This window comes from Sander lucioperca, chromosome 19 (genome assembly GCF_008315115.2).
Source record: "Sander lucioperca isolate FBNREF2018 chromosome 19, SLUC_FBN_1.2, whole genome shotgun sequence".
Taxonomy (NCBI): Eukaryota; Metazoa; Chordata; class Actinopteri; order Perciformes; family Percidae; genus Sander; species Sander lucioperca.
In genome coordinates this window covers 22,846,414-22,918,502 of record NC_050191.1, presented here as the reverse complement: position 1 = coordinate 22,918,502, position 72,089 = coordinate 22,846,414, and the positions used below count along the sequence as shown (strand labels likewise).

The window sequence follows — 72,089 nt, the reverse complement described above, 5'->3', positions numbered from 1 at the left end:
TAATGTGAAAATCTCTGTGGTTGAATTGAACTCACCGGTTTCTGCCAGAGTCTCTGAAGCCTTTGGCAAATGGGTTTCTGTCAATTTTCAGTCTTGTAATCTGAAAAGTAAAATAAGACACTAATTATTTCCCAAAAATGTGTTATTACAAAGTCCATGATAACATACTGTGTAATGGAAGATTATTTGCAGCCCAAATAATTGCCTTTGTGTGTAATCTTTTAATCAGATCTATAAATAAATACAATAATGTGCATAGTTTGCTGCCAACAGTGCTGTTTGTATGAGTTGAACATATGTGGGAATGTATGTATGTTTCCTTGCACATAGCTATATGTGAATGTGTGTGTGTGTGTGTGTGTGTGTGTGTGTGTGTGTGTGTGTGTGTGTGTGTGTGTGTGTGTGCGCGCGCATGTTAGTTAATGTCTGTGGAGCTGCCAGGCCAGGCTGTGGGTGGTGTTTAACGCCCAACTCTGTGACCCGCATCCAAAGGGACTTTTATAGGCATCGCCACCATGTTCTGACTTCAGCCATCATGCGCTGTGGGCCAGCTAACCCCAGCGAACATCCTACTTCAAAGCTCACATTGACTGGTCTAGTGCAAAAATCCAGAAAAAAAACTGCAGCTTTTACTTATTGAAGAAGTTGGCTTTGAAATTTGGGCAAAATTCAGAAAACATGAGACGCTCAAGCAATGTAGAAAAGTACTTCAAAAATCAACTTAAGTGAGTAGCACTGTCATGTTTTAAAAATCAGTCCAATAAGCGTTTCCTTGGTGGAATTGGTAAAACACTCCCAAGGAAAGCCGCAGGACCTTTGTCATTCTCTCTCTCTCTCTCTCTCTCTCTCTCTCTCTCTCTCTCTCTCTCTCTCTCTCTCTCTGTTTTGCAAAACACACACACACACACACACACACACACACACACACACACACACACACACACACACACGCACTCACGCACTCACGCTCGCAGAATAATCTGCCTTTAAAATGCAGACCAGACCCAGGTGCAAAACATGAAATTGTTAAGACACAGGAACTAAAATAGTTTATTTGACTTTTTTACTTCTTATAGTGTTGTTCTGTCTGATATCATTCTCTAGTGCAACCTGAAGAAGTTGGTTTCACTTGCTTATCAGTCATCGCTTGTTAGTAACTGTACAAAACTACAAAACAAACAATAATATCCATTGGCAACAGGGCAGTCAGTGTAGCACTTGCATGCTGGAAATGTGGGTTTCGTGGACAACGTTATCTTTTTCAGTGGGTTTGGTTTTAAGAGGACATGTGGTCATGTGGAGGTCAGCTGTGCTACCTGTTGATTCTGATACGCTGTGACGGTGGTGAACACCGTCTCAGGGAAGGCGAAGGTACGGGTGCCTTCCCCAGCAGGGATGGCTCTCACTGGGGATAACTCCTCTCCACACTCCTTACGGATCACATGGACCCGCGGCTGGTACTTGTGCATGGAGTGCAGAATGATCTGAACAGGCAGGGAAAAAAATATAACAGCAACTGCACGTTATTCACAACCATAAAACATAATAGTTGGATAATGAACATGAACACTTGGACACAGAGATGCATAGACACATGCACCTGCACACATAAACATCCACAATACGTCAAATCAGACACCCTCAACTTAAAGAGGGAATTATTGTTCTTGCAACAATGTCAGAAATGGGAATTTTTATTTCAATAAAATATTAGTCATAGGCCATATTTCTTATTATTACAAAATGAAGCAGAACAATTCAGTTGCAGATGAGTAGGCCTACTGGAATTATCACAACAACAAAAATATTAAATCAAAATATAAAATGATGCTTGTCCTATCATAACGGAGATTAAAAGAAAAATACAATTCAAGAGGCCACAGTGAAGTAGGTTACCCATATAATAGTATCATAGAAATATTTTACAGACAGTCTTCGTTGTGGCACTTACATGTCCCTGGTCGTCCAGTTCATTGTTGGTCAGTTTAAGTTTGTCGAAGCTGACCACCTGACGCATCCACGTCTCTCCTGAGGCCGGGGAGTCCGGGTGGATGTACACTCTGGGCGGCACAGGCGAGTCCGCATTCCCCGCTACCATCCACTTGGAGCTGTGGTACACGTACCTTCACAATTTACACACAACACACACACACACACACACACACACACACACACACACACACACGGGGAGGTAAATGAACACAATGTCCTGACTTTGCTTTTTTTTTTTTTTTTTTTAGTTCTTCCTCATACTGCTATTCACCCCATTTCACGAAAGAAAAACGCCAGAAAATAAGACCAACGACCACCAATAATCACAAGTGATATGGAGACCTTTTCAAAAGTCGAGAGAGAGGATTGAATCAGTCACGGGAACCTAACATAATGCCATCAAAGTTGTAATTATCAGTTGAATGATAATTACAACTTTGATGGCAGATCTCACATTTGAGCTTAGCTACTTATATCATTATTTAATTAAACAAACACATTTTTCTTTTGTGCTGCATTTTATATGAAGATGTTAAAAAAGCGCATGCCAAGACAAATGTCAACTTAGAGTTAAATCAGGCCTAAAACTACTTTGTACTATTTTCGGTATGCAATTAAATGCTTAAAACGATGTAGGCCTACACTAATCGCCTTCAGCTAGTAACCCAACTAATTAGTTCCTCGTCTGGTTGAAGGTGTGCTCATCACCTGCTGTTAGGCGTTTGGGTGGACTCAAAAGCTGCAGACTCTCGTTCCTCCACGGCGCGTTGTCGCCAGCACATCATTACTGTGCGTGCACGTGAGCACCACGTTTCCCTAATCCCCTGTACAATATGCCATATCTTGTCAGACTGGCCCAATAACATCCGTCCATTAGGATGTCACTCATCAGTCCACCACGCCGCTAAAAACGTGTTTACATTTAAACGGCTTTTGAAAGTTTGAAATGACAGACCTACAGGCCTACAGTGCCTAAGACTTGGCTGCATCGACGCCGTTGCAATAACACGCAGTTTTTTCTTCTGCATTATAACGACATGTGTTGGTTTGACCTTCTAGGGTGGAGAGGTTAGGCATCCAAAAGGCCCTTTTCCCAAAAGGGACGGCAAAACCGCCGTGACAACAGTCCGGTGCCAAGCGCCATTTGTGGAGCCAGAACGAGATTTGCACAATTGAAAAATCTTAGGTTGTCCCAGGAACAGTGTGTATGGAGTCTAAAATAAGACTACATATGCTAACGGGCATGCGTGTGGCCATTTCTGTAAGCCTATACTTCTATACATTTACAGTTTCTGTATCACATAAGAATCTTTATTTTAATGTGACTTTTGTAATTGTTTATAAAAGGATCACACGTTTTTTCATGAATTTTGGAGTGTGTGTGTGTGTGTGTGTGTGTGTGTGTGTGTGTGTGTGTGTGTGTGTGTGTGTGTGTGCGCGCGCGTGCTCTGTGCGTATTTTTTTTTTTTTTTTTACCTGTATCGTTTGTTGTCCACGGGGATTATATCCATGGCGATGTAATACTGCTGATGTGGGTCCAAGCCCGTAATCTTCACACGCATAGCGGGGAACATCCGCCTGACAGGAAAACCAAATAAATCATCTGCATTGGAGATTTCAGATCAGCTACAGGCTACATGGGTTTACAACACACAGTCGTTATTAATTTATAATAATAATAATAATAATAATAATAATAATAATATATTATAGCTTAATAAAAATAATAATAAAACAGACAAGGCTGTTTATGCCGTCGTCTTGTTATCTTTAAGAAATTAAGTCAGCTGATTACTTCTATAATTACCGGATTCAAAGCCTCTTTTTAATAGCAAATTTCCGATTATTATGACTCTTATCTTATTTAATCTTTTAGCCTAAATGATATAATAAATCATTTAGGCTAGAAATATGGTTTATTCAAGGTTGCCTAGATTGTATAATTCTTTGTTTGTTTGTTTGTTCATCCATCTCTGGGCGCTTCTTTTTGTTTCCATCCCGAACATTATAGGCTCTTACCGTCCAGCCTTGGTAATGATCATTTCCGTGCCAATCTCGTGGAACCGTTTCCACAGGTCTGATCCTTGCAGGTCCACGCGGGTCTCCTCTCCGCTCGCGGTTACCGGCGCCGTGCACGGAGCTGCAGGCTGCGGGCTCTCGAGCAGCGCGTCCTCGCTCTCTGCTGCACCGGAAAGAGGCGAGAAGATGAACACGTTTCAATAGTAACACACCCATCTAAGCCAAGCATTATTCTACTTCAAGGATATTTTGTCCTGTGACTCATAGAAAATTTATTTTAAAAGCACACAAACATGACAGCAAGACGAACTCTCGATTACTATAGGCTATGTAAATATAACCACCAAGACTATAACTGCACAAAGCATTTGTCCAAATATGACTTATTATTAGGTACATTGTTATATTAAATAGGCTATGCATCATTCAAATTGTCCCATTACAGAGACTGTAGCAATGATAAAAAAAAAAAAAAAAAAAACTTTCAGCAGCCCACGAAAAAGGTCAAAACTTTTACTACACACTACAAGTTATTTTTTAGCTATTGCAAGGAGATAAAAATGCTTTATAGTAGGCTTATGATTGCGTCTATTAAACTCCCTCTTGAATACTGGTACACTGACAGGAATTTAGAATATTGTAGTTTTATATGTGTCTTTACAGTTCATACACTACTGAACTCCAATTTAAGTCCCAGTAGGAACTGTGTAATGATTTTCATGATGTAGTACTTGAGTTTAATTCTGTTTTAATATTGGGGATATGTTTAGAGGACACCCTAACAGTAGTGTTTATGTGTCTCACCGCTGTTGTTATTTGCGCTATTCAACGCAGGCCTCGCCAGGTGGTGGAAATTTATGGACATTAGACATGGGCCTAACAAGCCAAACTAACACAAAGACAAATCCTCAGCCAAGTGCGTTTTAAACGTGCAGCAGATTGAAATCCTTATTTGTCAGGGCCAGCCTGTTTATGCTTTCTGCAGACCTCTTAGCATCCTTTCCGTGGCCGTTCCCCTGCCTTTATACGCTGCTAATTGGCGTGTTTATGATTGCAACACAACTCATAAAGCGTCTCACATTAGTCACACTCACACCACTCATATTTACTAGACCGGGGCCACGATATGATATCACACTTCCACTCTGAGGACCTGACCAAAGCCTATCATTGTTTTGCTTTATGATCTGGATCTTTTGCGTCTTACTAAATATTCCTCAGCAATAAGCAGAGCATACATGATCCTGATGGAGAAAAAAAATACAGGTTTTTATGTAAAAACACATCTCAGCGAGTAGCTAAAAGCAAGTTGAAGTAATAAAACCTTAAAAACAGTGATAGGGTATCAAATGCGCATGGCCTATTCAATAAACAGCTGTATAGCAGTATTAGCTTTGAAAACAATTACAGCCTATAATGATGAGCCTATGGTTTAATGCAACATTGACATTGTTTTACATTTACTTTATATTGGCTATGATATAGGCTACTTCTAATTTGGTAATGTTGCCATTCCAATGGCCCATTGTATGCAGTCATTGTAATGTATTATTAATTTAATGTAGTCGTTATTATTAGGCTTGTATTACTACCGGCTTTCTTTGTTGTTATTTACTTACGGGATCCGTCACTTGCACATTCTGCCTCGCTGCCCCGGTCGCTGGTGCACGCTCTGTCGGCTCGCGGCCCCGGGCTCCCGGTTAGATCAGAGACATCAGTCCCGTCCTCGTAGTCGGCGGACACAGCATCCTCCCCGGCCTTCCTGCGTCTCTTTTCGGCTCCGATCAGCGCCTCTACCGAGAATGCATGCGCCTTAACACTCAGCGCGCACGGGGACCGCCGCTTCTCTGCCATTTCTCTCGGTTTCCGAGCAGAGGTACGAGAGGAAAGAGACGGCGTCACGGGCTTGCGGGGAGCAAGAAAAGTTCAAAACACACTGAGTCGAAAAACAGGAAATCCAGGATGGCAAGCCAGTTCTTTCCGTGCGACGGGTTGTCCGTCCTGGAGCCGGACAGCAGAGGAAACAGAGGGAGCCGGGACGAGCTGTAGCCTAATAACGTCTCCGTTATCCGTGAGAGCCGTGCGGACTTTTGGAGAGTGTCAACAACCGGAGCTTAGTGGAGAGCCGGAGAATGGGACCTGTCAGTCACAACACAGAGCAACCAATCACGAGTAATCACAGCCCCCCGGAACTTTCCCCTGGTCCCGCCCGCTGTGGGGGCCGCTCGTGCCGCCTTATGTGGTAAAAGTAGAGCTGGTGAATGAATCATGTCTTCAGGCGAAGGAGCGCGAGGAGCGTCTCTCTGGGGCATTGCGCGCATTTTCACACAACGGCCCGAAATGCTTTGCATAGCTGGCCATTAGTACCTCGTGCACGGTGGACACTGGTGCTCCCTATCCTGGGAATAAGCATTTCTTACACCATGTAGGCCAACGTCTTTCACATATAATGTCATATAATGTGTTTGTGCATGTGATAGTCTCATCTGTACGCCCACTGTAAGCGGCCATAATAAATGTAGGCCTATACCTACTCACTGGCCCTTAATAGAAAGAAAATAGGCCTGTGTTCAGATTTGGTTTATTTCTTAATTTTTGTGCCCTTCAAAAGACATAGGCTATTAAAAAAAAAAAATCGCAATTCTGAACTGTCTATGAAATATGTGTGAGTCCTATCAGTTCTCAACAAACCCAAACAGCAGAAACAGTCCAACACAGCAAAAGCTCTGCTTCATGAAATTATTATAACAAGCTGTATTTAATAAACAAACAAAAAGATTATGCAGCTTGGTAGGGTAGTAACTTTTTGGTAACGGTATCTTTAACTTCAACGTGCAAACAAATTCCAGTCCATGTTTTAGTGCAACAACACAAATGTAAAAGTGAAAAAAAAAGATAAATCTCCCGAAAAGCTGTAGTGCACTAAAATCAAAGCTGTAGTCACAGCGTAGCAGTTGTTAATCACAATCATTTATAGGCAGTGTTTAAATAGCCTACTTAGCATAGACATAAGCTAAATAGAAGCATAAATATCTACATTAAAGACTTATCTTTAAGATGCCCATTTAATAATAATAATAGTTGAATTATTATCGGCTTACAGTGCTTGTTGTTTATTATTTTGGGTTGAAAATGTAGCCTAAGTAATAAAATATTCTTCTTTAGTCAGTAATTAAAGTAAATGGATTAGACCAGAGTTATGATTCGGATACAGGATCTTTGATTTCATAGCCTATACAAGCAGCTGAAGTGAGTTGAGAGATGTGTTGGATTCTCTTCATGCACGTTTAAATGATCTCCTACACTTTAGGGCCGCGCATATAGGCCTATGCGTGTTGCAGCGGGTGAGTGGCTTTAACATATGGAGGGGTAGAACATGGCTATAAATAAACAGGGGCAGTGAGGCCGTGCGTGTGTACGCGTGCGGGTTTTTAAACCTGATTCTTGATGGCTCTTGTTAAAAACCGACATACAGATTCCAATGAACACAAAACTGACGCAAACCCGTTTAATATAGGCTACATGTAGACTACAGCATGAATATGTTCAACATTTCGCATATTAGTGGACCAACCGATGCCTTAATTAGCCGGCTAATTTGTTACTTAGCAACGTCTTTTTGTGCTACTAATCAAGGTCTGACGAAATAATTGAATTTGATTACATGAAAAGCCATTAGTGGCATCAGGATTTTTTTAAAAACTTTAAAAAAAAATTTTAAGTTTCCTATTTGCTCCAGGGACGTTTCCTGCACTAAAATCACTCAAGGCCTCTCGTGGCTTGTTGGTTAAATAAACAGCATGTCACCATCGTTTATTGGCATAAATTCATGGTAAATGATTGGACGTCAAGGGGAAGGTCCGTGCCCATATCCGTGTGGGTTATCAGATCAAAAGCCTTGTGTTGCACTTCCCCCGGGCATTCAAGAATGTCCTATTTCTTCATGACTGTGAGAATGAAATAGGTTAGCTCTGTTTGCAATAGAGTTAAGTTTCGATTCGACACAAGCTTATAGCCCCATGACTTATCTTGGCATTGGCATAAATAGCCTCTAAAGTTTTAGAACTACAAATGCAGACAATCACAAACTTTTAGTAATACGACCTTAATTGGGCTATTTGTTTCCTCTTAATTAGGCTGCATTTAAGCGAAATCTGTTTTACAGTTAGCCTATGCATAAACCAAAAACGCAACATATTTTCATTAATATTTTAGCTAAAGAGCTTGAATTTTTTAACATTGAAATATGACATTTGAAGAGTAGGCCGAAGCTGTATTTTTTAACTGGCGTTACATTACATTTTAGAATTTAAAAACAGGACATTAATGCACTGACCATAGCTGGTGGAACTTTAAAAAAGAAAAAAAAAAGCCCCAAAAAGTCTTATCTTGGAAATTATAATAAAAATAAATATATAACAAGAATAATAAAAACAACAACCGCAATAATAATTATTATTTTAGGCTTTATTTCACAATGGCTATTTAATGAGATACTTAGGGTATATCATAATTCATAAACATGAAGCTCTCTTGGCATGTTTAATGTTTGGATAAATGGCTCGCTCAGCAGAATACCCTGCTCTCTGGGTCTCATTAGGCCGACCACTTTAATCGCATTCCTGTTATTAATTGTCGCAGTTTCATTATAATAATTCGTCTTTAATCAGACCAAGAAACACATTGCAGCTTTTATAGATATTCGGGTTTTTTTCGTAATAACATCACATAAGTTTTGTAACTAATTGTTGTTTTTAATTCTTTATTTCTTTCGTTAGCAGGTGCACCGGTATTTGCATATTAGACAGCACTATATGCCACCTGCCGTTGGTTAACGATTATTTACTAACTCGTTATATAAAAAGAAATTCATAGATTGATTGTAGAAGGATTATAAAGTAATACAGCACAACCGGTCAGAAATACCCACTGTGCAATATCTGTATACTGTGCAATATCATTACTCTCATTGTCCAATATCTATTACTCATTGAATATAATCACCGCTATTGGGCAATATTCAAATAACGTGCAATAACCCACACTGCATATCACACTGTATATAAAACCATATTAATTTTTTATATGTATATAGCGTCTCAGAACTGTGCACAACCCCCCCCCCCCCCCCCCCCACTACTTATTTATTTTCGTGTTGTTATATTTATTTTACGTAGCCTACATGTTGGCACTGGTAAAGGAGTTGCTTTTAATCTCATTGTACATATGTATAGTGACAATAAAAGGCATTCTATTCTATTCTATAATTAGCACTGCAAAATAAAGCGATAGCCTATATATACATATAGCCTAACCCGTCGACTTACTACAACTTGTAGCCTATTGTTTACCACAGGTATGACTTCACATAAAGCAGTTTATTTTACACTGCAGGATCTAACATCTAGAAACAAAGTAACTTCTGTAGGCCTATATCGCCAAGATATAGGCCTCGCGCTTTGAGGCAATGGGGTTGTGTGTACAGTATATAAACTCGTTTTCTTTCTCTGTGACCAGTCGTTGATTTGCAGTCTTCCTCTGTACTGGCTCTAAAACTAGCGGGAAGCCCTCTGTGGCCGAGCCTTCCTATTGTAGCCAGTCTGGCAGTACCTCCTATATGTGATGAATTAACTGGAACAAATCCTGGGTCTTGGATGTATTTTATTTTCAAAATGTGCTTGTGTAGGCCTACTTTTTTTCTTTTCAGCCTGTAGTTCTGCTGTGTCAATTCTGTTGACTGTCTAAATTTGTCAGCACCTGAACTTGATTGGATGCACTATTTGAAACACGTTGTAAGCTAAGCATTAGCCTGCAGTCTTTTATCCGTCTATATGGAACATTTGAAATAGGCTATTTTTTGTTAAATAAGTGTAAATCACAGGTTGCCCATGAAAGGGTTCCCTCCATCCAGGAAACTGAGCGCGTGCTGCTCCACCACTCTGTCGCGCGCTGTTGCTTTGATTTATTACAGCTTAGTCTTAAAACACCTTTTTGTTCGATATTGAACAATTAGGCCTATGGACGACTAAGGAATTGAATTTCATTAATTAATAACGAATTTACTTTGAACAGATAACATAGCAGGTACATAATAGTCCTGGTAATAGCCTATATATTGAGTCCAATCATCGGCCTAATACACTACAGTTTATAATAAGGCTATGTCAAGCAATAGGTTATATTAGCGATACCATTTTAAACATTGTTTGCGAATTAGCCTATTGACGTGCAGGTGCGGGTGTAAAGCCTACCTGGGTGGTTTTAACGGCTTTGGGCGTTATTCAGCCAATCACAGCCCGGCCCATTTATTCAAGTGTAGTTTAAAAAATAGGCTACATTTTGTCAGTGTGAAAGTAGGCGTAACCCACTGCGCACTAAATAGGCTGTCTATTAAAAACCTTTGACATAAATTACCTGTGAGCTTTAAAAGGACGCTGGGTAGGGTAGGAGTGCCGTAGCAGGGGAGTCTGGGTAATACAGTTATTTAGCGCGTGCTAATAGGCACGTGGATCACTGCCAGGTCTTAATGGTAGAAGTGGCATGAGCGAAGGTGTGTGGGTTTCTGTGTGTGAGTGTGAGAGCGAGACCTACAGTGGTAATATAGTGCTTTTTAAAGGTTTCAGAAGTGATACCTCTCCACACCTTTGTAATGGACAGGGTGGTTTAGTGCTTCAATTAATCTGGGGAGAGAGCATAGACAAACAGCAGACTGAGACAGTGATATATACAGATATATAGAGAGAAATTCAGCATCCAGCTTTAACCATCTGCCCCCCGCCCCACCCCCCACCCCCTGTCACCCTTTCTGCCCATCCTGGGGGGCCGAATCCCAGTCAAGAACTGCCGGATCCTCTGTATGGCTCCACTGGGAAAGTCATAACTTGAACTCCATGTCTATCTGCAGTTGTGCCAACACTGCAAAGCAAATGGCCTCGGCCCCTGTGAGCATATCCTGCTTATGCTGGCCCAGAGTCACTCGTCATCCAAGTGAAGTGACCCCTGTTCTCCTTCATAAAGTTAACCTTCCATTGAAAACGTGGTATTTACTGACGCGCTTGATAGGAATTGATGGATCTATGACATTTATTGAATTTTTTTTACGAGCCGGTTCTGGTCGAGACGCCGTTTATTCAGGCCTCTGTGCGCCTCGGATGTTATTCAAGTTGAACTCCTGCTCTGGCTGCAGATGCTTGTCTCATACACACACATGCACACACACACACACACACACACACACACACACACACACACACACACACACACACACACACACACACACACACACACACACACACAGACAGACAGACAGACAGACAGAGACACAGATGACTCAAGCTCTCTGCTCTGAGTTAGTGACTGAAGCTGCTGGACTGGCATTGGATGAATCCTATTATTCACAGATCTGAGCTAAGCCAGGTCTGTCACCACACAGCCATCACATCATTATTTTAACGACATCAAACTGAAATACATGTAGGACGGTTCTTTCACTGTCCATAAATATGTTTTATCAATGCCAAAAGTCAGGGTTTAACAAAAACTCAATGACTACAACTTGTAGGTAGGACAGCATAGTAAGTCAAAACTGGAACAATGCTGTTAAGTAAAGAAAAGGAGAATTTGTAAAAAAAATTGTAATTTGTCTGTATGCAGCATGTGTACATTTTTTTTTAATCCATCACATTTTAAGGTATTTACACAAAGATTTGCTGGATATTTACCATTTAAAAGCACACGTGTAATGTGATTTCGTTAGCAGCCACACTGTGGCACATCTGCAGAGACAAACTCAGGGTTTGAAAACATCCCAGTTATTTCAAAAGACAGTAAACAGGCATGTCTGTCCCACATTGGTATTGTATTATCATTTTAGGAGGAATATTTAAAGATAATTAAACATTACTGTTACTCTCACCAATTTAGAAAAAAATAATGATGGTATTTATTGTAACTTTAAACTGTCATGAATGCTGTTTTCTATTGGAGGAGGAGAGTTATGGGTTGAGGCTTATCATAAGATCCAACTGTTCATACATGCAGTTTGGTGCTGGTTTAAAGGTTCCACATTTGACATTTTCTGCTACACCAAAATACTGTACTGTGGAGACTGGTGACTATGGAAGCCCTTGAGAGGCTAGTGAGAAAATAAATTCTGGTGATCCATTTTCTAAGTCTGATCCAAACTGTTTTATCTCCTGTGTTTATGTCTCAAGTAAAGGGGAAAAAAGGTTTTGGCAGATGAGTTTCTAATACTCATTTTGGCCACAAGAGGCTGAAGTGCAACACCATCCCATGTTCTAGCGCTGATTAAAATAAATTTTTAGCCAAAGGGAAGACGTAACAGTAATGTTACATAACTTGCTAAACAACAATATGTACCTTGTGTTTAGAGTGCATGGAGTAATTAAAGGGGCGCTATGCAGTTTGGGCCATTTCTTTGCTGTTTCCTCGCAGGTTTCTCTATAGAGTTCCCCCTGCAGCTTCGGAATAGATATTTGGCAGCTCCTATATTTACTTGTGTCTGACTCCTCGCGCGGTCAGTCTGCCGTTTTCTCTTTCTCTGTTCCTCTGGCAATGCTTTCCTAGCTTTCTGCTTCTTTTTTGCCGGCTCAGCCATGACGATAGTGTGAAAAACTCCATTGCTACCTTGTTCGCTGGTTCCTGAATGGGCGTATGTGTGCAGTGCTGTAGCAATTCGTTACATCGCGAGAGCTGATATCACGCGATATTTCCTGACGCTGAGGCCGGCGGCAGGTGACATAAAAAGTAACCTAAAAAATGATCTTGGCAAAACTTTTTATCCCCCACCTGTTTCACAGATGCATTTTTTTAAGTAACTTACCTTGCACGGCAGCTGGATTCTCACAATATCACAAGATCACACACCACACAAAAATCCATCTTTTCAGGCTTCAAGTAATGTGTATGTGTCCGAACAGCAGCAGACTAAACCATTTTGGCGAGGTCTACTGGCAGCTACAGGCGTGATTTAGGTGTTTGTAGTCTCGCATTGCCAGACCTTCCTCCACAGCGTTGCGGAGGATGGTACCTCCGTACATATCACAATCGTCTTGGGCGGCGCTAAGCCCTGGACGGAGGTAAGGCTGCAAAATAGCCTCCGGAAGGAACTTCTTTTGGTGGAATGTAGGGAGGCGAGCTCTGGATTTAAAATGGCTGTCGAGTGTGTGATGACAATTTTACTCAAAAAAAAGAAGATAAATATAATTTGATTGTCAGTTCTCGGAACTATCTCAGATCAGTTTCCATTAGCCGTTTCTCTGTGTCAGGTTGTCAGGTTAAGAAAGATTGTCTTGGAAAAACTTTTTCTTCCACCTGTTCTTAAGTCATAAACACAGGAGAATAAACAATTTAGATCAGACTTAGAAAATAGATCACCCAAAAAAATATTCTCACTTGCCTCTTCGGGCTTCTGTAGTAGAGTTATTAACACAGAGTGAGAAACCAGACATGGTTTTTTCAAGGCAGTGCTAAGAAGAGGTAGCCATTGGTTGCTTGGGTGTTTTATCAATAGCGATTTGTTTTATGAACTGGTACAAAATGACTACAAAAGCAAATTTTGGGGATTTCAGGCGAACTAAAGTTTGGTGCCAAAGATGGAGTGGGGATGCCTAAAGGACTACACAGCAGTACTTTTTTTTAATATTTTGACAGGACAACAGATGTTTGAAATTTATGACATTCCATTCACAATTATGTTCCTTGTCCCCAATTTTCTTTTTATACAACACACAACAGAATCATCCTTTTAGACTACAACAAAGGGATCAATAATAGAAATCTGGCTACTACCCAAATGCTTCCCCTCTTTGATCAAATTAACTCAGGCTGCACCTGTCAGCCATTGAATACAATTTCAAAATGAGACACAGCTGTAGACAACACAAAACGAACCTATCAATACGAGGAATACAAACCAATAACAATAAAATAAACAAACAACAAAAACAAAACCCCAGCAGTACTTTTTGAATGGAAAAGAACGGCACTATCCAAGGATGCCATGCTTTAAAAAGATGCGAGTACCACTGTTGTATAGTTGAAAGAGTGAAGTTAATGATGCAAGTTGTCCTTCATGACAATCTGTTGAATGGTTAAAGCTGTGCTGTATGTAATTGGATTTAAACTTCAATCAGGTCAAAAGAGTCAACAGCTCTGCAGGACTGGCTCCAGTCATATTTAGTTATACAAGTCAGCAGGAGACACAGTTATACATATTTCTCTGGCTGATCTAAGGTCTATTAATTTCAAAGCTGAGTCATAATTTGCGGAAGTGCATTATTAATTTTGCTGGCATTGAACGCACTGTAAAACAGACCCGTTGTGTCTACTTGGTTCCAAATACTTTCTGTTCAAGGTAACCTGCTTACTTCATCACCTCATAGCTTTCACCTGGTTGATTTAAACATGTGGATGTGGGGTGATTGGTTTCCTACTGGTTTGACCCCAGCCCGTGTCCCGAGCAAGGTTCCAAACCCTGAGCTGCCCGATCATTGATGCTTTGGATGAGAGTGGGCCCAAAGGGAAACGTAATGTGTTTTATGCTGTTACACAGCAACAAAACAGCTTATCTCATTACCTCACTGCCTCGAAGACAGCAGAGAGCAGGGGCAGTCAGGATGGGGAGACAACAAGCAAGCAGGTGCTGTTTTTATGACTTTCTCCATCTAGCGAAGAAGAGGTGAAAACATTTTTTCCTCTCATAACCCGAGAAACCACATAAAGAATTGATCTGAACTGTGTGTGCATGAGGTCATTAGAAGTAATGATTGTGTATGCAGAGGTTTTGATTACCTCCTAATGTTCACTGCCAGGGAATTCTTTATTTCATAGGTGTGTGTGTGTGTGTCTGAGCGTGCATATGTGGGCAGTCTATCATTGTGTGTATTCACCTCTATAGTTTCCTGTGATTAGGCGGCATAATGAGCTGCTAAAAAGCACACAGATGAGAGCTATGGTTAATTAAGCTCAAAGTACTGCAGACTTTTTTTTTCTGGAAGTTCCTCTCTCATTCGCCCACGCGCGCGCACACACACACACACACACACGCACGCACGCACGCACGCACGCACGCACGCACTCACTCACTCACTCACGCACGCACTCACTCACTCACACTCTCTCTCTCTCTCTCTCTAACGAGTGCAAAGCTCATCACGGAAACGCCGCAATTTGAAAATAACAACAATCATAAAAAACCATACAAACATCTGCAGCTCGTAACTGACGTCTCAGGCCAACCCCAGCACACGTGCCTCTTAAAACTGGAGAACAACGGTTATTTTCATCTCTTAGATGTTGGAGTTTTATTTCTTTTCTCTTTCTCTGGCTCAACTGGAACCGTTTAGGCGTTTTTTTAATCAAAGAGCGAAGTCGTTAAAATTGAGAATTGGCGGGGAAGGCGTCCGGTAAGCCTGCCCTCTCGTCCCTGCCTGCATTCAACGTCCAGCCCAGAGCTAACTAGCATTTAGCGCAGATTTAAAGAATGCTGTTTTATTACTGTATTTAAGAAATGTCTGCGTTAAAGCGTGCATGAAACATGCATTATGTACATATGAAATGTTATTACCTTGTTACAAAAAAGCATTTCTGAGTTTTCTCGCCAGTGCCAGTAACTATTTTTAAGCCTTTAAGAGAATCCTATTGGTCGTAATGACACAGTTTTAACAAACTGAATGAAATTCACAACAGGCTTTTCGGAACGCACTATGCACACTGATTCACATTTCACACCGGCTCAAAAAAAGCTGTCTCTCACATCCATGCATGCACAGTATGAAACACCACAGGCCGTTTGTTAGTGGTCAGTTGAATGTTTCTAACATTATTTTCACAAGTTATCTGTGTTTCCGTCAAATAGGCAACCATTAGCACAGATGCACAGACACCTTAATATGATTGAAGGTCACTGAGTTGTCAGGTTGACGGTAAAGGTTTGACCAGGGCTCATATTTAGCAAACCTCTGAGAATTACACTTAACTTTGCTGTGTATGAGCAATGAGATTACTGTACTCACAAGAAATCCTTAATATTTAGGCTAACAATTAAAGGACAATTCCGGCGCAAAAAAAACCTAGGGGTTAATAACAGATGTGTACCCACTCGATCACTCTCTGGGACATGTTTTCATAGCTTGAAACAAGCTAGCGTGGACCGCTGATTACTATTTATACCACTAAAAAGGCTCAAAATATCACCACACGTCAACGGTAGCATAATGAGGGTCCCTAAATGTTAACCGAAACATTGAGAACATTGTAAGTGTACAGACAGTTTATTAAAAAGATAGTTTAGAAAGACAGTAGCTCCCAAGATGGCGGCCGCCTGTATACAAGAATGCGATGGTCTTTATAATCTATCTTTTTTATAAACTGTCTGAACGCTTACAAAGTTCTCAATGCTTCGGTTAACATTTAGGGACCCTCATTACGCTACCGTTGAAGTGTGGTGATATGAGATGATTTGAGCCTTTTTAGTGGTAAAAATAGCGATTTGTTTTTACTTTCCCTGTGCTCCGAACACTAGCGTTGTAAGCTAATCACTGATAGCTTGTTTCAAGCTACAAACACATTCGATTAGCATGAAAACATGTCCCAGAGAACGATCGAGTGGGTACACATCTGTTATTAACCCCTAGGTTCGTATTGCACCGGAATTGTCCTTTAACATTTGAAATGACCAACAATCTATCATTGATGTATGAATACATGTATAGGTTTAAAACAAAGGGAATAAATAAATGGATTGAAATGGGAAAAAAGAAAACTGGAACAGGACATAAATCCTGCTGTAGACGATAAGGAACATCAGAGAAAACATAGAACAAGAGAAATTCAGTATTAACAACATGGAAAGTGATTGCAAACATCAATGCTTTATTCTTGTTGTTTGCAGCCCTGAAGAAAGAAATTCTATCAAATGCAACTACAACCTAATACTCATACCTAATTAACTAATAACTACTAAACTATACTACTATTCATCATGAGCAATGATATATTTTACAATCACTCCAAAACATGTCTGTGTGTGTACTGCAGACATAATATACTCTTAACCAACCAGAGACCACTGGTATAACTCCAATTGTTCTAGAATTTGTTTCTAGTTTCTAAGTTCTACAGAAATTGCTGAAAATATTTTTTTATTTTAAGTTTGTGAGTAGAAGTGAAGGATTTTTTTCTTTTCTCTTTCACCAGAATTTTCCTTCAAGCAGTTTGATAACTGACGTAGTACTTGGCAACGAAAAGTTTGGCCCTACTTCTTCAACCTTTTCCTGTTAATGCTTGATGAAGTTCGTCAGTAAGTTTAATACATGCACCCAATTGCATTCACATGTTGCAAATGTAGCCTATACCCAAATGTGTGTACACGTATATATGTATGTGTGTGTGTGTGTGTGTGTGTGTGTGTGTGTGTGTGTGTGTGTGTGCGCACATCTCTTTATTTGTAGCCATATAGCTGCAGTGATACAGCCTCTGGCCGAAATGTGTTTTTGATAAAGAGTCTCTTCCTCTCCCGGCATGCCTCTAATACTCTCCCTCTTCCCAGGATAACAGGGTCACAGCATGGAGACCTCAACGACTCCACACCTGGAATAACACCACCCAGAATATCCGCTCCGCTCTGCCTGTGAGCTGGTGTGTGTGTGTGTGTGTGTGTGTGTGTGTGTGTGTGTGTGTGTGTGTGTGTGTACACGCACAAGTGTATAAAGGCCATTTTATGGTTGTGCGTTGAATCGACGGCGTACCCCCGCAGACTCCGCTGTGTCTACGCCGGACCCTACCAGCGCACAAGTATAAACATCAGGCCACTTACGTAGGTTACGGCGAAAGCTCTGCGTGGAGCCTCCGCAGAACTGTAAAACAGGCTTAAGGCCGCTGGCAGAGTCAACGCGAGCAAGCAACACGAGCAAGCAACGCGCGCGGCTCCCTTTCATAAGCCTGTTTTACAGTTCTGCTGAGGCTCCACGCAGAGCCTGATGTTTATACTTGTGCGCCGGTGTGTGCATCGAGCCGGCTTGTGTGTGTGGGGGGAGTGAGTGATAGAGCGAGGGATCAGTGAGAGAGTGACGGCGGTTAGCTCTAGAGCGAGTAGCGACTCTAGAGTCATAGTGAGAGAAACAAAGTGTCTCCCCTGTGTTTTCTGACCACGGTGGGAAATCTGTGCCAGGAAAAGTTAACCCTCTCCTTGATTTCATGTTGTTTATGTCGTCGCTGCGATGTGTAGTTAAATTTTTCGAGAGGTGCACGTCAGGCTACGACGTAGGGTCCTGCGTAGACGCAGAGGGGTCTGCGGGGGGTACACTGTTGATTCTACCTACAACCATAAAACAGCCTATAATCTACACAGTGGACGCAAGCGTCACGGGCGATGCGTGAAATGCAATGGGTGATATTCAGATCAAAATGGCAACTGAAGAGGAGTGCATTCTATTGCTAATTTTACGTCGGCGGCGGCAACAAAATAGGCAGCGCAGAAATAGACAGTGGTATGTTCGCCCTTTTAACCGAACAAGAGATCAGGATGGAGAGTTTGTGTCTCTGGTGCTTCCCGAATGTGAAGCCTGGACGAGGAGAGACATTTCCAGTACTTTCGGATGTCGGTGCCATTGTATTCACACCTTCTTCTGTAAATATAACATATACTTGAACGCGTCGCGTAACAAAAACTGGGACAACCCATTTTGAAACGCATCGACGCATAATGACGGTCGAAGCGTAGCGATGCGTAGCCTTGCGGACGCGTGTGCGTACCGATGCGTTGACTCTGTAACGGCCCTAAGGAAGATAGGAAAAAGAAGACAGAGGCTTTATGAATGACAGGGAGAAGGAGGTCGGGTGGCGCAGCCAAGTCATCTGTCTCGCTAATTCCTTTTTCTCTTTCTTTCTCTGTCTCTCTCTTTGACACATACTCAGGCACAAACGGAGCACTCTGGTGTTTTTTGCGATGGCCTGTTATGCAGCGGGGGAAATATGAAACACCCTAAGGCATTTGTCAGCGGTCAGTTGCATGTTCTTGCTCTTTACTTGTGTGTGTGTGTGTGTGTGTGTGTGTGTGTGTGTGTGTGTGTGTGTGTGTGTGTGTCTTCGCAAGGCACATTTTAAACTCACAAACCAGCGTGCGTCACTCTTCCCCCTGACACGCCGCTGAGGTCTGATTATTAAAAGATGAGTTTAGGGGAAGTATGACTGTTTTGATTCCCCCCCCCCCTTCTCTCCACGAGAAAATACGGGATGAAAGACGGGGAGAGAATGAAAGTGGAGTGAGAGAGGGCAGGGTCCACTCTGATCACCCCAGGACCACACTGTGAATGGGCCAGCGTTCACCCAGAGAGAGAGGGAGGGATGGAGAAAGAGAGGGATGAAGTGAGGACACACAGAGAGAGAAAATGCATATATCCACCACTGTTTGATGCCTGTGGTGTGCCTCTGTAACTATAGCCCTCTTTCTTTAGCTTGCTCTTTCCCTTCTTCTTCCAGAACCCCTCCCCCCCCTCTCCCTCTCCCCCATCACTCCCTCTTTTTTTATATCCCTCTCTTTGCCCTCTTCCTGCTGATCTGTGCCAACCACCATGAAACCACTGCCACATTAGAGCCTTTAACGGGCACTGCCTGGCATCCTGCTCTGTCCAAACATATTACAGCCCAGTCGCACACGCACATGTAAGTGTGCGTGTATGCGTTTTATACAGTTTCTGAATTCACAACTATATGGTTTCACCATATATTAAGGGCTGGGGGATATTTTTCATCCCTGCAAAACTGCCACGTGTCATTGTGGCTCCTAATAAACTCCAAAGATGTTGACTGCTTCTAACAGATGGAGGGAGAAGGCGGCAAATAAATGGTTCACATATACCGACAGCAAAGTGATATTAAAAGCTGAAGAATTTACTAGGAATATGGTTTGGACTGATGTTTATAGAGTGGAATATTATCATGACATTCCCACTCTATTCTGTACTTGTAGAGCAGAGAAGAAGACGACTGAGCTTTGTTTCGGCTTTTGTGCCTTTTCTTCCCACTCTGCCCATCCATCCTTTCATCATGTATCGATCTATCCCTCCATCACTTCTCTGTTTATTGGCCCATCTGTGCATTCATCAAGAGTTGTTGACTTGATTTTGCCAGCACACCAGCTGAGACACTGGCAGTCCTTCACTCAAACCCTCTAATTACTTCAGAAAACACACATTCTGACACAATTGAGTCAAAGTGTGTGTGTGTGTGTGTGTGTGTGTGTGTGTGTGTGTGTGTGTGTCCTCGTTTAACTATATTTGTGGGGTCCAAAAACCGGGAATACAGTAATACTAGTGGGGTCCGGACAGCTTTGTGGGGCCAAAATGCTGGACCCCACAACTTTAAAGGGCTGTTTGAGGGTTAAGACTTGGTTTTAGGATTAGGGATATAATTAGGTTATGGTTAGGGTTAGGGTAAGGGTTAAGGTTAGGCATTTAGTTGTGATGGTTAAGGTTAGAGTAAGGGGCTAGGGAATGCATTATGTCAATGATGGGTCCCCACAAAGATAGTGAAATGCACTGTGTGTGCGTGTGTGTGCGCGCCTGTGTGTGTGTGTGTGTGTGTGTGTGTGCGTGCATGCGTGCCTGTGTGTGTGTGTGGGGGGGTGTGCAACTATACTCACCATCAGCTGGCCAAGTCTTTCATCTTTCACATGAACTGACCATCTAAACATTGTCTCACGCGCCCATGTGAAGATTTTATGATCGGCTAATGAGGCAGTGAGGATGTTGCTCAGACCCCTGCAAAGGAGGATTCAGCTGGACGCCACTGACCACACCTGCTGACATCACACCACCACCACCATGCTTATGTGCTTGCATGTTGTCTAGTTGCCTTGAGATGAGATAATGGTTGTTTTTGGAAGATTATTTTTTTATCACGTGGAAGCAGAATGCGTAGTTAATAGTGAGATTGTACTTCAGTACTGATGATCCCTCCTTATACAGTATATCCTCTTAACCTCTGATCTGTACCTGTTACTGACCTTTGACCTTACCTATGGATCAAATGACTATGTTTAAGCTTGTAAGGATGTACCCACATATGACACCTTTGCAGTTCCTCCCTTATTGAACAAGTGTTGACAATTGAACAACTGAACTTTTTTTTTTTTTTTTTTTTCAGCCAGCAAATTCCATTCTCATCAACCCCATTTCCAGGCACAGTATCTACATGCTCAGCACCAGCAGGAAGTTAGCGATTAGCTAGGGAGAATAGTGGAGCATCTAACAGCTAAAAGGCCTGATATTTCCCTCAGGAGTTAATGGACCCCGACAGGGAGCTAAATGGAGAATGAAGTATTGGATGTACATTTGTCAGGGGGTAAGAAACATAACTTTAAATAAATGTTAATGTTGCTACATATCAGCTGGATGTTTAAATAAGCAAGTTTGCTTACATGTTACTAATAACAACTTCATATGGCCATTGTTGTGTTTACAACTTATACTGCTGCCCCCAAGTGGCCAAACAACAAACACATATTTATGAATGCAGCTTTAAGTTGGTTGTAAGCAGCTTTAAGCACATGTAAAAACATCAGGGTGATGCAGTGAGTTAGTTTGATACAAAAAAAAGATGTGAAAGAGTATGGTATCTTCGTACATCAATTGTTCTTATGTCCATACTGCAAATACAGGATAGTCTATTTACAAATTTCAATATATGAAAACTCGTGAGCATTTGTATGCTTTCCGATGAATTGCAGTTTTGCAGTAGTTTCCAAAATACATTCCTAATATATATGAAATGTATTGTACAGTGTATCAGTATATTAAATCTGGTTTATGCACAATAATATGTAATTCCAGCCCATGACATACAAATCTTAATTATGCTGAATGCATAAAAAGCCCTGTATAACTTGCTCTGGGTCATCTGTATGTTGTCCACAAATCAATGTATCTGTAAGTGATGAAGCCCAGCTTTATTTATTCTCAGCTGCATGGATCAAAATGCGGTGTACAAGACAAAGAGATTGATGGAATAAGGAAGTTAAGCACTGCTTGTGTGAAGTGCACACACACACACACACACACACACCGCATCTTTTACAAATGAAACATTACATAAAGCCACAGCATTAAGGCTCAGAATCAGACATTCTCGGCTAAATCTGTCCTGACTCTGGTGCCATGAAAGCCCAGTTTCAGAGGTTCCTATAGCGCTACTGAGCCAAGAAAAAGTCCTTTGGTTAGACGTGCACAGATTAGCAGCGGGCTTTACTGTCAGAGAGTATCAGTGTCCGTGTCCTTTGACTCTATGGCTATGTAAACAACATTTATAGTTATTTTTTTATAAAACACCCGTGTATTACTGGGGGTTGTAGGAACAGTTAATGGTGTATGTGACAGTTTGTTTCCCTTTCATAATAGGCTCTGAGCTGAGCAGGTAATTACAACAGGCAGTCTCTTGGGCTGCACAAGGATGGATGTTTACCAGCCTGGGAAAAAAGGACAATATAAGTGTTAGAGCCTCAAAGTATCTGTGGTATTAGTGACAAACACGCCAAGCAGAATCGCTTACACCCTAATGATGTTCTCTCCTTAATTTTCAACACATTCTCATGAACGGGTTCGAATGATATTGCACGCAAAGTTATGCACAACAATTTCGTATGATATCCTACAAAATTACGCGTCACATGAAAGTTAAGTTTAGGGGTCTTTACAGTTACAGTTACAACACCATGAGATGCCGGTCGTTTCCGAGGCCGTTGCAGTTGAGTTTAGCCGACAAAAGGTGACTGTGAGCCGGGTACAGTGCACCGCAAGGTGGCGGTGTTTTCAGCAGCCATTACAGTTGTGAAAAAGTGACTGTCATACGGCAACGACAACTAACTAAGATTAGATAAAAAGATCGTGGTCTGGGTTAAAACACCAGCCCCCTTAAGTAGTATTCCCGGGAGACAAACAATCGTTTCCTGGGTGAAAGTCTTGTGTTTTTCCCAGGACACAAACTCCGGTCTGTCTTTTGGAAGCCTTGTGTTTTGTGACCCACCCATCCACCACGATCTCTTCCCTATGCAGACCACAGCAGTCTTATACAGCAGCAGTCAGTGTTGTGCATACAGCAAAACATATGTGGAATACATACAAATTACAGTTACTTTTCGTAGCTATATGTACGAATGGTTGATAAGAACAGCCTATACTTCTTATACTGTCTTCCTCTCTATCTCCGTCTCTCTCCTTCTCTTTCGTCTATCTCTGCCCCTCTCTTTCCCCGTGGTTAGCTTTATCAATGGATGCCAGCGTGCTGCCTTTATTTCAAACAGTGTGGACAGAGGTGCAGTGAGGAAACAAGATACTGTAATTATTTCGTAAATCAAGAGTGCAGAGGACTGTTGAGGAGTCCTGTAAATACTGCAGAGGAGTAGTCATGTTTTCTGTGGCTGTCCACATGTGTTTGGGTCAAAAGATAATGTTCCACACAAGCCTGTTTAAAGAGACCATTGCACAGATAGACAGACAGATAAATTTAGGGAAAATATATGCTTTTTTTGTGTTGATGTAATACATTATATTGACCTTTATTTTGAAGCTGGGGCCACAGTCAGACCTATGATTTACAGCTTGGACTCTTAACTGCAGTTTACAACCTTAAATTGGTCATGCTTCTTTTCTGCTGAGTTTTAATGTGTTTTCATCAGCCTTGGCCCAGCGGCATTGAACCCAATTTTTTTTATATGGGTCCTGATTTGAAAATGTTTTGGAAACCTTGACTTTATGAAGTACTCAGCTCCAAAACGAGCCACGATCTTTCCGCCTATGAGTCAATCTGCAACCTAACTGTTGTTATACGAGTTGGTGATGAGTGAGAGTAGAACTCTCTCTTTGGAATATCTATAACTCATATTGAATGATATCATGAGAAAAAAGTGGTAATTGCTGTTTGACAGTTGACGGTCACCTAGAGAAATCATGATATACTTCTGATAAAATCAATTTCCAAAGCAAAATACATTCTGCTCTTCAAAAAAGAGACAGGCTAGCTGTTTCCCCTTGCTTCCAATCTTTGTGCTAAGCTAAGCTATAAATGGCTACTGGCTGTATAGCTTCATATTTACCGTACAGACTTCAGAGTGGTATTGAGCTTCTCATCTGTCTTTCAGCAAGAAAGAGAATATGTATTAGGGTATATGTATATGCACGCTACGCTGGTTGGCGTAATGACGCCGCCGTTGATTACGGGAAGGTGTTTACATAGGTGGACCGTTCAATACAGTAGGCTGTGAGAAAGTGAAAATGGAACTCGGGAGCAGAAAAAGTGTTGTTTGGCAGTACTTTCAGTCAAAAGAAGGCGATTCAAGTCGAGCTACATGTTCACTTTGCAATGCAGATTTGTCTCGTGGTGGCAAGGACCCTAAACAACACACAACATTGCCGCTGTTCAGACATTTGCGTACGAAACATCCGAAAGAATACGAATTGTGCATGAAGGAATCTACAGACAGCAGCCAAAATGCAGCAACTTAAGGTACAGCAAAGGAAGGACAGTCACAGCTAAAAACTTGTGTCAACCAGACGACCATTACCAGCTTTGCTAGCCCTACACCGAACAAACAGTGGGCATCAGATAACCCACGAGCCAAAGCCATTCATTGAGATAGGGTAAACATTGGACTTGTCAATATAGTTTTTCCCACTTGTCTTCCTGGCATAAACACGTTGTGTACTTCATTAATGTGTTTACTGTGTTAACCCTCTATTGCATGAATTATTTTTTTAAACATGGTAAACATGTCTTGATGTGTTTTTATGACTCCAGGTTGCTTAAATAATGCAAATGTAAAAAAAAATTAAATGAAAGGGGGGGGGGGTAGTTGGTAACTTGTTGCCATATGGCAACAACGCGCATTCGTGGAAAGTGCCAAAAAATCCATTATTTCTTTAAAAACATGCTTTTATTGAAAAAATACCAAACAAATTCAACTTATATTTATTAAAATGTGTGTTTACAGTGAAATTAGTTTAGTTTTAATTGTAGTTTGAAATGATTATTAATAATAACACTGTAATAAGGCAGTTATATACATGCAAGAAATTAATTTACATTAATGTATAATTAATAACTCCGATAATATATTAATTACAAAATGGCTGGAATAAGAATATAAATAAATTTAATATTTTTTCCTTTTGAAATATTATAAATAATTGCAAACATAGTGTCAGAGTAGCCTAAAGTAATGTAACTCAATCTGAGCCCATTAGGCTGAATGGACACATTTCACTTCAGTATTTGCATAATGTTGCCATATGGCAACAAATTAATTTTAACCTTTTACAGAAAAAATATTGCATTTTAACTGGTTCAAATGATGAAAATTGAAAGTTTACTTACCCCAGATAACAGTTGAATTTTTTTTTTTCAAAGAAATGCTTCTAAAATTAAAAAAAAAAAAAAGAATACATTTTGGCTGATACTGGGACATGAGCTTCAGTGTGGCACAAGTGCAGAAAAGGGGTGGGAAAACAGGATTTCCTGGTTAGGTGATGTCATCAAATATATGAAAGTTCAAAATAAAAGACCCATTTACACAATTAAACAGAAAACAATGCATTTTATATTGTTTATTGTGAAAACAATCTAAGAATAAGAATGTGTTGCCATATGGCAACACCATGCAATAGAGGGTGGACTGAGGATGGGAGTAGGGTTCGGTTTCGGGTTTGGCAGAATCTTAACCAGTGGATTCGGTATTCGGCCGAACCCCAAAAATCTGGATTCAGTGCATCCCTAATAAGTATATATCCAAAAATGTTAAACAGTTCCCTTAAAATGTTGGAGTTGGACATTGAAATGTGTTCTCATTCAGTCAAGTTTTTGCAATTGTCCAAAAATCAACTTTCTGTCTGGGGATGGAGATGCATGTTTCTAACGATCATTGGAAGTATAATATGGGGTTTTGTTCTCCCATTTTGTTTTCCATTTCATGAGTTTCTTTGTGCCATCTTGATGTAGACTCCACTCTCTATAATTAGTGTCAGTTGGCATTTGATTGGACCTATTTGCAAAAATTCACACATTTAATCTACATTTATGGGACAGTAGTGAAGAGAAAATGTAGTTGTATGTATCTCAGCAGACAGGAGAAGATGGATTGTTGGAGTAGACTCAGTAGCTCCTTTGGAGAACCGTTCCGATGTTATCTGTTGATCAAACTGCCGTGTGGCTGATGGCAGCAGCTAAATCCTCCTGAATACTATGAGGCGGTGAGAGGACCAAATCCAGTGAGCAATCAAAACACGGTGAAAAGGGCTGAAATGGGAAAGAGAGAAACAACTCAGTGGACACAGCAAATTTACTCCTAATAGACTATGACAAGGACCATTTTTAGTCCCGCGGTTTGGTTTTAGTGTGTGAGTGTGTAGACAGTCCAGGAAAAGAGATCATTGTCTTGTGATGAAAGATGGAGCCTGTGTGTGTGTGTGTGAGAGAGTGTGTGAGAGTGTGTGAGAGAGAGAAAGAGAGAGATGGCCACCGTTAACCTCGTTCACTTTTCTCCATGAGTTCAAAATTTGATATGATGATTTTCAGCAGCTTTTTTTCTCCCTCTGTTTTTTTTTCTCTAACGCTATGAGGGGATTTCTCAACGAGCTTTGTGGAGTTTTCTTTAAGTGGAGTTTCCGTTGTTAAACAGTCTGTTCAGAATCAGCCCCACAGCATTGTACTTCTCTGGCCTTCCTCATCTCTTTCTTTCACTCCCTTTTTTGTCCCTTTTTTTTGGTCAACAGCTCACTTAAAGAGCAGAGTAATAAAGCATTAGAATTTCCTCCATCCACCTCCCTCTGCTTGTTGAATGCGCTCATGCATGATGGTCTGAACTTGATAGACGATGATCGGTGAGAAAGCTGTTAGCATGTGCATGTATGCATGTGTGTGAATGATGGATAGAGTATGTGTGGTCTCACTGATTGAGTTTCATATGTGTTTTTCATCTCCTTTTTTTTTTAACATATTGTGTTTCTATACATACATATATCAATCTAGCTCTCAGATCTTGCTCGCTTTCATCTCTGGCTCTCATTTTATTCACATCTACGGCAAGGAATGTGTTAGTTTTATGTGAAGTCAGCACATATGCCAACTGGCCTGTGATGTGGATGCCAAGGTATGACGACTCTATTCGGGCTAACTGTCAGTTAACGGACGTTAGCTCTAGATGTATTTGAACGAATAATTGGAAGGAAGTAAATAGCTGTGCAGAGAAAGAGTGTGAGATAGAGACCGAAGAGTGAAGGAGAGTTTAGGTGTTTGAGCCTGTCATCGCCTAATAAAAGTTTGCTCGGTTATCCTGGGAAAGGGGGATGGAAGAGGGAGAGACAGGGAAGGGAGGGGCAGAGTGTGGGGGTGTATAATTTAGGCAGAGGGATTTTTAATGAGGGGAGATCTCTGCAGGTAACTTCCTCTTCTCCCCTCTCCTCCATCTTCCCCCAGTGTGGGGGGAGAAACCCATCTGGTTGGACTAAACAGCAGATTAGCACATTAGCACTGGAAGACGGGCAGGCAGGCAGCAGGGGAAATGCCCAAGCTAACATATGACATTGGCGCACATGGTGTACGACTCATTAAAAGCAGACATAAAAGTTGCACTAAATTAAAGGCAAACTCCATCCGCCTTCATTAACAGATGGTAAAAGTTTGACTCATGATTGCAGCTTTTATACTTGGCACACAAGCATCTTAATGCAGCACACATCTAAAGAGGTTGCCTTTGTTTTGATGAAGTAAGATGAGCTTATCCTGCGCTGATGATTTTTTTTAATGAAAATAAATCCTTGAATTGGGCAACTTGCAGCGATACAGAGCTAAATACAAACTTCTCAACAACTCCTCCAAACCATACGACCATATAGGTTGTTTGTTCTTACCCTGTAATACGACCCACAGGAACGTTTTTTCATCCTCACATCTAAACCACAGAACGTAACGGTTACGTCGTTAACATTGTGAATAGGTTGCAGTTTGGTTAGGTTTTAATCACCAAAACTACTTATTTAGGTTTAGAAAAAGATCGTGGTTTGGTTTAAAGTCATGGACATTTTTTACGTTACTGCACTTTCGGTTATGGATGTGAAGCAGAATGTGGCGTAGTTCAGATTGTTCCATAAAGGTAAAACAATCTCTCGGTTTACTTTGATTTTTAAACCTGACTCAACCCGACCTCCTGGTTGAAAGTCCTGTGTTTGTTTGACCCATCAACCACACCAACCTTCCTCCTTACAAGGAATGTGGCGGCGTTATACTTTGTTACCTTACATCCTGCTTTGCTCCCGTCGAAATGACTACAACCACTAGAGGGCGCTGACACGATAAATGTAAATATGAGTCGTAATTGCTGCTTGGACAAGCAATTCATGTGGACGTTTTTAGGGGAGGACAGTCTCAAACTTCAATACATTTTAATATATCCACCAGTGAGACTTCTGGCACCATCCCGGGCCAATCAAGATGTATCGGATTTGGTTTGTGGTGGGCATTGGCAGATTCGAAAAACTCAACACAGATGTAACTTTTTAGAAGCATGGTCCTCAGTACTCAGGATAATTCACAGACTTCACTGTCCACAATTTTCTTCAAGAACTATATTCTCCCAAAGTCTGCCTGCCAATTGAGTCGGTACTTGTTAGACAGAAATGTACATTTGAAAATTTGGGTAAACTGGCCCTTTAATCTGTTTCATCTAAAACAAATCCTGTTGCCAGACAGGACTGTAGATATTGGACTATTCAGTTAAACGCTGGATTATGTTAAATGTCAACATTTTAATCAGTGCATGGCAGATGTGCATGGCAGCTACATTATAATAAAGGTTAGGAAAAGATTGTGGTTATGGCAAATAAAGTATGGTTAAGGTTAGGCAACTAAGACACTAGGTGAAGCTTTAGAAAGGTTGTGGTTAAAGTGACAGGATCTGCACCCCTACTTAGCTTGTTACGTTAATGGCAGTGCGTTGGCACTGAACGTTGGCATTGGGCATGAATACAAAGGTTCACAATAGTTCAAAATGCACATACAGTAATAGGCATACTGGAGAAAACTGGTAGATCTGAATCTTAACTGTAAAAAATGAAGTAGCAGCTGGCTCAAACCTATTCTAATAACCCCAAAGAAGTCAATGCAAGTCAACGGCAACTAAAAATGACTTGATTTGGCCAAAGCTACAGGTCTAACCTAACACAAAAATGTTTTTATTGTATGTTGGCCCAGTTTTTACAACCTGCCTCCTGCTGTCATGATTTAGCCTTAAATGTAACCAGTATACAAGTTAACTAAACAACAAATACTTTCAGCTCAAACCTGCAGTGAGTGACATGGCTGGTTGTGTGTGTTTGTTCTGCTGTTGCTGTTGGGTATTATTTGTTTCTTTGGTAACATCTTTAAGAAGTGGTACTAAATTTAATTCCTCCTCATCACCCCCTCCATTTTGTAACTTTCTGTCTTAATTAGCCTTCATAATAAGCTGCTAAAGGCACACAGATTGGAGTTGGTTAGGGCGAAGAATGGTTGAAGCATGTCCCAGGTATACAAGTTAGATTCTTTTGGCCTTTTTATGATTCCAGGGAACCGAGCTGTGAGAAACTACAAAGTTGCCAGGCATGACTGGGAGGGGTGCTGTGCGCACATTTGTGTGTGTGTGTGTGTGTGTGTGTGTGTGTGTGTGTGTGTGCGCGTGCGTGTGTGTGTGTGTGTGTGTGTGTGTGTGTGTGTGTGTGTGTGTGTGTGTGTGTGTGTGTGAAATAAAGGGGCATCCCGTTGCGAGGTGTGGAGTTAGGAGCTGTTAAAACGGCCACATCTGAGATTGCAGCTGTGTGAACACATCATCATCTGTGCTCCTGATGAAAGGCAGGATCGGAGAAACTAGACCCGCTCTCCACATACCTGCTACTACGGACTCCATGTTTACTACACGTCAGATATAGTTAAAGCTGCTCTAATCCCAATTTTTATATTCATAATGGATCAGATGACTGTGTGTTATGTGAAAGGGATCGCTCCTAGTGACCTAGTCATCTCTGCAGTTCTACTCACCTCTGTGGACTGTTTTAGCGTCTTTTAGCTCTTTTAGTTTTACGGCCCGCAACCTTAATCTTCTTTAATCTGGTTCACTCTCGCTTCCAGACACATGCTATTTCAATGAAAAAAACATCTAAACGCCCTCTGTATGCTACCTGCCCAGCACCAATTGACAGGCAGACTCAATTAGGGACTAGCTGGTGAACACAGTGGAGCATTAGCAGCTTTTCTCAGGAGTTGATCCCAAAATGGAGCTAAAAGAAAAACTCAACAAAAACTGACTGACATGGCCTATAAATAAGTTCCAATGTCACTCTGTGTCTGCTGGATGTGTGCCAGGTGATTGTCTAACAGGTTTACCATATCACCTTTATAAGGTGATAATATGTCAGTGTGTGTTGTGTTTACAGCTTGTTACACTGCCCCCAAGTGGCCACCAAAACATAAATTATTGCCTCAATATATATATATACCTCAAACTATGTGGGATCAATATTGATGAAAACACATTCATAACCCATATAATCAATGGGCTTGAGTCAAAGAGCAAGAACAAAGTGAACATAGAGTGAACACATAGTTTAACAGTTTGCCAATGCATCATGCTAGCATCTCAAATGCCACAACACAGCTGTGTGAAGGTGAAGCAATACTCAGTAAGAAACACACACACACACACACACACACACACACTCACAACTCGCGCTCACAAATATAGACCAGTCTTTGTTAAGTCAGAGTACACAAGCATAGTTGTACACCAGTTTAACAACCTCATTTTGCCTGGCCAACGAGGTGTGCTATTAACAACATAACACATGCTTAATGAATACACACTCACACAAACACACGCCGGCACTCAACTGCATGCTGTCTCAACACACAAAATGTTACCCAGTTAACACAGACACAGTCAAACCCAGCTACACCTAAACACACACACACCAACCAACATAAACTAATTTTGCCTGGCAATTTTAACACACACTAATGAAAGGGAACATACTTTATTAGCTCTCTTTAACGGCCAACACCCCACATACCTAATCACATTTACACAGATGCACAGAAACACATGCCCGTTTTCCTCAGCAAGTCAAAACAAAGATATCATAGACATGTAAGGTGAGATTTGAAGCTGGGAGCAGCGTGAATAATCGGCAGTAATTCCATTTCCTGTTGGTTGAGGCGAAGGAACTCGGTGCCATCCAAGCATTCATCTGGTTTCCGTTTTGAATCCCAGGACCCTTCATTGCTCCACTAGTACCAGCAGCACCACCATTACTACCATTACACCCCACTAATGTTCCAACACGATGTATGAGCGACTTTTTTAGACCATGGAAATCAATTTCAAAGTAAAGGAAAAGAAACGTCCTATTAATCCCGGGCTGGCAAACATCAGTGCGCTGTGTGCAGTTTATCGATGACAATAAGCTTGCTTTAATAAATGTAATAATAAGTGGATTTAACTCATATCCATTTCTTCTATTCTACTAGTGTTGCGATGTTTGCTTATCGGTATTCATTTCTTTTTTTCTGATGCATCTGCACAGTTCCCCTTCAGGAATTGTTTTAGTTTTATCCAATCATGTTTTAGCATATCTCATCCTCAGGCAGAGTCAGAGGTGCTCGTAGCCAGCTGTCAGCCGGGACAGCAGAGGGCCTGAAGGGAGGGAGGGAGGGAAGGAAGCAAAAAAAATCCTGATCAAATTCAAGCCCCACAGACAAAAGGTCATTTTAACATATGACTCAAATGACCAAAACACATAAATGCACAAATATAAAAGCGCCCTTGTTTTACCTCATTTTCAGGTGGACCTGCCACCTGCCAATACGCCTAGTGGCAGAAATGTAGCAGTTATCTTTTAATACAATATTTCTTTTGATTATTGTGTCAATACCATAGTACAGTCTTGTTTAAATTAACCTAATATTTGTTGAAATAGTTCTCTGACTTGATGAATGTTAGTCACTCGCTTGAATCTATTGCAGAAAATAATTACTGTAACTTCCTGTTTACCTGTCGCTACCTCTATTTCATCCTCTTTGCATTGGATCCCAGTTGATTTTAAGATCTCTAACACACTCCATGGTCTGGTTCTGGCTTTTGTGAGCTTTTAAACTCTTAGCAGTTCCTTGGTCTAAACTGCAAACTAAAGGAGAATGTGCATTTGTGCACAAAATGGGTCCCCAATCTCTGAAACGGACCTCCTGTTGAAATTTGTTTTGCTACCTCAGTGACAACCTTTTATATCTCTACTTTATACTTATTTGTATACATTTGCATTTCTGCATTATAGTCTTTCTATGCCTTGTCTTTTGTTTTTCAAACTCTTTTGATTGATTTGGGTCATCTTTATAAATCCAACCTCTTTTTTGCATTATCTACACAAATAAAAAATTACATTTGTGGCCAGTTCCGCTGTGCTTCCATTTTGTTGTTTCATGTTGCTATTAATGCAGAAACAGAGAAGAAGCAGGGCATCAGTTTTCGCTTTACAATGCTTTGATAGACAGTTTGAGTAATTTTCTGCACATTATTCACACCCTTTAAACAAAGACTCCTCGCTCATGACACATCCCGGTTTTGGAAAACAAATTATGGTCCAAGCTTTTATGGACACAATACATAAAACGAAGTGTGTGTGTGTGTGTGTGTGTGTGTGTGTGTGTGTACGTGTGTACAGGGTTTGTGTGCATGGGAATAGATTTAACATTGCTAAGTGGTCACGGCATCACGGCGTGTAGAGCTGGCAGTGCCTTTACTGTCCAAATTAAAACAGCAGAAATCACCACAACAATTGAGAACAGATTTTCACCAAGGTGCCTTAATGATATTGTCAACCCTAAAAACACACACAAAAACATGCTCACACACACACACACACACACACACACACACACACACACACCAAAATGCAACACACTCACAAACACTAATGATCTACTGGCTTAAAGCTATAGGGCTATCTCATCAGTGAACAGGTTGTAATTCATAACATATTCACTCTGGGGTTTTGTGTGTGTGTGTGTGTGTGTGTGTGTGTGTGTGTGTGTGTGTGTTTACACATATGTATATATGTGTGTGTCTAGTAGGCATCAGAAAACACACACACCCGCTGTTCCAGTCTGTTTCCTCCCCATAAAAAGCAACACTTAGCACTTCATTCTCAAGCAGTTCTGACAACATTATACAGGTTAGTTTAAGAGAAAAGGGTGAAAAAAACAAAGCCAGAGAGAGGGAACGCGGAGAAAGAATGAGGGAGGAAAAAAAAAAAAAAAAACGGAAGCCTGGTCACTCAGCTGGGAATATTCAGAGAATTGTTTTTAATGAGTTAAATAAATTCTCCCACAAATGAGGTGAGGGAAAGAGGGGCAGAGCGAGGTAGAGAGAGTCGGGGAGTGAGGGAGAAAGAGGGAGGTGAATTTGAAGTGAGTGTTTGGCGTGGTGTTGGGAATATTTTACAAGCTCCATTAATGGCCGTTCTTAAAACACTGCTATTAAGAAAACGGCCATAATGTTGTATATCATGGGCGATTATGTTCACACACACAGGCTTACACAGCTAAACACTCATTACACACTCACACAGACACGCACAAGCCAAAGCAATTAAATGTGTGCCGGGTGCTGCAACACCTTTTGTGTAAATAGCAGCTTCCTACTGCCCAAACAAACTGCACCTCTTCTTCTCAAACACACACAATGTGGCCATTCACACTGTCCCGCTGCAGCTGATTGTGGAACCATTTCTGGGTTAGAAAATATTACATTCACATGCAGCAGACCCACGTTGTGTTGGTCGTGTTGTGGTTGAGTGTCGGCACACGCGGCTGTATTCTGGCACCAAACATCCTAATGTGAGCTAGTTGTGGCCCATATATGGCTGCAAGAAACGGCTAGATCTTGGGCCAATTTGTGTTGAGAATTTAGCTCCAGCTAGCCGCATTCAAACTATCTTTGGGCTGAATTAGACCAGTATGCTTTTATCACTTAACAACAGATTTAGGCAATTTTTGGCTTGGACGAGGTGGCAGCCTGGGAAATTATGAGTATGTTTTATTCCATAGTTCAACAAGACAAGAGTCTAGTAAGTTACAGCTCCCAGCTGTTATTTGCCTCTAAAATCACAAATATTTGTTTTTACATTTGTTTGTGTACGGATTAAAAAAACAGAGATTCAATGTATTAAGCTTTAGAAGTGTGGGTTATTTTTTTAATTGGGCAGAGCAAGGCTAGCTGTTTCCTCTTGCTTCCAGGCGTTATGCTAAGCTAGGCTAATTGCTAACTGTCTCCAGCTCTGTACTAAACACACAGTCGACGGAGTGGTATCCATCTTCTCATCTAACATCAAAGTGAATAATGTATTTCCCAAATTATTGAACTGTTCCTTTGAATAAGCAACCACTTATCAGCTGGTTAAATAACGTCGTCAAGACTGCATTTGCTCACATGTATGTAGACTAAGTTGATGTTGTAAAAACATAGGTTCATTGATTAATCTTTGCTCTCTGTGGAAGGTTTTTACATTTCTTAAAGTCACAAATGCCAGCTGTGCATCATGTGGCATTGTATATGCAGTTCTAAAAAGATGGAATGAAAAAACACATAATATACATATGTATTTGTGTATGTATTTTACATCTCCTCTGGAGATACATTTTTTCTTTATGCTTTTAAGACTCACAATTTAGTTTTCAATATTGTCTCATCCCACTTAAATTGGCCCAATAAATGTACTGTCTGTCCAGTATATATGCTGTACCCACAGCCCATATTGGCTTTAGCAGAATCTGCGACACCCCTGCATTATTTCCTTCTGCAGTTCCTTCTCAAAAATCTTTATTTAACTAGCACAAGGATCAGTGGAAAAGGATCTGATTGTATTTCTAAGTTATAATCCATGAATCATGCCTATATGAGCACAGAGGGGTTGGAAATATTAAGACATCAGACAGTTTGGAGCTGAATATTTTCTTTGTTATTCTAGGCGCCAGGGCTTGCTCCTGGAGGAAGTGGCAGGCATTGTGGTCAGTAGCTGAGTACAGTATGGAATAGACCCTGTGTGTGTGTGTGTGTGTGTGTGTGTGTGTGTGTGTGTGTGTGTGTGTGTGTGTCTGTGTGTGTGTCTGTGTGTGTGTCCTGAGTGGTGATCGGAGGTGTGGCCATCAGTCTGTCAGGCTTTTTTCTCTCTGCCGTCTCGCTCCTCCTCTCCTTCCTTCCCTTTCTGCAGCGCTGCAGTCTGAAAAAAAAGTCCAATTAAAGTAATAAACCACACATCCCATCCAACCCCGAAACACACACACATTTCCCCAGCAAACACAAACATCTAACACACACATTTGTGCACACAGGTAAGTAAACATGCACAAAGAAAACCACACACACACACACACACACACACACACACACACACACACACCTCAGTTCCTCCCCCCGTCTTCCCGCCTCCCCTGGTTAAATATCCTGGTTATTAAACAGAAATGTGCTGCAGATTTCTGAGACTCTGTGTGCGACACATCTGGCCTGGGCCTTCAGGAAACGACTGGTTCACTTCACTCTTGTCATCACCTTCCAACACATTTCTTTCACATTTCAATTTGGGAGCGGCGCAGCAGGCTGCTCCAGCACACACACTACAAACATCTGCACATACACATGCATGGACTCACACACGTGTGCTCAACCACACATGAACGCACATTTGCACACATGCGCTCGGGCACAGACACACACGGTCCACATTAGTGGCAGTGGGAGTGCACTTTTTGGTGTTACAGCGCTGTGTTTTCAGCCTCTCAGCTCAAAGGGGTGGGCTCTTTTTCATCCCTTTCTGTATTTTTCTCTCTCTCTCTCTCTCTCTCTCTCTCGTTCTCACTCTCGCTCTCTCTCTCTCTGTCTCATTCTCTCACCAGCGTTTTGTTGACAGTAGAAAACCTCTAAACCACCCGTGACACAAACTCCCATTTGAGGCTTGGTCAGGATTGTGTGGGATTAGCGAAGTGTGATGGACCAAAGATCTAGGAAAGACATTTTTTATGGATATGCATTGTATTGTGTGTGTGTGTGTGTGTGTGTGTGTGTGTGTGTGTGTGTGTGTGTGTGTGTGTGTGTGATCTGCACTACTCTGTGATTTCTCAGGCAGCACAAAAGGACTTTACAGCCAGTGAAACGAGAAACAAAAAGTCAACTCTTTGTCAAGAACGCAACACTAACAGACTGAGCTGGATAAAATGGACAGATTTGCAGACGGTCATTCCATTTAGGTTAACTATCTTTGTAGATTTTAACCATTTGAGAGGGAGTTCATGTACTACACTTAAAAATTAAGAAATTTTGCAGATTTTTAAAGCTTGTTCTGATATTCTTTAGACAATATCTTTAAATGAAACTGTTTTTAGCCAAAAAAAATACATTTAGATTAAAGGTCCCATGTCTTTATTGATTATAAAGCAGGTTGAGGTGCTATATAAATTATGTGAAAGTATCAAAATGCTCAATCAACAGAGAACTGCACACAGCCCATATTTGGACACTGTGCCTTTAAATGAGCCGTAAGGACTTCCCTACAGTTGTGATGTCACAACTATTCAATTTTCAATTCAATTCAATTTTATTTATAGTCAAATCATAACAATAGTTATCTCAAGATACTTTACAGATAGAGTAGGTCTAGACCACGCTCTATAATTTACAAAGACCCAACAATTCCAGTAATTCCCCCAAGAGCAAGCATTTAGTGCGACAGTGGCGAGGAAAAACTCCCTTTTAGGGAGAAACCTCGGACAGACCCAGGCTCTCGGTAGGCGCTGTCTGACGATGCCGGTTGGGGTTGTAATGAACAGCGGCAATAATAGTCACAATAAAGATAATGGAACTATGACTAGAAATAGTAGTTGTAGTAGTTCATGGTGTAGCAGGGCACTGCAGAGTGTAGCAGGGTGAAGCAGGGCGCGGAGCAGGACCACGACCAAGCATTTCTGGGACATTGATGGAAAGAGAGAGGAGAGAGGAGCTCAGTGTGTCAAAGGAAGGAAGTCCCCCAGCAGTCTAAAACTATAACAGCATAATTAAGATCTGGTGCAAGGCAAACCTGAGCCAGTTCTATAAGGGTTGGTAGATGAATCTGACGACTATGAAGAGAAGCAGAGAAGAGAAGGGGTGCCGTGTCTTGGGATATATACCCTCCCCCGCCGGTCTAGGTGAACACTGCAACTCCTAACTCCCTAACTATAAGCTTTATCAAAGAGGAGAGTTTTAAGTTTACTCTTAAATGTGGTGACAGTGTCTGCCTCCCGAACCCAGACTGGGAGCTGGTTCCACAGGAGAGGAGCCTGATAGCTGAATGCTCTGGCTCCCATTCTACTTTTGGAGACTCTAGGAACCACAAGTAACTCTGCATTCTGGGAGCGCAGTGCTCTAGTGGGACAATAAGGTACTCTGAGCTCTTCAAGATATGATGGTACTTGACCATTTAGTGCTTTGTAGGTCAGAAGAAGGATTTTAAATTCAATCCTGGATTTTACAGGAAGCCAATGCAGAGAAGCTAATACAGGAGAAATATGATCTCTTTTCTTAGTTCTTGTCAGAACATATACTATACTATTTATAGGTAGAACGTGTTGTGACAGTCATTCTCCAGCTGCAATGAACACATTTTTAACACTAAAGCTTTAGTTCGTAAGTTGCTACAAAGCTAATTAAGACTATCAGCTCCACACAACTCTCTCTGTATTTCTCAGTATGGCTATGTTCAGAAGATTGTCGTCCGGTGATTTTCACGCACAGAAAGTCGAGTGAAGATAATTACCTCTTCTGAAGAGTCCATCATGTTTTTTTAATCCTCCGTGTCCTCCTTGGCTACTAGCAACTGCGTGGAGGAGGGGTGGGGGTGGTGCGTGATCACGGAAGGCTTGTATCATGTGGACGCGACTTTGTTGTCATTACTTAGAATTTCTCATGGGGGCGACAGAAAGAGTTTTTTGTCTGTTTATCTAGTCACACATTTCTTAGCTGAGTGGGGTGGCTAATGACTTACAGCCTTGATTTCACAAAAAATATCAGTTGTTGGATCTACTTTTTTATGATAGATGCTATATCTCAACAACTCTTTTGCATTTGAATTGTTAGAAAAGTGATGCTGCAGACAAGGTAATTTGATACGTCAACACTTAGACATCTCCCCAACGTGTCTAGCAGTGAGTTAAGAATTCACGGCAGCCTTAAATCAAAGCATGCTACTGGTGTTATTTAATTTCTTTGCCCTTTCTGTATTTCAGTTTTTCTTGGCACATGCTGCACAAAACATACTTCCCCAAACTGTTTACAGAGGTAATTCAGCACCATTCTGCTTGAATTCAGCACTGAAGCAACCTGATCTCATTGAAATGTTTCTGCGGGTAGCCATGGTTTGGTCTGCACTCTGCTCTCTGCTCTCACAGTGTCAGATGTGGAAGACATGCAGCTTAAAGTCTTAGAGTGCAGTGCGTTGTTTGCCTGTTTAGAAACCATGGAGAACCATTTCCAATCAGCATCACTGAAGGGGAGACCGCAGAGGAAAACCACAGCAACATGCAGGCGCTGACTGATGACACGCTAAGCATGCTACGCTGCATTGGCTGATGGTGACACGGTGAAGTGATGTTGGGTGTCACTGACAGAGGATGACACGTCAAGGAGGCTGCGACCACAGATGAAGTCATGAGGGATTGACAGCCAGCGACCCACACCCCCAATCAGCCACATCCTTTTTATTATCAGTTAATTAAAAGCATATGAACGGAGCACCTTTTTTTCCCTCTACTCTGACCTTTTTCAGTGTTTTGCTGTTACACAACATCAATCTGTGCTTTTTACTCCACTGCAGCAGTTGTGTTGTGATGGAGTGACTCACTTTCCCTCAAGCTGCATCGTGGACATGAGATAATTATTTCCTACTTTTGCCCAAATCCCTTTTTAAAACAACAGCCCTTACACAATGAGTGTTAAAGCGTTACACACTTGTTTCACTCAGCTGTGGGTTGCACATGCAGGTGTTGAGAGTGAGGCATTGTAAAGCAAGAGGTCAAGGCATGAGAGTTTTCAAAGCAGTGTGTTCCGGTCTATTGAGTGTATCACTTTATAATGTCTCCCTGTTCTGTCTACAAATGATTTCTTTGTGTGATTTTTCTTGAATTTAAACAGTCTACACAGAAACCTTTATGATGTGGGATACCAAACATTTTATGAATCTGCTGCCTCAGAGTTAATTCATGTTTTTTTTCTCCGATAGAACTGGAGAAACTTGTGTTCTTCAAAGGCACAAAGAAAGAAAGAGAGAATGAAGAGGGGAGAAATAGACAGACAATGGCCCATTTTTCAATTCATCTGCTGGTAAATTCTTTTTCTTTGGTTGAGCTGTGTTGGATTTCAGAGCAGTGTCCTTGCATCAGTCTGTGATGTCCACTGGAGGGCAGACAGGGACAGCAGCTCTGATCCCCTTACAGTGGACACCAGGGAGAGCAACCCTGATGCTTATGAGATTACAAATAGGCTTTCATACTGGACAGTGGTTAAATACCATCAAGAAGTGTCATACACTCTATATGTTACTCAGCGTGGTACAACACATGCATAGCTGCTTTGATTCAAAAGAATATAAATCAATCAAATCAACATGAGAATTATTTTGATAAATTGTCCAAAAGTGTTCAGTGAGTGTTCCTGGCTTCTCATTGACTGGACTTATAAAAAGATCAGTTTATATGCAGGCAGACATTTATGCAGCAGTGGATGGCTTGTAATCATTTAATTAATGTAATCATAAATCTAAACAGTAAACTTGCTTTTTTGTTGTACTTACGTTTTTATTGAGTTTTTGCAAGAATATAAACAGAGCAGCACAGCAGTAACAACACCTAAAATCACAAAAACAAAACGATACATAAAGAAATAAAAATAAAGATTACCAACAATAGTTGACTGGGAATATTACAATATTCATATCGATACAGTTATCATCAGGTATTATTTTAGTTGGTGTTATGTCCCCATATAAATATTACATTTTTACAGTTCTTATTTATTTAGTTTTATAGCAAAGTTAAACTTGCTTTAGTCTCGCTTTGCCACACCTTCCTCCACAGCACTGTGGAGGAGGGTCTGGCTAGTCTACACAGCATTCCGGGATGGGAGAAAAATGTGCTCTGGTTTATTGGTATTTCTTTAAACCAGTCACAATCGCCATGAACAAAGGAGCCTCTGCAAAATAACCTTGGGAAGGAACTTGTTTTGGTGGAACGTGTACGTTCAAAAGTTGTTTTAGTCGTGCAACAGAAAACTGTTTAAAATCCCAACACAAAGAAAGCAGAAGGCAACGGACATCTGGCGAAAAGACCTGCATCCGGCGGAATTTCCTCCGGCCACAGAGCAATCCCGGAAGTGGAACGTCGTCGTGGATATAGACTAAACTTTTTTTTTTAAGATTATTTTTTTGGGGAACTTTTATGCCTTTATTTTCACAGGACAGATGAAGATATGAAAGGAGAGAGAGAGGGGGAATGACATGCAGCAAAGGGCCGCAGGTCGGAGTCGAACCCGCGGCCGCTGCGTCGAGGAGTAAATCTCTATATATGTGCGCCTGCTCTACCAACTGAGCTAACCCGGCCACCATATGGTGTTTTTTATATGCTGAAAGACATATCATGAGCGAAATAAGCATTTCCGCCTTGGAACTGCAGTGTACCAATGACATAGACTAGGTTAACCCGTTCTGATCTGCCGGTGATTTGATTTTGCCCTGCAGCTCAGGCTGGAAACCTGTATGTTTATCTATCCTGCTTCTGTTACAATTTTGCGGGGACCAATCGCAAACTGGCTTATCCACCTGGCGCGCTATTGGCGGGTTTAACACAATGACGATAGAGAAGCGACCAAGCAGCTTCTTGTTTACATTCGGCCACCGAAGCACAGCAACCTGTTGATGCCGCTGTCGCTGCTACGTCACCCGGATCGTTGGTCTGATTGGTTGAAGGACTATCCAATTGCGTACAGAGTCATTTCAACTATGCTCGTTGATCACGCCTCGTGTGCAGTAGAAAATACTGAGCAGACTCCCCAGACTAATGTTCAATCTTAAAAGATTGAGCTTGGTCTGGTGATAGCCAAGACTACCAATGACATGGATTCATACATCACATACCTAATTAGGAACCAATCCTGTCAACTTGCGGGGTGGGGGTTTCCATATCATTAGCATAACTCTACAACGAAACGAGGGGTATCAGAGGAGAATCCAGGTGCAGCTACGTATTGATATTCTGCAAATTAAGTTTCACTAATTTCCAAAAGATGGCAGTATATCATTACGCAACAACGTGAGAATGTGAACACACTGACATCGTAGCAGATATTATGTTTCACAACCAAGAACGCTGTGTCAGCCACTGCCAGATACAAGCCAAATAACAGATGCTAATTACACCTACCATTCTGATATGTCTGCTAGTCAATGATTTTGGTGCACAACAGACTCAAAACATGTATGACTGAAACTCAATGTTTCCTCTCACGCTAAGCCGTCTTGATGTGCACTGCTCCTTCACCGGTCAACCAAGTGCAATAGCACAACTTCTGATCCAGAATTTCAGAATGAGTACATGTGCTTACAGCCCCTTTTCATGTTTTTTTTTTCTTCTTTTTTACTTGGGAAAACGTGTGTGGAGGGGGTCTTTAACTGTGCATGTGTGTATGTATTAGTTTAGGGTTTGCGTAATGCCAAGAATCTTTCATCTTTGTCTTTGAATGTCTTAAACTCAGTATATGGGAATTGCAGTTAAAGGTGCCCTGCCACACAAAACCGTTTTTACTTGTATTTTTTAAAATATGTTAGGTCCATATGTGTTTGTGTTATGTCGTGAATGTGAAAATTAACTGCTACCTCCTCTGTCAGCTCTAGCCACTGAAAAGAAATAAGCGGAGAAATCAGGCCAATTACAAAAGCTAGTCAGTCTGACGTGGTGTTGCCTGAGCTCATTACTATTCATGAGCTCGCCCAGTTGCGCTGGGTAAAGGATGCTGATAGCCAGGCTCTCATTGGCTAGCTGTTAGCCAATCAGTCAAGCAGCTTAGCTCGTTGAATATGTGAGAACTGGCACAAATCTTTCTGCAGGCTTTTTATACCATGCTAGAATGGCTTGAAACAAGGTAACCAAGGTATTTTTTCCACAAAAAAATGTTACAGAGTCCATGATAGAACTTCAGACATTACCACAAAGTAATGAAATACGTGTGGCAGGGCACCTTTAAGCAATTTTTTTTAAATGTACGTATATATATATATATATATATATATATATGTGTATGTGTATATATATATATGTATTTTTTAATACATTCTAGGACATGTTGAATTCACTTATTGGAAGCCGCTTTGGATCGCTAAATGATATGTAATGTAACGTAATGTAATGTACTTCCTGGTATGTGTGCAGCGTGTCCATATAGAAGCAGAGACTGTCCTTTAAACAGAATGTAGTTTTGTGTCTTCACTCATAGTAACATTCAGTCAGTCCCTTTAAAGTAATGGTTTCAGACTGTTCGGGGCCACAGAATATTTGCTACTGAACCCCAAGAAAACTACTGCAGAATAATACATATATAATGCTATAGACTTATTATAGGTTATTTTTGCAGTAATTACACCTCAAATTTGCTGTGTATTCCCTCATTACTCCCTGCCACGTCCCCTACTAAATCATGGGGATTTTTAACTGAAGTAGGTCATCAGTACAATCGAGGTAACTAGTCTGTTATCACCACCTTTCAGCATTCAGCAGTACATGAACTCTGTGCGAGGCTACTGAGAGGTCTATCTGCAATTTTCTTTTATTTAGTAAGTAACCACAATAAAACACAAAACAAATGGTCAAAACAGTTGGAAACCCCTATTAAAGCAATCTGAATGAAAACATAGTTTTCATATGCATATTGTGAAAATTTGTATTTGCATTTTTCTGACGAAAAAGCTCAAATGTCTAGTAAAACATTTGAAGAAGGGGAAAGAAGAAGCCAATGTTAGAGAGTCAGTGCGGCTCATTCACTGAGACTGTGAAGAGTTATAACTCTCATTAAACACTCTAACTGGCTACAAAGTACGACTGTGAAGTACATCATGCTGTGGCACCAGAAAGATCTTATTTTAACATTTAGCTTCTTGCTCTCTTTTTGGTATGAAAACAAAAGGGTAGGATGGAGAAATGAAAGAAACAGAGAGAGTGAGAGAGATGGTGAGAGGGGTGGGGGTCGACTGTGTCTGTTCTAGTGTGGTTTTGGGGAGTTATTTGGTGTTAAAATATGCCTTAATGGTTGTTGGGGATCCATTTATTACAGGCAGGAAGCAGAAGGGGGTTTCTCTTCTCATTTAATGTGACCGCCGAGGAGGTCGCCAAGTCCTGCAGGCAAGCCAGCATTCCTCTGCGCCAATGCAACACACACACACACACACACACACACAGCTATGTATACACGCATAATTACACCTCAACGCGTGTAAATGATGCTTATGTATGCATGTATGTGTAGATGCAAAGACACATAATCTCAAAAACATACACACATCGCAGTGCTTTTAGAAACATTTATGTATGCATAAAAGCACACACACAAAAGTACACTGTGGTCTCTGGCAGTGAGAATGACCTTTTCTGAACCATGAAAACACACACACACACACACACACACACACACACACAGAAATGCCTCTGCAAAACATTTAAGCATGCATGGCAGTGCCAAGGTTATATAAAAAGCTTCTTGAGGTCTTATTAATTCCCATTTGTTTTTTAGTTGTGAAGCTCGATTTCTCTCCTTTTCACTCATCCTGTCTCTCTCTTTAGTTGGTCACTCACTTTCTGTCCCCCATCCGTCACTTTGTTGGGCACAGTCGCAGCACGCCGTTTCCTCTCTCTGCAGTCACACTTTCTTTCCTGCTTTCTTTCTTTCCTCCTCTGTGTCCGACCAATACAGGGCCAGATGCAGCTTGACACCCTTCCCCTGCATTAGGGAGGGTGTGTTAACACCTCCTCCCACACACACATGCCAGGGCCTTAAGACCCGTTTATGAAGTGTAGGACTCCTGGCATATGAGCGCACATACACACATGAGGAAGAAGAAGAAGAAGAAGAAAGAGATTAAGATGTGAGATTTGATGTGTGTAGGAAAATGACTGATTTTCTTGAAAGGGGTTTGGTTGAATGTTTTCACAGAATTTTGGATTCTACTGATGTGAAACCACTAATGGCGGGCTGCTCCTGTGTTTTGTGGCTCATTTCAGAATTTTCTGGAAAAACTGTTGATACCGGCGTACAGTATGGGTGTGTTTTATATTTATGTGTCTATTTTGTCGTTATGGCGTAGACAGTTTGGATCTGAGTTGGTCAATGTTGCTGATTGCATCTCATAAAGATTTTTTAAAATACTGGCATGGTCACCTAAAGGGAGAAAAGTGGTCGACAAAGTGTTTTGATTGTGATTTCACCGAGTTTAACGGCGCCTGAGTGCACACAAAAGAGAATTATTTATTTTAACAGTTATGGCTGCTGCTACTGTGTGTGTGTGTGTGTGTGTGTGTGTGTGTGTGTGTGTGTGTGTGTGTGTGTGTGTGTGTGTGTGTGTGTGTGTGTGTGTGTGTGTTTGTCTGTGTGTGTCTGTGTTCTGAAGGCCAAATCAATTTATACAGTATCAACATGTTTAAAACAAAATTAGGTAACTCTAGAAGCTTCACTTGGCTACTACAGTACCTCAGTTAAAGGTTGTGTAAGGTTGCGTGTGTTTGAGTGTGTGTGGGTATATTGGGTTACATGGCGGATATAAGGCTCTAGCCCTCCTTTCATCAGCTGAGTGAGGAAGAATCGAGCAGCAATCTGACCCTGACGTGTGCGCACACACACACACATGCACTTCAATACACACAGAACAGCAAAGCAGACATGCTTCAATGCCGGCCATCACTCATCAGCACAAAACCTCACTGCTGCTTTCCATTGATCACCACTATCATAACACGTGCCTCTGTTGCTCTGATCCCTCTCTCCAGTGTTATTTCCTCCAGTTTGGTTTTTACTTGAAATAGTTGTGTAAACTCATCATTAAAGTAAAATCATGGAGACCATAACAGGCTTTGAAGCAGATTGAATGGTATAAAGGCAGCAGATATCCGCCCAGTTGAGGGGATGCTAAGAAAGACACTGAATCCCCAACAGCTGCAAGGGTGCCGATCTGTTGTTGACCCCGACCTCTGACCTCTCTGGGCCAAACAAAACATAACTACCTTGCTGAGGTCAACAATGATGGTAGTAGTTGTAAAGGTAGTATGGATAGGGACTTTTTTTATCTTTATGAATTTGCTTGCTCCTTGATAAGCCAATGAAACCCATTCAAAACTCATTTTGTAATGAGCATATTAACTATTGTATGAGATTGTATAGGCGAAAGCTACTTTAATTAGATGCAATTAGAGATTTTAAACGAATAGTTCTACATTTTGGGAAATGTGCTTTTATTTTTTATTTTTGCTGAGAGATAGATAGATGGTCATGATCGTCTAACCCTTGGCAAGAAAGTGAATAAGTGTATTTTGCCAAAATTTCCATATACCACATATACTTTATTTAACTGCTCCTTAACGCAGATATCTAATCACATGGCAGCTAATCAATGCATTAAGGCATGTAGACATGGTCAAGACGATCTGCTCAAGTTCAAACCAAGCATCAGTATGGGAAAGAAAGGTGATTTAAGTGACTTTGAATGTGGCATGGTTGTTGGTGTCAGATGGGCTGGTTTGAGTATTTCACAAACTGCTGTTCTACTGGGATTTTCACGCACAACCATCTCTAGGGTTTACAGAGAATGGTCCGAAAAAGAGAAAACATTGAGTGAGCAACAGTTCTCGGGGCAAAAATGCCTTGTTGATGGCAGAGTTCAGAGGAGAATGGCCAGACTGGTTCAAGCTAATAAGAAAAGGCAATAGTAGCTCAAATAACCTCTCGTAACAAGCAAGGTATGCAGCAGAGCGTCTCTGAACGCACATGTCGAACCCTGAAGCAGATGGGCTAAGAAGCAGGAAAGAGCTAAGGAAACTGAGGCTACAATTGGCACGGCCTCTCCAAAATTGGACAATGGAAGATTGGAAAAAAAGTTGCCTGGTCTGAGTCTCGGTTTTTGCAGTGACATTCAGATGGTAGAGTCAGAATTTAGCATAAACAACATGAAAGCATGGATCCATCCTGCCTTGTATCAACTGTTCAGGCTGGCGGTGGTGTAATATTGTGTGGGATATTTTCTTGGCACACTTTGGGCCCCTTAGTACCAATTGAGCATCGTTTAACCGCCACGGCCTACCTGAGTATTCATGCTGACCATGTCCATCCTTTTATGATCACAGTGTACCCATCTTCTAATGGCAATACTTCCAGCAGGATAATGCTCCATGTTACATAGCTCAAATTATCCCAAAGAGGTTTAATGAACATGACAATGAGTTCACTGTACTCAACTGGCCTCCACAGTCACCAGATCTCAATCCAGTAGAGCACCTTTGGGATGTGGTGGAATGAGAGATTTGCATCATGAATGTGCAGCTGACAAATCTGCAGCAACTGCATGATGCTATCATGTCAATGTGGACCAACATCTCTGAGGAATGTTTTCAGCGCCATGTTGAATATACACTGTGAATAATGAAGGCAGTTCTGAAGGCAAAAGGGAGTCCAACCCGGTACGAGCAAGGTGTACCTAATAAAGTGGCCGTTGAGTGTACATTAAGAATGAAAGTTTGAAACAGTTAGATCTCAAACTGATGAAAAAAATTTAATTCCTGGGTCCAGATTTTTAGGCTTTCAAAGCCTCACACATTAGTGTTACATAGCAACCCTGAGCTGTCCTCACAGTGTTAAGAAATTACCTGATTGTGTCAGTGAGAAACTGAAATGGATAGAATTTAAAAAATAAGATCCCAAGGGAGTAAAGTAAGAGAGTTTGAAGAGTTACTGTGTAACTGTGAGTATCTGTGTGTACCTTAGTGTGTGCGAAGGAGAGGAGGAAGGGGGGTAATTACGGTGTAGAATGTCCTCCTCATCACTGGAGCTGACCTAAGAACACAACAGTTAATCATTCACTAACCGGCAGAGAGAGACTGAGTGAGAGAAGGAGAGAGAAGCCAGTGTTGCATGCCGCACAGTTGGATTGTAAGAGAGACACTTCGAAATACCTGCGTTTGTTAAAAGGTAACATAACAGAAGAAGGAAAGCGGAGTCTTCCATCAGACAGTCTGGACTTAAGGATATACTTACCTGAGAGTGGAAGGATAACAAATCTGCATCTGAGGACACGCACCTGCTCCTGAAGAAGGATTTTTTTTCAGCAGCATTCTCCTTTCCTCAATTACCCAGTGCGTGTGTGTGTGTTAGTATGTTTGTTCTGGGTGGACTGTCCTGTTTTTGGATTTGATTGTGTGTGTGTGTGTGTGTGTGTGTGTGTTTGTGTGTGTGAGAGGCGGACACATGGGGTCCTGGCCCTGTCCGGGATGCCAGCTGCAGCATTGAAACCCACTCCGGAGGACATGGTGGCAGAGGGAGGGGGCGAAGGAGAGCACGGCACGTCCCAGTGGGAAGCCTCGGGGCCAGGCCGGGAAAGGCTGCCTCTGCCCTCACTGAAGGTCTCCAGGGAGCTGCTACGGAGCTTCCCCCACTCCAAACGAGTGGGATCCTATCTGGTGGGGAAAATGATCAACAAGGGATCGTTTGCCAAAGTGATGGAGGGGCTGCACATCGGCACAGGGGAAAAGGTCAGTGCTTTCTCCCTGAATTGAGAATAAGAGTGAAGAGACATGCCTAAGACTGCACGGGTGGCAAGAAAAAGATCACACACATACAAGATTATGATTACACGGTTACAACTGGTACACTTGTAACTGATTATTATACTCACTTATGTTGGAAGAAGGCAGTGGCCTATTATTATTTTTGTTATGTGTACAAAAACACAGTCAGACCCATGTGTAATTACTTTATTTCACAAGCATGACTCTAACAGGGATTTTACAGATTTAAAGTGTTTCTGCTAAATATATCTGGACTTCAAAAATAAGCTAATTCATGCAGTTCAGTGCAGACAAATCAAATGCCATGTAAACATGATTACAAGGCTGCAGTTATGATTTATGTTCCGATTTAGGTTATGTATGTGATGTAAATAAATCTAGTCTATGTTCAGCCAAAATATACATAGTATTGCCCTAAACATGTCCTGGTTTAAAAATAAATTGAAATATTCTTCCAAATAGGCTAAAAGACCACCATGCTAATGTTTGTTGGTATATTATATTCAGTCTATTTTGGGATATTGTGGCTCTAAACTGTGAATATATGAGTGTGCACTTTATTTAGTGGAGGCAGGGCATGTTTAACTTTCTTTCACCGGTCAGTGAGTCTCTGACCCCGGCTCATATGTACCTGACCTGGTTGCTATAGTAATGACCAAACTCATCTCCCGGGGTGTTTGCTCCTCTTAACCGTTGTTACCCTCTGCAGGTACAAGAACTGTGGAGGTGAAGTGTGCAAATATGCAAACACAGTAGACCTTTTAATTTTGAATAAAATGACAGAACACCACACATAATTAGACGATATGTATATAGCTTTTTTCACACAATATTAATGTAATATAAAGTGGAAATAAACTTAAACATAAACTAGGTCTTACCAACAATTTACTGTCATTCACACCCAAGTGTTTACTTGGTTAGTTATCTACATACTACAGTCATCTGATCAAGCTGACTCAATCACAATATATATCACCTTTAGGAATTGTATTACCTGTCCAGGCCAAGTGCCCCCCCCCCCCCCCCCCCACACACACACACACACACACACACACCCTCCTCCCCCCCTCCCCCATCATTATTAGCTTGAGAGAAAATTGGTTGAGAACACAAATAGTTGCCAAGTTAGTCAAGACTTTAAACTCCTAGTACTGAGAGCAATGATTAACATAATAAAAGTTGACTTCCTTATTATTTGACAGTGCAGTGACATTCTGGAAAAAAAAAGTCTTCATTACCCAGGATGGGTTTTCTTACTGTTTGCTATTTTCCAGCACCGATTTGTTATAAGCTTATTTTTCTCCCTGGGTTGATGGTTTAGTATTGTGTGGAGTGATATAGATTATACAGTAGGTTATAGGTTAAAGTTCCATTTAGAAGCTAAATAGGGGCTTGTGACTGAATTGCCGATGGTTCAATTGTGTGAGTGAGTGGAGCAATACACTTTACTTCCTTAACTACTACTATTTAAGTGTCCTTGAGCAAGACTCTGAAGCCACACCGACTGGAACATCTACCAGTAGTAGAGGACTGTGGTTATGCTGGTCATCTCTCAGAGTTAGTGTGTGGTTCTGTTTATGTTCACATGGGAACAAGTAGATTAGCCAATTTGGAAACAGACTTTTTTTAAAGATTATATTTTTGGGCATTTTTAGGCCTTTATTGACAGGACAGCTTAAGACAGAAAAGGGGAGAGAGAGGCGGAACGACATGCAGCAAAGAGCCGCAGGTCAGAACCGAACCTGCGGCCACTGCGGTAAGGACTGAGCCTTTGTTCATGGGGCACACTCTCAATCACGTGAGCTACCCAGGTACCCCTGGAAATAGACTTTTAATAAAAAAGAAGTAAAGACTTTCCTTTGATAAATTCAGATTTAAAAAACATAACTTTTGCACGTGTGTGTGTGTGTGTGTGTGTGTGTAGGTGGCCATTAAGGTGATTGACAAGAAGAAAGCGCGGCAGGATTCCTATGTGCTGAAGAACATGAAGAGAGAACCTCGAATTCATCAGATGGTCCGACATCCTCACATCGTAGTACTGCTGGAGGTAGAAAAATAAAAACACACCATCACTCACATTCAGAAATTATCAGAAATATATACATATATATATGCATAAACAGCACAAATTAAGTAATGGAGTCTAACAACATTACACCTTTTTGAATGTACCATTAACGATTAAGTATGTTCAATGTAGACTGTAATTTAAAGGATGCCGTTTATCTGCCGCTTTTGAATAAGCTTGGTCCAATTAATATGCACTTAAATAACTGTGTGTGTCAGACTCTGGAGACAGAGAACAGCTACTACATGGCTATGGAGCTCTGTGCTGGAGGAGACCTGATGGACAGGATCTGTGAGAGGAAGAGGCTGGAGGAGAGGGAGGTGCGGCGCTACACTCGTCAGATCCTCTCTGCAGTGGAACACCTGCACAAACACGGCATTGTACACAGGTGACAGGATACAGTCACACAATATGAAGTACTTCTATTAGAGACATCTGCCTCATACTGAGTTGGTTACCCTGACTTTTTGCATGGAATGCTGCTTTTCTTCATTTAGTTTCCTTGGTCTCTTTTGTTCTTGTGCTAAGACCTTATAAACGTACCTCTTAAAATAATTAATTGAAACAGATATACAGCATTCTACCCATTTACACCAAGTACTGTACTAGACTCTATATAAAAGGAGACAAGTGCAGATCAAGTTTTGGCCTTTGGATGGCTTGCTATGTGAAGGGGCATGGAAATAACTTTTTTTTGGTTTATCATCCAGAGGGTGGAGTAGTTGTGCTGAAATTATTAATCAGTTAACCAACAAATAATGGATTCATTCTGATTACTAATTCATTAATTAATGTAATTTAAAACTTAGTTTGTTTTTTTAAAGTGGACATATGCTTTTTCGTATTTTCTGTCACATCTACAATGTTATGTCGGATTTTCATGTTAAACGTGGCCAAAACCTCAAATAACGAGGTAAATGTATTTTAGAGAAATCCCCTTAAACATTCAGATTTCCAATTGTCGTGAATGCTCCGGTTTCAACAGTTTGTTCTACTCTCTGCTAAGTGTTACGCAACTCTAAGCCGGCCTGCTATGATTGGTCATCTGCTCCAGGTAGGCAGGACTGAAGTGTTTGTTTTTTTACTACACTACTGCAGTAGTGTTAACGTTGTCGCATGTAGCTACATGCTAACGGCAGTAAAATGTAATCTTGGCTGCCAGTGTTAAATTCTTTCCAATTCCAGGTCACTTTACTAGTTATGTAGTATCTGCGATTGACTGTAGAAAGTGCTGCTATATTCTATATGTGTCCACTGCTAACTATAGTAACTACATGCTAACGGCATTAAAAGTTGTCATCTTGGCTGCTAATTTGTTAAATTCTCCCCAATTTTAGGTTGCATTCCTGCTGAAACATGTCCGATTGGGTAGTGTTTGGTTCAGAAGCCTTTGTGATTTTTGATGGTAGAAAGTGTTGCCTCGTTCCATTACAATCTAATGTTAGACTAGTGCTAAATATTAAGTAGCTGCATGCTACCGCGAGATAGCTGTAATCTTGGCGGCCGATGCTGGTCATTTCTCCCCAATTTCGGGATCAAATTACTGCTGGGACATGGCCGCTCCTACAGAACATCTCATACAGGAGGGTGAAACAGGCGCAGCAGCAATGGGCAGTATGAGAAAGTGTAAACATGTTCTACTACAAACAATACAAGTATCCTTAAAATGCTATACAATAGTTGCCCTTCAAGGAAACCACTTTGATACCTGGTGGTAATATTGTCATTTATAGAATATAGTGTAATTGAAACTAGAAGTATTTATTAGGTTCTGTCATGGAAAAACTGCAGTTTCTCCACTAGTAATCAATTTGAAAGAAATGTTACAATTGCTTGAGTCTCTGCTGGTTGTATTATACAAACCAGAAATTACCTGTCAGAGAGCTTTAGTGCTCAAGGGTAGATGTGTTGCCAGGCCAGCCGATTTTCAGTATTTGATAGGCTATGGTGGCACTTGCGTACATATTTATTAGAATAGCATCAATCTACATGGTGTCATGCCAGAACTGGGCAACAGAACTGGGTTCAGCAGTAGACTGAATTATTTGGATCATAGCATAGTTTGTTATTTTAGTTATTGGCGATGTTTGGTAGTTCTAGGGCCAGATTATTGTAAATGGCTGTCAAATTCTGGAATAATAATTGTATAATTTATATAATAATTGACTGTCAAACCCTGCACCCAGTTAGACCTTTGGCTACATGAGTATTGCATCTTGGGAGTAAACATTGAAAACCAGAGGTCTGTACTACGAAGCAAGATTTGGCGTTAACGAGCTAACTTCAGGCTCAACCCAGGGTTTTCTGTACCACGAAGGTGGATCACTTGTTACCGCGTTCATTCGCCGTGGTAACTTATGCTGAACACCTAACCTGGTCAAGAGCAGGTTATGTTGGAGATTAGAGATCAACCGGTGTAAAAGCACCGCCTACTGACCAATCAGTACTCGACTGATAACGGCGTCACCGTTCTTAGATCAGCTGGAGCTCGGTGGGCGGAGAGAGAGAGGTGCGCTCATAAAAGTTAAAACATTTAGAGACCGACAACCCCGTTAACATTCCCTGATGGCTATTTTATGAAACATATAGATTTTCAGCTGAGGGAATTACGTATAGGCTATTTGTTGGCTTCTTGAGCCGTGTGTTGCCAATGCGCACATCGGTTTATGTTTTTTTAATTTTCTCTCACGATCGCGTACCACTGCCAGGGTTGCAACTGAAATAAAAGCCTAAAGCAACGAAAGTTTATGGAAAGCAAAAGTGTAATTATATATGGTCCGATCTTGTGCCTGACTGATGGGGAAGTGACCAGTTTAGTCTAATGTATTGTAGTGGGTGTACTGTAGCCTACTGTTTATTGGCCAGAATCTGCCTTTGGGGGAGGAGGGGGGTATATCATAGTGGGGGGTCTGGGTGTCCTCCCCCAGGGAAGTTTTAAGCATCAACAACTTCATTTCTACACTTTTATGCACCAATTTATGGTGAAATACCTCCATTGAGCCTATGTGAAGAAAAAAAAAAAGCACAGATGACAATTCAAAATATATCAAACATAATGGAAAGTATGTTGTTATGCGTCATTGGGCATTTTTAAGTGGGTATATGGAAATCCTGGAGCTTACTATCATGTAGACTACACCATCGGATATTGATAAACTAAGCGTTGTGATTTACGCATAATAGCGTCTGCTTTTTTGCCAGCCTTCCTTCCTGCGTTTTGCCTGTAAAACCATGTGTTACCCATACTTCGTATTTATGTAGAACTATAGTTTGCTCTTGTTTAAAATATGCAGCTCTGGTAGATGTTTGCGATTGGTCATGCTGCGCAAACACCGCCTCTTTTATGTGAATGCGCGCGCCGCTGGATTGATTGAACTAGTTGTTAACCACTGTCGTGACACAGGTTATGCAGGACCGCGGTTGTTAGGTTAGGTGAAGCCGGGTAACTGAAATCAATCCAGGGCATGTTGATCTTGATTCATATTACAGTCCTCAGGGCAAACAAAAGTTAAGCTTTTGTTTTATTGACAAATCTACAGATTCACCCTGTAGCCAACCTGAAAGACAGGAAAGGAAACATGTTAATCTCAAGCTCTGAAAATATCCTGCTAACTGAAGCACAGAACAGTACCTTTCGCATGAATGATCTTGGCTCTCCCCGGCGTTGTCGGCCCAGCTGCGAGTAAGAACCTTGTACATCAACTCCACTGTAGAGCTGCTGTTGTCCAGTCGCTGCACCACTCTCACCATGACTAGCACTCCCAATACTCGCTTGCCTGACAGTCCGAGTTTTATAAAGGGATGTTCTTGGCCTGCTGAGTGCTGGGATAGTTGTCCCTTGTGTAGCGAGTGTTCTCCCAGCTGTCCCTCCCCTGCTCAAAGCTGTTGCAAGTATACGTGCCTGGAGGATACTAGCCAGTCAGGAACATGTAGTCATAGTAAGGGTAAGGATTTGGGTAAGGATAAGGGACCAGGCCTGATGGCACAGGTCCACCATTAAAGCCTTGTGGAGGTGGTGCAGCGTAAATAACAGGAGGTGGTGGTATGGAACCTTGCTCTTCGGTCTCAGATTCAGAGTTGCCATGCTCAAAGCTTTTCTGTTCCTGGATCAGTTCACCTGCCTGGTCCTGTGGAAGAGAAGAATCAGGCCGGCTCACAATGTTAAGGCCAAGTGGTTGAGGGGCCGATCCACTGGAGGCAAACTGCTGAGTGCTAGGTCTGGTGGATGCTCCAGCAGAAAAGGGACTGGGAGGTGCAACAGCCCAGGAAATCCCTAGGAGTAGAAGTGAGTGATGTTAGCAAGTAGAATTCAAGGCAATAAAGTTAACAGCAAGGTCCCTTTGCTAAACATGGGCATTCACTACCCACATCACTTCAGACATTTAGAGACCCTGACAACTCAAGTTTAGCTAGTTTAGTTAAGTCACATTAGCATTAGTTACCTTGTTTAGAGCCAGGGGGAGCTGGGCCTGCATAAGAGCCTTGAGCATATCCTGGAGGTGCATTCTGAAAACTGGACTGAGCTGGATTTGAGACAGTTTTAGAGGCAGCCCTGGAAACCCACCAGAAGGCAACATCCAGTTAGAGCCAGCAGAAGCAGGGTTTGCACCAACTGTAGTTAGTAGAGATAGTCATCAGGAGAGGCTTTTAAACAATTAAACTTTTAAAATGTGGACAGTAATGATACTTTACCTTGCTTCATAGGGTAACTGTAACTCAAACCAGTCAGCAAAACAAGGAGCAAAGCCCTACTGAGAAGCAGACAAAGCAAAAGTACAACTACTTAACAGAAATCAGTCAAAACATCACAAACAAACTGGTGCTCACCCAGACATGCACCAAACAGCCATCATGTTGAATGAACAGCTCAGGTGTGACTGGGATCCTGTGAAAGGTTTATAAGTGCTACAGGTGACCTGCCCTGACCAATCAGAACATAGCCAGTTAACGACACACAGCTGCGAGCAATTGAATCCTGATTAAGGTGGATCATAACTAGTTCAGTTGTCTAATTTTCTTCAAATGAAAATGAAAACAACCCAACCTCCTTAGTTTTTGTTTCTGTGTTCTTTGTCACAGATGTTTGTTCTGGTGTCTCTTTTTCATTGAACATTCCTAAGCAGTATCCAGATGTATTTTTTTGTATTTCTGAACGGTTAGAAATGGGTTATTTTTTGTCATATTTAAATGTTGTCTTACCTTGAGCTATTTGGCCCAATCAGAGATAGTAAGTAAGTAAAAATAAGAGAGGCGCTGTTATCATTTTCTTAAAATATCACTGTCCAGAGCCAAATTTATCTTCCAACAGTAGCTGTTTGTTGCATAGTAGATGTTAAGGTCAGGCTTTGTAGATTCACACACATATCCACACTTCAGAGCACACACAAACACACACACACACACACACGCACACATGCACGCACGCAAACACACACACACACACACACACACACACAGAGTAGTTTGCAGGACATTAACAACCTACAGAAGAGGACATGCTGCAAGAAAGGCAACATATACATAGTGCAGTGTGGGAGCTGAGTGTTATTTTAGTGGCATTTTAGTATGTGTAGGTGTTAGACACCCAAAACTTGCTTACACACACACACACACACACACACACACACACACACACACACAGTTACTCTGCAACCACACACAAGATGCACAGCGCTGGGCTTTGGTTTAAGACCTTGGCTCCTCTGAAGGTGGGAATGTGATTACCAGGCAATGACCTCATCATCCTGCGCCGGCGCCATGATTCACACATCATCACAACATCATGGACTTCCTCTCTAATGAAGTCCCTCAACGATGGCGCTCTCAACCCTTCAATAGCACCTCTCTCCGTGTCTCACACACACACACACACACACACCCACACTCCCTCACACTCTCCACCACAGTCCCACACAAAGATGATTAAACTGGAAATAAATGGAAAATTTGCACGTAAATGCACCTCCTATACCACCCACATTCAGTAGGTTTACCGCACACATTTTCTCCTTTATGACAATGTCTGCTCTCGCTCTTTCTTGCCCTTTTTCCATCTTTCTTCCTCCGTCTGTCTTTGAACTTTATTCGGGTTGTGTGAGCAGTGATTTCTGCATTTTTGAGACCCGGAGTGTCTGCTGGTTAGATGAACGCAGATGAAAGGAACATGGCTGATTCCCAGGCTATAGTTTATAGGGGAGCTCTCTCTCCCTCCTGACCACAGATTTTCATTTAGCTGGCGGTGTGGTTGGTGGTGAGGCTGGGGTACTTTTAGGGGAGTGAGGCAACTTTCCCAGGTGAACACAGACATACTACTGTGACAGAGAAGAGCGAGTCAAGTAGAGCTTTAACTTCATTCGGAAATGTTCAGTTTGACTTGAGTTGTCCAGAACAAACTTATATCCCAAATTACCACTAACTGTTCATCCTGAGCTGTACCCAAACCCAAATTTAGTTTGGGTTTTTCTTAGCTTCTGTGGGTCCAGTCAGATCCCATTTCATCTGGTTGTCCATAAATACACAGAAAAAGCTTAGTAAGGCCAAACACACTGCAAGATTTCTTAAATTGAACAACCACTACAGTGTCAGTCAATTTAAGTGCTCCAAAATAGTAATCTGCGAGGGAAAAATCCATTTAGAAATTCCTGTAGGATTAAGGACAGAGCTCATGAAAATACTAAAGTGAACCACAGTCTTTCTTTGTGACCAAACTGCTCTCTATTTTCTTTTCTTCTGCAGAGATTTAAAGATTGAAAACTTCCTGCTGGATGAACATAACAACATAAAGATTGTGGGTATGTTGACATTTCTGCTTCCTCCAATCACATCTGACTGACATTGTTGTGACAGATCAGCATTGCAGAACCTTTCCTAGCTATCTAGTGCATCTGTGCATGTGCTCCACTGATAAAATGATAATGTTTCACACAGACTTTGGCCTGAGTAACACTCTGAAGGCTGAATCGTTGTCTCTGGAGCTCCTCAACACCCAGTGTGGAAGTCCTGCCTACGCGGCCCCTGAGCTACTGGCTCACAGGAAGTATGGACCCAAAGTGGACGTCTGGTCTGTGTAAGTGATAAAGTCTCAGTGTGTGAGGAGGCCTCCTGTCCGGCCATCATAGCTGAGTTTTTCTGTGTTGTTATTTACTGTTTGAAAGAAATGACTGGATGCATTACTGTGTATGCATCTTGTAAATGTGTTTATGTTTCTTCACATTTTGCTTGTTTTGTGTGTGTGTGTGTATGTGTGTGTGTGTGTGTGTGTGTGTGTGTGTGTGTGTGTGTGTGTGTGCGCAGAGGTGTGAGTATGTTTGCCATGCTGACAGGGACTCTGCCCTTCACTGTTGAGCCTTTCAACATCAAACACCTGCACCAGAAGATGGTCAACGGAGAGATCAGCAGCATCCCCGGTGACGTCAGCAAAGGTAACTCCACATTTCACCTGAGGGACTTCTTCACTGTAAAAAAAATAAAAATAAGTTATGTTATTCCTGTAGACTATCAAGCAATGCTTTATTGAACTGCCAGATTTTTTCAAACAGGGTTTGGCGGGATGTTCAGTGTGAAAGCAATGTTTAAGTAATGCAGTAAACCAAGTTAGCCCTTCCAAGCTAATGTGTGCTAACTAGGCTAACCACGGATTGGAAATATGCAACATTTTCTGCAGACTCTAGCTTCATATCAAACAAAAGCCAAAGACTATATTGCATTAAGTTGCTGTGACCTGTACATTCACATTCAGACTCACCCTGGGTCCGGGTCCACAGCTGCCTGTACTGGAGAACAGCATGAAAGCGAGGAGCACTCACTCTGCAGCGACCAAAAATGTCCCCAAAGAACATAGCACACTGACTAACAAAAAACATGACTGCTCAACTCAAAGAATCTCAGTCGACTGAGGGGTATTGGACTGATGATTTGAATTTTGAACTTTCAGGGGACAGACCTAGTTAAAGGGCTAAATAGGCTACTTGCAAGAAATTACATGAAACAAAACATTAGAAATATGGCCAAATATGGTATATATTAAATTAGCAAAAACATATAAACCAAATATCAAAGACCAAATTAAAAAGATATCCTTCAGATTGATAGGGTTTCCTTATAGTTACACATTCAGCACTTGAGTACTCTGAGCCATACACAGGTAAGATCTAAATTCGATGTGATCTCATAAATATGCATTCGTGTTAATCGTGACAAATATTTGTTCAGCTTTGACTCTTTGCGAACACATACTGGAATCCAGAGAGGTCTCTACAGACCACAGAGTCTGTCAGCAGACAGAGAATTGAAGGAAAAATTTTTTCACTGATTTCTAACTTATTCCACTTCTTCTGCACCAAGTACAGTGGCCTTAAGGTCTCTGTTTCTCTCTGCTTTATTTTGGTCTCTCTCACACACTGTCACCCCATTACACTCTGTCATGGCGCCATGTCACCACAAACAAACATAGCTCCTGTTACTGTGGGGAAAACCAGCACGGCTCTAAAGCTCTGAAACTGTGACAAGATCGGATTAGTGGCTGTATCGCTGCCACGGGCGGGCATCTTAGACGTCGAGATTAACTTGCTGACTTTATCCTGCCTCCAAATGGTGTTGTTTTCCTCTTATTTCAAGCTCTGCTTCACTTTCTTCCATCTTCTTTTTCTTGTGCCATAGTACATTTTATCAGACTGGCCCATTTGTAATTATATTAGCTCATTCATTTGTTCCTTGTCTTTTCCCGCCTTTTTGTCAATTTTCAGTTTTTTTTTATGTTTATCTTCAACACAGTTTTTTAGACTTGTATCACTGCAAACAAACTGAGTGTCTTCAGGAGGTAATATTCCCACATGTTTATAGATTAAAATCAACAAATAGTGCATTTGATTCTATCAGTTACGAACAAACTGAGTTGACACTGACTGAGAGAACTGATAGTAGCAAATCGAATGGAGCAGTCTTGGCTTATATATCTGTGAATTTGGCATCCAGTCCTGTTCGAATCCACCTGCTCCTTCAGACAGGGGAGCTTATCAGGAATCCACCAGATCCCCCATCTGGCGTTAAACTATCAACCCCGCTTGGCTGTCACACGACAGCTCCATGTCACAGGCTGACAGGTTGAATTGGTTGTCCTGAAGGGAAATCCTGCCTCTCTCCATGCTGTCGTCTCTGATACTGTTTCAGTGTCACAATGAGTGACATCAGTCTGGCAGTCGTTTGTAACGTTGGCTCTTTTAATTTGGTCCCTTTTGGCCAGGCAAGAATAGTACAAACTTAGCATGTATGTGAATGAAAAAACATCCTACATGCATGGTTGGTGGTCTGATCTCAAACTCCACCAAAGAGCATGCCAGAGTGCCCTTTAGAGCCTTGCATGGCAGTTTCTTGAGCTTAGAATGCAAACTGTTACTGTGTGGTCTTGACTGATGTCAATGTAGTCATGTAGGCTACCCATGATGAAAGTTAACAAACTATGTTCAGATGTCAGCTATTTATGCTAGCTAGTGCTAAGATGATTATAGCATTTAAACCTGCAATAAAACATGGCGAATGTAAGTCACCCTCCTCTGTTTTTGGGGCTGGGCAGGTGAGGTGAGGATACAGGTTTTTTTTGGACAAAAATGGCAGTTATAGAGCAGTAAAAGTGTACCAAAACAGTAAAGTTGCGAGCTGGAGGCTAAAACTCTTAAAATTCAGAAGATGAAGAAAACAAATGTTGCACTGCTTCATCTGTGCTCCTGCTTCAGGTGCGGTGGCATTTGTGTTGTCTCTCCTGGAGCCAGACCCAGCTAAGAGACCGAGTGTCAACGCTGCGATGGAGGAGAGATGGATCAACGAGGGATACGCCAAGAAACCACTACACACACTCTCTCATAAAAACAGGTAGATATCTACTGTGTGACTACAGTTTGACACATTGACTACAAACACAACCTAAGCCAACACAAACATATTTTCCGTCATCACAGGAAAAACTATGTTTTCAAATCTGCTATAGTATGTCTGTTTGTACCATGAGAGCACAGTTAGACACAAAACTTTCCTCAGGGGAAAGTTCTGCCGCAAACATTACAATGTTGAAAAAATAACCAAGAGGGAAATCACTGAAAGTTTTCTAATAAAATGAATTTTTTTTGGTCTGTTGGGTAACAGCTTTGTGTATTATAGCATGACTAAAAGGCTTTTATCACTTAACGCAGTGTGGAAATGCAATCATGTATGGCTCCTCTGGGCAACATTACATTTTCTGAAATCCACATTCTGAAAACCGTTCCAGCTTGGTTCTGCTCACAGTTGAAAATCATCAAACCAAAATCCTTCAGTTACTGATCCTAGTTCCTTACCAACTAATCCTTAATGACTCCTAACATTTCTGTCTGCTTCACACTTCTTCTATCTTTGTAACTGTTTTCCCATCCCACTCTCTTGGTTTCTTCCAGGTTGTGCCCAGAGGATCTCAACTCGTCTGTGCTGGCCTACATGAAAGAGACGCTAGGGTACTCCCTCTCTGAAATCATACACACACTCACCATCAACCGACCCTCCGCCATCATGGCCTCCTATCACCTGCTGCTCAACAAACTCAGCAGGAGCCAGAAGGGAGCCAAGGCCAGCAAGGTTTACACCTCATTTTTAAGCATACACACACACACACACACACACATACACACACACACACACACACACACACACACACACACACACACACACACACACATGCACACATATATACACGCACACACACACACACACACACAAGTAGGTCAGGGTCACGGTACTGAAGTTCACGGTGAAGTTTTAACAACTAAAAATTATTGATTTGGCAGAAGCTAGAGAGCAATGACTGGAGTCTTCCAAGCAAGAATACATGGAGAGAGAGGCATACCACTGAATCAAAGACCCAGGAACAGGTAATTTTGTCAATAACATCAATAAGCACGAACACAGTAATCATTTAAATATGTAAGTAATAGTATTCTATTAAAGGATAAGGATTTTTATTGTCAACTAATCCCAAAGTAGACTAAAAACCAACAATAATGTAATCCATACTTTTTCGGCTTTCCATACTCACCCTCAAGCCCATTTGTTCCTTTGAAGGCATACATCTAAAAAAAAAAATTCATAGATACTGTATATAGTTTTATTTCAAAAATAAAAAGTAATTTCCTCAAACAGCTGGGAACTTAAACAAGGAGGACATGGTGCATTTGCTGGGGACTATTTTAGGCTGTGGATTAATACACATTTGGTGCACACGTCAGTATTTACAGGAAGGATGTAGGATTGAAAAGAAACTACAGCTCCCTTGTTCATGGTAATGCAGGAAGATGCCAATTAGTGCAGTGGTGTGGCTCACTGATGTGTTTTTACTACAGAGACACTCAGTTTCAATTAACAGAATATCCAAGTAAAATTAAGTCAATAACAGCGGCGAATACCCAATTAAGGTTAAACCGTTAAAACTCTGGATCTTCTGCTGTATATTAATGTAGATGGAAGAATGGAGCCGATGTGGCTGCAAGTGTTGTGGTTGTATTAGAAAGAGTCACTTTCTATTTGAGGTGACTATGTGGTGTCTTTGGTACCCTTTGTTAAGAAATCATTCTTGGGCCTTCTGATAACTAATAACTGCTTGTTTTTAGAATGAACCACCCAATCAAAAAAGCTCAAAGCAGTCCAGCAGGCCTTTGAGAGCCCAACAGACAACTATATGTCAGAGCAACAGGAAGAGGCCCGAGGACCTGCACAGAAAGGACCACAGAGAGAACGCAGAGAACCGTCCTCCATCTCCATCTCTACCCCAGCTTCCTCTCTCTGCCTCCCCCTCAATCCCCCCTCGCCTTCCCTCACCCTCTCTCGCTCCTGTGTCTGCAGAGGACGAGGAGATCCCCATCACCTTGGACACCAGAGAGACGCTGTTTCCTGAAGGTAAGGATTTATACAGAAACAAAAAGCTGCACACATCCACGTTACAGTGTGTGACATACTAGACTGCATCTGTATGTTTATGTGTTTCAGTGTCAGTGTTCAGGGACCGGGAGCTCGTCCATCTTCCTCCTCCTAAAAGCTCTGCATCTCAACTCTGTGACTCCGCCCCTTGCCAAGTCCCCTTGCCCGCTGAGCCAATCAGAGACAGCAGCACGTCGAGGCTGATCCGACACGCACACCTGCTCAGGACAACTCAATCAGACGGGGCGGCAGACCCTGGGTCAGACTGCTTCCATGACAACCGCCACCAGGACGACCACTCTCATCACCTGAGCATCAACGAGCGTCTGGAGAAGCTGCAGACATTTTATTCCTCAGAGAAGAACGGCATCTCTCCCAGAATGCTCCTGGAGGCCGACGCACATGCCACACACTCCCCAGACAGAGACCACTTGGGTACCATGGAGACGACACAGACGCCACCCTCTGCCCCATTGCCCCGTCTGCGTAACGTGGGGCTAAAAGACGGTCGAGGCAGTAAGATGACATGGTTGACCCGACCTGGGCCCCCAGGACTCCTGGTGAACAGGTCCAAACCCCCCGCCTTCCCCTCGCAGAGACAACATACTTTGGTCATTAAGAGCCTCAGGCAGGAGAGGGGCAAGAGAAGGGATCTGTCGGCAGCAGCAGCAGGAGGAGGAGGTGGAGGAGGGGAGAGAGGGACAGCAGGAGGAGGGCTGAATGGAGCAAAGAGGAACTCAGTTCAGTTACGTTCATCTCTCCAGCATCGGGCGGCGGACCTGAATCTACCGCTGCTTCCTGCAGCCCTGCAGGGGAAGACAGATAGGAAGAACCAGCTACACAGCATGGACTACTGATACATAGATGTCAGGACACAATAGAGAGGCAGTGATAGTGGCCAGAAAAAGGTGTGAATAGAAGATAGAACTGAGGTTAGTGATATATTTAGAAGACAGATTAGCAATGAAGAAATATTGACCTGTGTTGAAACAGTGGCAATATAAAGGTGAATGAAAGAGAAGAAGGATTAGGTGTGGATGGTGTTAAAATACTGAGTAAAGCTAGTGCAGCAGTTGAGAACATGTGCATGGACATTTTGAGGAACAGGTGTAAACAGCAGCTGGAAAAAAATGCTATTATTCATGCCTTGCTCACCAACCGGACTCTTTCCCAAACAAACAACATACAGTATGCATCCTTTTTATGCTGCAGTGCCAAAAAATCTAACTCTAAGCTCATCAATTTACTGTAAATTTAGCCTTTGGTAGCAAGGCTTTGGTCTAACTACTGTTAACCATTTTCCTCTGAAATGTCATGTTCATCTCCACCCATCACAATGTGAAGTGCAGAATGCACACAAGCGTATGGTTCTATTTGTATTTACTGTACTTAAATACATTTTGTACTAACATTGAAAGTCAAAGTAAAAAAGTCTCAACTCTACCTTAACTTCTGGTTATGTGTCTTTGTGGCAATTTTTTTGCAAAGTTATTGCTCTATTAAGAATACATTAAGGCAAATACATAAAAGTAACCAAATGGCTGCTGGCACTAAAGGCTCATTTGGGCTTTAGGACTTCCCTGTTAAGTAAGTTAACACAGCTATGTTTTACTACCATAAAAGGTTGATTTCACACATCAACACATCACAGAATCAGGTGAAATGTTATTTTATTTCATTTATTTATTGATGCACATTAATCAGCATTTCTCTAAATGTGCCGTTGTTAGCCTGCCGGCTGATATTCAACTTATTTGTCAATATGTTCTTCAACCAAAGGCATGATAACCAAAAAAAAGTTATGAATGGACCTTCCTACTAACTGTCGTGATCTTGAATAAGGCCTTTTTACCACTGACATATCAGATAGTCTCAAGGCAATTTCAGTTTGTTAGTGATGAAACCATAGTATCTATCACCTGCTAAATGTCATTGTGTTCACGTAAAATCATTTTATATTGAAGCACTAGCTTATTGAGAAGAAACTAGCGTTAGCATTGGCAGCTTTTCTAAATTAGACTCCATCAGTACTTTGACTCAGAGTTATTAGGAACTGGGTAACTATTCATTAGAACTTCATTTTTGGTTTGTTCCTTGCTAGATTGATAACTCTGCATTTTGTTATTGTTAGTGCTACCACAACTATTTGTTTGGTGAACTGATGACTCTTCTCAAGTTAAAATGTAGTTTTTGGTGGTATGGACAAAGACCAAAATAACTACAGTCAAATCATGGCAGTACTCTGAACTTGGAAACAATTTTGACACCTTCAAATTACATTTTAACAGTCTTTACATTGATGAACCAATCTACAACCAAAACACAGGTGTTGTACTTGACTGTGTTGTAATGTATTTAGTTTTTCACTGCACAAAACCAATTCTTAACTAAACTACTGTATGTCAGTTGTGCTTGCAAAAAGTATGTCATACTACTGCAAAACTCAATCAATCTTTCCCACAAATCTCTGACAAGCGTCTTCTCCCTCATGTCTCTGCACTCTTCTTTCACTGTCTCTGGGTCATTAATATTCAGGTGTACTGCAAAGATGTGGAGGAATCTGGTTGCTGCTTGGCGGGGCTCTTCATGGCTGCTAAATAATTAAGGGGATGTTACCTGATAGTGTGTGTGTGTGTGTGTGTGTGTGTGTGTGTGTGTGTGTGTGTGTGTGTGTGTGTGTGTGTGTGTGTGTGTGTGTGTGTGTGTGTGTGTGTTGGGTTATACCGTAGGTTATGCCTGTGCCCAATGAGGACAGATTGAACCCACTGAGGTGCATATATCCCCCACTCTAGTTACCTATCTGGCTACTTAACAGTGATATGAACCAGTAAGCTCTGATACTGTATCAGACAAACACACTCATTCACACTACACAATGGCAATACACGAATAGCTGGTTAATGGTCAATTTGCCAAAGTTAAGTAAGCCTAATTAAATACAGGGGGGCTTGTTCTTACACAAACATAATCCAGAAACCAATTAAGGCAATTTTAGCTTAATCCTGTGATATAAGCTCTTTAAATACATTACATACACTGATGCAGGGGGCCCACCAAATTTTTTTTTTTAAAAAAAGCTTGTTTTGAATGCTGGAGATGTTTGGTAGTCTAAACCGGCATCCACTATCCTCCCTGAGCTCAGTCCGACTGAATCTCTCTAGAACATTTGTGTATGAATGGGACAAACAAGGTATGGAAAAGCGATTAATAATGCACATTGCACATAAGAGTGTATCCATGGCTACTGAAACATTGCGTTCACATGCATGCTACAGTGAACATTGTTCTGTCAGAAGAGCATGCACCTGTAACAGTCGACTTAAAACAGGTTTCCATGTGAACACAGCCGGTTATCAATCACACATTACTTTTGTGCTCTTTCACTCAGTGCATTGACCTCTGACAGCCCTAGCAAAATCAGAGTAATGTGAAAGTCAACCCATAGCTTACCAGTCAGTACTTGGAATTGTAATCTCATCCTTGATCGTGCATCAGTCCTGCAGTAGTATACAGCAGTACTTGGAACCTGTTCTTTTACAGAGAGGAATCAAGCAAGTACAGGTTGAAATATCTACAAATATATGTGTCTGTAAATGTGTGCTATGTGTTTATGTGTTTGAATTTGTGTCCTAGAGACAAAGAGTGAAGAGTTCATACAGAGGTAAAGGCTTGAGACTTTGACTCCAGTCAGACTTAAGTCACAAAAAGGATGTCTTGAGACTTGGATTCGACTCCCTGTAAGACCCTGTCTAAGCTTGGTTTTAAAATGTGTTTCGGTGATCCCAACACAAGTGGACAGCCGAGACACGTCACCGTTCGTACCTGTGTCTATTATACAGTATGTCTGCAGCTGATCACTTGTGTTTAGATGTCATTACTGCTTACTGCTTACTTTACTTCTGCTAGAAGGTCAAAGGGCCCCATACATAAATATTATGTCCACACTCTCGCCAGTCACGCAACACTTCGTCTAACTCATCTTTAAATAGGCAAGTTACAGAGCACTGGCACGTTGTCACCTTAACAACAACCACGTCCTGCATTTTAAAAACGATTGTAAACAGAGAGAAGTGTTCATACAGAGGTAAAGGCTTGAGACTTTGTCTTAAAGCTTTAGTGCATAACTTTTTAATATTTATGAATGTCTGTTACATTCAAGCCATTGCCAAATGAGTTGCTACAAAGCTAATTAAGACTATCAGCTCTACACAAATCTCTGTGTATTTCTCAGTATGGCTATGTTCAGAAACTGGTGTCGTCCCGCACAGAAACTCATGTGAAGATAATGACCTCTTCTGAAGTTTGAGTCCATCATGTTTTTTTAATCCTCTGTGTTCTCCTTGGCTACTAGCAACTGTGTGGAGGAGGGGTGGGGGCGCGTGCGCGCTCACGTAGGCTTGTATCATGTGGATGGGCCGACAGTTTTGTTGTCATTACTTAGAATTCCTCATGGGGGAGACAGAAACTACACACTATAGCTTTAAAGGCGCTGACACACAGAGCCGATTATCGGCCGTCGGACAGTCTGGCGAGGTCGGTGACTCGAGTCTGTTCGGTGTGTTCCATGCCGTCGTCCGTCGGAGGAGCTGTCGACCTTTATTTTGGCCGACCCGACATGCTCAGTCGGAGACAGGGCAGTCGGGACTCACCCGGAAATGGCGAGCGGATGAGCCTCTCAAAATCTGACGAAAATCTTTTAAACTGACCTTTGTCGATCTGAAATGAAGACAGATTCAGCAACTGCATGGCCTATTTCTTGCTTAAAATGTTTTCAGAAACACGTTTTGGTGAACTATTTTAGTACAATATGAGATCGTATTCCAAACAAGCTGCCATGACAGTCTGGCTGTGAATTTCCGGAGAAATCCGGCTGGAGCTGTCCCCGGAAATGTCCCCGGTTTTCACTGTGACTGATAGACCCGAAATTGGAATGAAAGAAAGAAAACATTGACCAAACGTAGTCGTGCGCACTACACACTCAGGCTCAAGACAGCCAGAGCAAGCGCTGCTCAGAGCTCAGAGATGTAGAATGCCCATATTTTACGATGCTAAAATTGCTGTTTATTTACATGGAGTCCGGTGGGTGTAGCGAATGCAATTTCACGGACATTTTATGTTTAAAAAAAGGATCTTACTCTTTAACAGAAAGGCCGACCTCCTTAGAAATCCTTTACATAATGTTGTCAGACACTTAGAATATTAATCTGAGCCTGTCAGTGGCAAAACAAGCACTTTTATGAACGTAAAAACAAGCTGGACAATTGACGTCCTATTAACTTACATTGTAGCTTGTTTCACCGTTGCCGACTGCAGCGATCTCGTTTAATACTGGACCAATGTCAAAGGAAAATATTTTTTTCAATAGTTTTAATTGTATCCGATACTCAATGAGCTGTTCAAAAAACAAGCCCAGGTGTGAAGCAATAAAGCAAAAGCTGTCAGATAAATGTAGTGCAGTAAACATGACAACATTTCCCTCTGAGGTGTAGTGGAGTACAAGTATGAAGTAGCAGCAGGGGTGATTCTAGGATCAGACCTTTAGGGGGGCTCAGCCCCTAATGAGAATGTGATGCGGATATAGCGCATGCAAAAGTGTTAACCCCCTTGCTGTGACAAATGGTTTGCAAGAAAATTAACATTGAACTTACATGAAATGTTATCATATTTGCATTCTGCACAAATATCTGCACACCCATTACTCTCTGTGAAATATCTCACAAACTCTTCACTCAGCACATGCATCGGTACAACAAGCGGTTCCTGAGTAATCCAGTTTTGAAATTGCAACAAAATTTCTACATGGTCTCCAACTTTATAATTTAATCTCATGTAAACTATTTATGTCAGCACAGATATTTTTTGTAAATTGCTTAGCCAGTGTATCCCACCATAATGGTTATTATATTGCCAGATTCCAGACAATCTCACTTACTTATATATATCCCACTTACAAATATGAATATATATTTCTACTGGTATGCTTCCTAGTGACATTAATGCAAAAATATGAAGAAAAAACTATTCCAGCTGTGTGTGCATGGTTATAATTCGGAAGTGCAAAATAGTTCAGGCTACAGCACAAATATTTCCATCCATAGATAAGAATAATCAAGTCTAACCTCTGAATTTCTTTTCAAAGTGCACCAGATTGATGCATTTAAATGTTAAAATAGAAAGAAAAAAAAAATTACAGGGGAGCATGCCCATGGACCCCCCCTAGGGGGGCTTGTTGGGACACAAGCAGCTCTAGGTCTAGTGACGTCCCTGGGGCAGTGTCCCCGTTTTAAGTTTCCAAAGATAACAACATTACCTGTTTTGGAGGTATTTACGTTTATGAACTGAAAATGTCCCCGGATTTTGTCTCAGAAATCTGGTCACCTTAGTTTTGAGGCATTTTTTGGATCTCGGGGACCCGACTGATCAGTCCGACTGCCTTTTCTGCCGACAGTCGGCCGTTTGGTTGGTTGTATAAGCACCTTAAGTCACAAAAATGAAGTCTTGAGACTTGAACCTGACTCCATGTTAGACATTCAGAGACATGGAAACCCAATTACCCATAAGTCTTGAGACTTGACATGAGACTCAACCAGGACTTGGCCTAAACAACTCCGGTTGCATAACATTAACACACTGTTGCTATGTGATGGTTTTGGCAGGTTGCCAAGGCCTTATTTACTGTAGTGGTGCTGATGAACAGAATCATACAGTAAAGCTCGTCATTTTAAGGGAAGAATGGTGGCAGTGTCCTGGTGAGTTAATCTCTCTCTGTCTTTATAGAGGAAGCAATATGCAAGGCATTATGGGGAATATAAGAAGTACTTGGTAAACTTTATTGATCGTATTAAAGGATGTAGCTATAATAATGCTTTATCTTTACTGTTTACCTCAGCATACCTCTCCACCTACTTTCTCCTCTCTCGTCCTGAGATGCATTCTTACTTTGGATCTGTGGCTATAATGATGTCCTCCTTCCATACTGTTTCTCCCAGTCACGGCTGCTAATACAGCAGAATGTAGGTTAAGTTGCATTAAAGTTTTAGCCACTGTCATGCCCTGTTAGGTAAGACGCAATAGAGAAGGCAAGTTGTGGTCACTGGGAGTTTGTCATGCATCTGTGTGTTCAATTTGGTTTGTTGGCATTGTTAAGTACACAAACATGCCTGGACATGTCTACTGCTTCCTCTGATGTTTGCCATTTTGGGGTTGAGCTAGTTACTTATTATAGAAGCCAGAACACACAGCCTGTGAGGCTGTTAATCCAAATGGTCTGCAGTCCAGTTCAGTTTGGACGTGCACTTGGCGTCCAGTAACAAGGTGTTTTCAGAGAGAGAGTGAAGCCAATTTTCGTTAGTGTCATTCACATGAATTGGACCGCTGGACTGTTTGTGTTTCTTTGCCCCAAGCAGCCAATGTACCAACTGTACAGACATTAGCTGTAAGCTATGTAGCAAAGGATGCACAGCCGTGTCTGTCATGTTGTGTTCAGCTCAGACTCCAGCTTATTTCTGTTATTTACCTCATGTCTCTTTCTTTGAGCTGATGATAGTGTTAGAATAAAAGTTCAGGGATCAACAAATTTATTACATTTACAGTTTTTTACAATCACTTTGCTACTAATTTCAGAACCTTGATGTAATTTTTCAAAACTCTAGACACAAAACTCAAAACGGTCATCACTTGTAACACAGACTGTCCAATGTTCAAAACATTGTGCATTCATATATTTAAATAAATCTTGCACTTGCACAATCATTGGTTCAAAACACTAATTGATTGTTAAATACCATTGAAACGTTACTTTAGATCACCCACACACAAGCTACCGATAGTTTCCCTGTGTCATTGTTTGTACAATCATTAAATATTGTAGTATAAAATAGGTGATACATGTTTCATTATGGTACTACATGTAAATACATCCCTGTAAAAGTACTGCAGTAGTAGAGAGAATACTACAGGCCAATGTGGTACGAATATATATATATATATATATATATATATATATATATATATATATATATACGAGTTGGCAGAATTGGACAAGCAATTCAGAGGGCCTGCATCCATACAGCACGGTGCTTTAGATTACAATCCTTACACAACCCAATATCTATGTGCAAGATAACATTTGAAGAAAACGAAGGGCCCGTTTAAGGAAGGAGGTTTAACAAATTCTGAGTCCAACCCTGAACTCTGAGTTGATTTACCCTGAGATGGGAAACTCTGAGCTTTCGGTTCCAGAACATGTGCAACATAACATTTGAAGAAAATTAGACAACTGAACTAGTTATGATCCACCTTAATCAGGATTCAATTGCTCGCAGCTGTGTGTCGTTAACTGGCTATGTTCTGATTGGTCAGGGCAGGTCACCTGTAGCACTTATAAACCTTTCACAGGATCCCAGTGGCACATGAGCTGTTCATTCAACATGATGGCTGTTTGGTGCATGTCAGGGTGAGCATCAGTTTGTTTGCGATGTTTTGACTGATTCTTTTAAGTAGTTGTACTTATTCTTTGTCTGCTTTTTAATAGGGCTTTGCTCCTTGTTTTGCTGACTGGTTTGAGTTACAGTTACCCTATGAAGCAAGGTAAAGTATCATTACTGTCCACATTTTAGAAGTGTAATTGTTTAAAAGCCTATCCTGATGACCAATCTCTTATTTGGTGCAAACCCTGCTTCTGCTGGCTCTAACTGGATGTTGCCTTCTGGTGGGTTTCTGGGGCTGCCTCTAAAACTGTCTCAAATCCAGCTCAGTCCAGTTTTCAGAATGCACCAGCACCTCCAGGATATGCTCAAGGCTCTTCTGCAGGCCCAGCTCCCCCTGGCTCTAAACAAGGTAACTAATGCTAATGTGACTTAACTAAACTAGCTAAACTTGAGTTGTCAGGGTCTCTAAATGTCTGAAGTGATGTGGGTAGTGAATGCCCATGTTTAGCAAAGGGACCTTGCTGTTAAATTCATTGCCTTGAATTGTACTTGCTAACATCACTTACTTCTGCTCCTAGGGATTTCCTGGGCTGTTGCACCTCCTAGTCCCTTTTCTGCTGGAGCATCCACCGGACGTAGCACTCAGCAGTTTGCCTCCAGTGGATCGGCCCCTCAACCACTTGGCCTTAGCATTGTGAGCCGGCCTGATTCTTCTCTTCCACAGTACCAGGCAGGTGACTGATCCAGGAACAGAAAAGCTTTGAGCATGGCAACTCTGAATCTGAGACCGAAGAGCAAGGTTCCATACCACCACCTCCTTTTGTCTACGCTGCACCACCTCCACAAGGCTTTAATGGCGGACCTATGCCATCACGCCTGGTCCCTTATCCTTATCCTTACCCAAATCCTTACCCTTACTATGACTACATGTTCCTGACTGGCCAGTATCCTCCAGGCACGTATACTTACACCAGCAACAGCTTTGAGCAGGGGAGGGACAGCTGGGGGGACGCTCGCTACACAAGGGACAACTATCCCAGCACTCAGCAGGCCAAGAACATCCCTTATAAACATCGGACTGTCAGGCAGGCGAGTATTGGGAGCGCTAGTCATGGTCAGAGTGGTGCAGCGACTGGACAACAGCAGCTCTACAGTGGAGTTGATGTACAAGGTTCTTACTCGCAGCTGGGCTGACAATGCTGGAGAGAGCCAAGATCATTCATGTAAAAGGTACTGTTCTGTGCTTCAGTTAGCAGGATATTTTCAGAGTTGGATTAACAAGTTTCCTTTCCTGTCTTTCAGGTTGGCTAAAGGGTGACTCTGAAGATTTGTCAATAAAACAAAAGCTTAACTTTTATGTTTGCCCTGGTTTTCAATGTTTACTCCCAAGATGCAATCCTCATGTAGCCAAAGGTCTAACTGGGTGCAGGGTTTGACAGCCATTTACAATCTGGCCATAGAACTACCAAACATCGCCAACAACGGCCTACATTATGCTATGATCCAAATAATTCAGTCTGCTGCTGAACCAGTTCTGTTTCCCAGTTCTGACACCTTGAAGATTGCTGCCACTCTGTCTCTACGGTAAATATGTAAGCTAGTGCCACCATAGCCTAGCATAAATACTGGAAACGTTTACTGAGGTATTTTCTGTTTTGCATAATCCAACCAGCAGAGACTCAGGAAGCGGTTCATTAAAATTGATTACTAGC

General features: G+C 41.6%; 3 protein-coding genes and 1 long non-coding RNA gene across 8 annotated transcripts in view; 2 read left to right on the top strand and 2 right to left on the bottom strand.

The window, feature by feature from the left end:
* The window catches only part of tbx18 (T-box transcription factor 18), a 9,678-nt gene extending 3,469 nt beyond the window's left edge, over window positions 1-6,209 (bottom strand). Inside the window, exons 1-6 of one of the 2 annotated variants that reach the window (XM_031288092.2) lie at window positions 5,631-6,209; window positions 4,012-4,171; window positions 3,469-3,570; window positions 1,952-2,123; window positions 1,317-1,484; window positions 36-100 (exon numbers count right to left, since the gene is read on the bottom strand). In XM_031288092.2, the coding sequence (XP_031143952.1) occupies window positions 36-100; window positions 1,317-1,484; window positions 1,952-2,123; window positions 3,469-3,570; window positions 4,012-4,171; window positions 5,631-5,865 (902 nt within the window). In that variant the 5' untranslated portion in view covers window positions 5,866-6,209. Of the gene's footprint in view, window positions 1-35; window positions 101-1,316; window positions 1,485-1,951; window positions 2,124-3,468; window positions 3,571-4,011; window positions 4,175-5,630 lie in introns of both variants that reach the window. The other variant, XM_031288090.2, reaches the window with a different exon arrangement.
* Window positions 6,210-47,168: 40,959 nt separating this feature from the next.
* On the top strand, window positions 47,169-63,391 carry LOC116041974 (hormonally up-regulated neu tumor-associated kinase homolog). Its single transcript, XM_031288086.2, has 11 exons — window positions 47,169-47,904; window positions 49,868-49,990; window positions 50,230-50,399; window positions 56,747-56,802; window positions 56,939-57,077; window positions 57,305-57,432; window positions 59,743-59,878; window positions 60,436-60,613; window positions 60,823-60,906; window positions 61,642-61,927; window positions 62,018-63,391. Exons 1-11 carry the CDS (start codon window positions 47,644-47,646, stop codon window positions 62,803-62,805), a joined length of 2,349 nt encoding a protein of 782 aa, XP_031143946.1. The 5' UTR covers window positions 47,169-47,643; the 3' UTR covers window positions 62,806-63,391.
* On the bottom strand, window positions 53,648-54,913 carry LOC116041975 (mucin-7-like). Of its 4 annotated transcripts, none has more exons than XM_035995461.1 (4): window positions 54,839-54,913; window positions 54,704-54,759; window positions 54,454-54,534; window positions 53,648-54,284 (listed from the first exon to the last, which is right to left on the bottom strand). In XM_035995461.1, exons 1-4 carry the CDS (start codon window positions 54,862-54,864, stop codon window positions 53,923-53,925), a joined length of 525 nt encoding a protein of 174 aa, XP_035851354.1. In that variant the 5' UTR covers window positions 54,865-54,913; the 3' UTR covers window positions 53,648-53,922. The 4 variants fall into 4 exon arrangements, with proteins under 4 accessions (XP_035851354.1, XP_035851355.1, XP_035851356.1 ...); XM_035995462.1 differs by having other exon boundaries at window positions 54,851-54,879; XM_035995463.1 differs by lacking the exon at window positions 54,454-54,534 and having other exon boundaries at window positions 54,839-54,905.
* Window positions 63,392-70,301: 6,910 nt separating the features above from the next.
* LOC116041984 lies at window positions 70,302-71,734 on the top strand. Its single transcript, XR_004895908.1, has 5 exons — window positions 70,302-70,403; window positions 70,482-70,537; window positions 70,700-70,786; window positions 70,956-71,607; window positions 71,680-71,734. It is a non-coding gene; the product is annotated as an uncharacterized LOC116041984 (long non-coding RNA).
* The last annotated feature ends 355 nt before the right edge of the window (window positions 71,735-72,089 follow it).

Excerpts from the sequence above, each read along its gene's own strand:
- LOC116041974 (XM_031288086.2), top strand. The coding sequence starts at position 47,644 with ATGCCAGCTGCAGCATTGAAACCCACTCCGGAGGACATGGTGGCAGAG. Across the intron at positions 49,991-50,229 it reads ACATCGTAGTACTGCTGGAG|ACTCTGGAGACAGAGAACAG; the intron begins GTAGAAAAATAA and ends TGTGTGTGTCAG. Across the intron at positions 60,614-60,822 it reads AGGGAGCCAAGGCCAGCAAG|AAGCTAGAGAGCAATGACTG; the intron begins GTTTACACCTCA and ends TTGATTTGGCAG.
- LOC116041975 (XM_035995461.1), bottom strand. The coding sequence starts at position 54,864 with ATGATGGCTGTTTGGTGCATGTCTGG. Across the intron at positions 54,760-54,838 it reads GCTGTTTGGTGCATGTCTGG|GGCTTTGCTCCTTGTTTTGC; the intron begins GTGAGCACCAGT and ends GCTTCTCAGTAG. Across the intron at positions 54,285-54,453 it reads TCCCCCTGGCTCTAAACAAG|GGATTTCCTGGGCTGTTGCA; the intron begins GTAACTAATGCT and ends TTCTACTCCTAG.